Below are 68256 nucleotides of genomic sequence, written 5' to 3'. Positions count from 1 at the left end.
GGAAGTTCGCCGGCTCCTTCTACTTCGCCATCACGGTCATCACCACCATCGGTGAGTGCTGGCATCCCGGCGTGCAGCCTGCGCCCCTCCATCCCCGCATCCCTCCATCCCCACACCTCTGCACCTCCACAACCTCCCACACTTCTTCCACCACCTCTGGGTGCCCCGGGACAGCCCAGGGTGGGGGTTACCTGCATGGGAGAGGCAGGGCTCACCCTTGCAAGGCTGGGACATCTCTTCAGGCCACCCCCTGAGCTGACCCTGTGGGACCTCAGTGCCCAGTGATGGGAGAGGTAATCCATGGGCAGGCTGGGGGCCACCCGGTTCGGGGGGATGCCAGGGGTGCTGCTATAGCTGAGGCATGAAACGTGACGTGCACGTTGTCCCAGGAAGGCAGCAGCACGCGGAGCTTCTGCAGGCACCTTTGGGGCAGGCAGCTGCAGAAGTTGGCAGGGGCATAGGAGGGCAGAGGTGGGAGCTGTGTCCGTCCTCTGTGCAGTGTTGTAGCCAACAAGCCAGGCTGAAGAGCTGGGCAAGAACTGTTGGCTTCTTTGCCAGCTCAAAACTCTGGATCTTTGGCTGTATGAGACCTGCTTCAGGGAGCCAAGACAGCACCAGACACTGAACCTCGCTCTGCCTGCACGGGAGCCTGCAGAGAGGTGGGTGTCAGTTAGCTTGGAGGGGAGTGATTGAATCACATTAAACCCCCATGTAGACACACATACTTGACTTGATTTGCCCTCTTCAATTTTGCAAGAGAATGAAACTAAATTGAATGAGGATTGCCTTACTTCTAGGTGAGATTAGCCACATGGGAGTTTAGCATTGTTTAATTAATCCACTTTTAATTAATCCATGCACCCTGAGCAGCCCATGGGGGTAGGCAGGTGTGGGATCCTGTGCTCATGTCATTGCTTATGCTGGGATTTTAATCAGCAGAAATGTTTTGGAGGCAGGAACCCGAGGCTGAATCCTGCCCTTCCACAGCCAGGAGCCACCTCCTCATCTGTAGGACAGGGCTCAGCCTTGCCGAGGGGCTTGGAATGGGTGAAATAGGTCTGGTAGCTGAAAGCATCACCCCTCAGGACAAGGGCTGGTGGGATCAACTGCACTGCATTACCAGGGGACAAGAGGTGGCGGAGGGGCAGGTACCCCGCAGGCCCTGCCCGGGGGGCTCCGTGTGCCCCCCCGAGACATGCTGTGGGGTTTGTTCAGCTGGCAACGCACGTGGCCAGCAAACAGCGATGGGCTCAGGGCACGGTTAGTGTCAGGCCCCAGCAGGAGGGCAGGATGAATGGCTTCAGTGGAAATCTCCATCATCCCATGACAGGTTATAGCTTCATTTACATTATTTTCCTGTTGACTGTGACAAACAATTGCTACGCTTATCACACACCCCACACGATAAATAATTTTAGCCCAGGTGCCATATTTTTAAAATGCTGGCACGTCAGATCTCTTTATATGGGGCTGTGCTCTGAATCTCAGTTTTAACGTTAATGTAGCTGTGTTTACTCTTTCTAATTCCCTTTGTCATTTTGAAAGCATCAGTCAAATGCTCTTTCAGCAGTCTCTCAGGGTATAACAACTGTTTTTCCACTTACTGCTCTTCTTGATCATTATATTTACCTCCTTGTTGCTGTCATTGTATTATCTTGTAGCCTAGGACCTGATAATTGCACTCAGTTATCAAGCTTGGATCTGACTGGGTTTTTTTTTGCCACTGCAGTCTCATGTCTGCTCTGTATTCTGTGAAATGTGGCATGCAGTCATTAAGTTTATCATTTTTGATTGCATGGGTTTATGAACAGACAGAGCAATCAGAAACCGGTCCCTTCCTGCCTGCTTGCAGTTTGGAGCACAGTCGAGGATAACGCTGCCCTCAGCCTCCCAGCCCTGTCCCATTGCAGGAGTTTCCTGGAGCGGAAGGTGTGCTCAGGAGCCTGGGACAACATGGTTATCATCCTCTGGTCTTCCCATCACTGCGTGCTAACAGCTTCCCTAAGAGTCCTAGAAATCCACTGGCAGCAGAGACAGAGGTGAAGCCAAGTCACAGCTTTGAACAAGACTGAGAAATAAAAAAAGGGGGGGGGGGGGGGGGGTTCCCCCATATCTTCATGCAAAAGTCACATGGTTACCTGGAAGAAGTCAAAATATAAATAGCTGTTTGCAAAAGGCCATGCAACAGTATGGGAAGGAGCCGGCGCTGTTCTGCAGGCACCTTCAGAAAGGGAGTTTCCAGCCCTGGTAGTTTCTCACAGAAACTCAAAAGAAAGGCTTGGATGCCTTTGGATGCCGTTACTCCCCACACTGCCTGACTCCCTTGCACTGAGTTAGTTACTCATCCGCTTGGGTCAGAGGCCACCGAGTTCTGTTAAGCTTCTATAATTAAGTGAGGTGGGCGCAGAATCACTGAAGTCCGGAAGATTGCGGTGAATACTTCATTACAACTCATGGTATAATTGTGTGTGTCCTTGAGTCACAGCTCTGAAACTTGGAGCAAGGGGGGGAAATTAAATCTCAGAAGGTGTTCAAGGAGAACTTTGTTATCCTTGAGCTCCTTGTCCCTGGGACAAGGGCTGACGGGGCTGCAGTGGCATAAATACTCCCCTGTATTTAAAACAGCACAACCCCTCCTCCCCAACGACCCAGCAGTGCTTTAGGTCTGAGTCTTAGTGACACTGGAGTAAATCCGAAGTTGCTCTGCAGAAGTCCTCCCAGACTTCAGCTGCTCCTGCAGTGACTGACCCTATAGCGCAGGGGCTCTATAGCTCCTATCCAACAGGCCACGCAGCAAAGGATCATATAGCCGAGAGTCAAAGATGCACGTGATGCTGGAGGGCTCAGGGGACAGGAGGGGCAGGAGCTGGTGCCAGGGGGAGGTGACGATGGCCCTGCAAGGGCAGTTGTGGACAGGACTGGCTGGGTGCGTACCTTCCCGCAGGGTGACCTGGTGCTGTTGGACTCAGCACCCTGCAGAGCCTCCGTCCTCCCTTGCTGTGGGGATTCAGGTTACCCGGCAGACCCGGTGCCGGCACAGCATCATTGCCTCTAAATTGCTTGTGAGCTGCAGAAGGCTTGCAGACCCCAATCCAGCTCTAGGGCTTCTCTTGGCCTCCATGACCTCGTACAAGCTCAGGGGCTATCAGGAGGGTACCTCCTCTCTTTGGAGGCCAAATGAGGTTCTGCCCCCGTGATACTGCGGTGTGCCATCATCCCGAAGGATGTGGATCCCATGGCCCCGTTAGCATTGCCTGCAGATCTGTTACTGATTCATTTTCCATTTTCCCCCTATTCTCCTACTGCTCCTCTTGGCCCAGGGCAGCCTTGCTGGGAAATCCCAGCGAGGGTTTGACGCCTGCCTTTCCTCCTTCGTTCGCAGGCTATGGGCACGCCGCCCCGGGCACGGACGCCGGCAAAGTTTTCTGCATGTTCTACGCCATTCTGGGCATCCCCCTGACGCTGGTCATGTTCCAGAGCCTGGGGGAGCGCATGAACACCATCGTGCGGCTACTGCTCAAGAAGATCAAGAAGTGTCTGGGCATGAGGACAACCAATGTCTCCATGGAGAACATGGTCCTAGTCGGCTTTTTGTCCTGCATGGGGACCCTGTGCATCGGTGCAGCAGCCTTCTCTTATTTTGAGGGCTGGACTTTCTTTCATGCCTATTACTACTGCTTCATAACCTTGACCACTATCGGCTTTGGAGACTTTGTGGCTCTGCAGAAGAACGAGGCTTTGCAAAAGAAGCCCCCGTACGTGGCTTTCAGCTTCATGTACATCCTGGTGGGCCTGACTGTCATCGGCGCCTTCCTCAACCTGGTGGTGCTGCGGTTCCTGACGATGAACTCGGAGGACGAGCGGCGGGATGCCGAAGAGCGTGCCTCGCTGAGGAGAGCCCGGAACAACATCCACCTCAAGCCAAAAGAGGACAGCCGTAGCAGCAACGCTATTTTTCTCCCCGTGGAGGACAGGACGAGCCAGATGAACCTCATCCCGCTGATCCAGGAGGACGCGGAGAGGCAGCGGCGCCAGTCGGCCAACTCGGCGGCTGCGGTCCCCTCCTTCTGCACATGCCTGTGCTACAGACCTCAGCTGTGCGGCAGCCCGGTGCCCTCCCACCACGAGACCCTGAGCTGCCACACCAACCCCGTGTACTACAACTCCATCTCCTACAAAATCGACGAGGTCTCCCTGAGCACGCGGGGTCAGACCGGCTCTTCCCCGGGGAGCACTTTATCATCCAACAGCCCTCGCTGCCGGCGACACCCCCGGCTGCGGAGGAAATCCATCTAGGAGCGCGTGCCGAGCTGTACTCAGTGCTCGGGTCTTACTATGATGCTAAATTAAGAACAGAGATGTCAGGTCCTTCTTACTGCTCTCATTTCTTCTGTTCCTCTCCTTCAGCTGGCAGCCAGCCCCACGCAGGGTCCGGCAGGAGCCTTTAAACCCTGTTAAGAAATAATCACTCCTTTTTGCAGGCACTGAATGACATTGTTGGTTTTTCTTTGCTTTTTCCTCCCAAGTAGGTTCAAGCATTAGGGTCTGACAAAGAGACCCCCCCGATGTGAAGTCCAGCAAGCTGTAGGTTTGCTTTCCCACCTCCCTGCTCCCCGAAGGGAGGTGTTGCTGCCCTCCCACCCTGCCTAACCTTGGCTGTGGCTGCTGCCAGCACATGCCGCTTGCTCCATGGGCTGGATTGCACTTGCTGAGAGCATATCAAAAACAATGTCCGTGTCAGTGAGCCCACAGGGTTGGGAATCTTTAAGTTGTCCCCTGACACTGGGTGCAGGTAAGTTGGTGCCACGCAGCAAGTTTGCAGCTGGTGGGTGGGCAGGGAGAGGTGGGCAGGAGGGGACGGGCTGCAGTCCTGCTGCTCAGCACCTCGGGACAGCTTCATGGCACTGCATCTCCCACGACCAGCCCTCCAGGTCTAAGCTCAGGCTTGTCATGGCTCCATACTTTTGGAAGCTGGAGGTCCATACACTCACCCACTTACCCACCAGCATACCTTACCTCGCTACTGGTAGGTCCTCCAGGCTGAGCTGGCTGGTGGGATGCTGTGTCCCATTCGCAGGGGAAGCGGAACGCCTCCAGCCCAGCCATAGCCCTCCCCGTGACGAGCCCAGCCTGTGCTAAGGGCACAGCCCCAGGGAGACCCTCCCTGAACCATACAGAGCCACCTGCAAAGGGTTTGGCCCTGATGAGATCATTAGCTAAAATCACCCTTTCCTTCACCACCTTTCCTCCAGCAGGCAGCCCAGCAAGCGTGCCTGCTCCTCGCCTCCTCCCAGTCCCCACGAGCCCATGGGTTTGCACTCGTTGCTGCTGGGGTTTTCCGAGGCGGGGTGATCCCGTCTCGGTGTGTGTCCCCAGGGGGGATGCGGTACCCGCACGGCCCCACCTGGGAGGCTGTTTCCAGCTGGTGCCCCCGACGTGGCCCGTGTCCATCCTGCCTCGTCTGCAAGAAAGCAGGACTAGGCTCTGACAGCAGTAGGAGCTCCGTTTCACTTTTTTCCCCTAATAAAGGGATATTTTCACTCTTAGTTCTATCCAAAATAGCCTCTGAGGGGGGTTTCCTGGAGGAAAATCCCCTTTTCCTGATGGGGAAGGCATGCAGACTGTCAGCATTGGGAAGGCCTCAGGGCAGGCTTTGCTCTCTCCTCTTTTTGTCCTGGGCGGTTTAATAAAAGGTGAATCCAGCTGGTGGTGGTTGGTTATTTGTCATGAGGGGGAGCAGAGGGATGTGTCCGAGCCCCAAACCCCAGCCCTGCCCGGCTGCAGGGGTGCACCAGGGCTGACTCCCCTGCCACAGGGGTATGGGCAGTGTTTATATCCAGGGATATTATCCCTGTGGATGTTTGCTGGGATGTTTGGGCATTGGAGGGAGGAGGGGGGTGGAGTGGCTGTCCCAGAGCTGGGAAGCAGCTGGGTCTCGTTGCCCATTTGGGGATGGTGTCGTTGCCCTCTGCATGGGGATGCCCTGGGCTCCTCTGCCCTCCCTGGCCAGTGACCTTCACATTTCCAACAGTTCCTGGTGCTTCGGCTTCCCTGGAGGCAGCTTTGGGCTTTGATGTCACCCCAAATCTGTGCAGGCTTGCTACAACTGGGACTTTCTTGTTCCAGTCTCTGAAATGGCAGGGATTTGGGCTTCAAGACAGGTGATGCCCAAGCAGGCAAGTAGAGGGATGGGCAAGAGCTCTGATCGCTGGGGCGGGCTGGCAGGAGAGCAGAGCAGTGCTGGCAGGGCAGGTCTGCAGCGGGGCTGCTGCGCTGCCTGGGTGGGTGAGGGGGGTTCCTCGCCTGGTGCCTTTATTTGGGGGATGTTCTCTGGCACGGCTGCCTGCTCCCTGCCAGGTTCTCTACCCCACCGGAGGCAGAGGTAGGACTTTACACCCACTCTTGGGGTGCGACGTGCCCACAGTAGATCCATCCTTCCTGCCCGCGGGCAGCAGGACTCTCGTGCAAGATATTTGGCCCTTCCTGGCCTCAGCCCGTCCCCTGTCCCACGTGTGGGCGGGGAAGGGACAGTGACGGAGCCAGGAGCACAGCCCTGGGCTGCGCAGCCTGGGGCATGCAGGCAGAGAGAATGGTGCAGGTGCTGCTGGGCTGGCATGAGGGGCTGGTTTGCAAAACCTTCACCTGGATGCTCCCCAGGGCCCTTCGGGGTGTGTGGCATCTGGCAAGCAGGAGGGCAGGGGGGTGGAGAGCCTCCCACCACCAAAATGCCCTGGCTGCAGTTCCCCCCAGGTGCTCAGCAGCTCCATCGCTTTGCACCAGTGGCCCCAAATCTGGACCAGCTCGGTTTAAATAGAAAGGGGGAGGAGGGGGAGAGAAAGCAAGCGGTGAGTGTATAAAACAGGCTTAAAAATGAGGCTTTCACTGGCTTCTCAGCTCCTCAGTGGGGTCATTTCATGCTGATCACACCAGCTCAGCCCCTTTGTTGCTGTGTCCCATCTCCCCCCGCCCTCGCCAAGGCTTGGGTCAGCCCGAGGCTTGGGTGTGCTGTGGTGTCCTTGCCATCAGAGCCGTGCAGCAGAGAGAGATCTCTCACCCTTTCCATGTTGAACCTGGGACACCCTCCGAGTGGCCACGACAGAGCTGGCACCTCTCACCCTCCTTCCACTCTCGTGGAAAGAAGCGGCTCAATTCCTGCACAAGTCGGAGCCCGCATGGCATCGCCCCAGTGAAACCCACCTCTTCCGGAGCTGGAAGCGGGAGAACAACCACAATCCGGAGGCTGAGCCAGCCTTGCACTCTCCCTCTGGGTTCAGTGTGGTGCTGCCAGTGCTCGGTGGCTCCGTGCTGGTGCCGCAGAGCCCGCTATGCAACGATATAAAGGCAAAGCCCGGCAGAAGCACCGGGGCTGGCGGCGTGATGTCTGCACCGCGGAGCCTGTCTCAGGCGGAGGATGGAGCTGGTAATGAGCTGACGGCGCAGAAAGCAGGGCACCTGCGCGGGTTTATTGCTGCTTTTGTGCAGCCCGAGCTGCTAGGCAGTGCTGCTGGGAGCTTAGTTGCTTAGTGACTGCCTGAGCCCCATCCTGCTTTTGGAAGGTGGTGATGGTTTGAGGGTGGGAGATGCTGTTTGCCCCCAGGTGCCATGCTGGGCTGGGCTGCCCCGACCTCCCAGACACTTGCACTGCTGGAGAAATCGTCCTCCTCCCTCCACCACTGCTCCCCCATGACTGTCGCTGGGGCTGGTGGGTGTCCGGGTGGGGAGCTGCCCTGCCCCTCGGTGCTGCCCTGATGATCTGCAGAGGGATTTGGAGGCATGAGAAAACTTTAAGAAATTCTCAGTGAACTGAGACTTTGCGATCCCTCGTAATTCCCAGGGGAAAAGAGCTTGTGGCAGCTCCCTGGGGAACACTGCCTGTTCTCACCACCTCCTCCTGCAGACCCCCACAGCAGGAGTCACACCAGAGCCCCCAAACACTCTCCACCCGAGGGCTCGCAGCTCGAGGCCATCCAGGACCAGGCAGCAGCTGCACATCCAGTAACACCCATGGCTCTCCGTCCCCAAGGGTCCCCAGGCTCCCCCTGCATGCACGCTGACTCTTGTATTCCCAACAGCCTGGGCCAGGGGTAGGTTTTTCTGCCAGCAGCATCTTCACCTCCAGGGTTTCAAAATCAACCTTGAAAGGCCAGTGTTGACCATGAAGGGTCTAGGGAAGAAAACAGCAGGAGCAGAAGGCTTCTGTTTGGGGTAGTGAGCAGAGTACAAGCTGGGAGCAAGCTTAGCTCTGTGCCTGGAGATGCCCGCGGCCAAATTACATCAGAAAATGGCACAGAGAAATGCAGGTTTGAAGCTGGGGTTGATTCAGAGAGGGCCCTTCCACAGAGAGCACTGGGAAGGAGCCTGGGACAGCGCTGGGACATACCAGCCTGAGCTGCTCTCATCCCCTATAGGCACAAGGAGAAGGGATGGGCCAGCTGAAATGTTAGGTTGAAGATAATGGTGGTGGCAACAGAGGGCAGAGACACTCCACAAAAAACCTCCCACACACCGTAGGAAAAAAAAAGGTTTTATTATCACTATTATCAACGTTTTCATTAGCTTAACACTGAATTGTAAATCACTCAATCATTACATATTGTCTGAATAAAACCCACAGACAGGAAAAAAGTACAGCAGAATCCTCTCCCGACTACAGACGAGCGGCCGGCGGCACACCAGCGCTGCCAGGACGGCGTCCCACCTTCCACCCAAGGCAGCCCACGCACCTTGCAAGCGACACGCCACAGTGGCAAGCAGGCTGCCCGGCTCCATTGCCTGTGTTCCCTCTGGCTCCACGGAGATTACATCTCACCGGATGATGTTAAAAACCTCCAAAAAGTTTTGGAGAGGGTTACAGAGGCCAAAAAGAGCAGCTCAGCTGCCCCCACTCCTATGGAAAGGCAAGAGGAGAGGTAGCAACCGTGTAGTGCCCCTGCAAAGCTATTGGGTTTTGTGGCGCAATTAATGAAGTAAAAAGGTTTAACCCCATGAAAGCAGATTTCCCTACCGTGGCCAGGTCCCTGGGCAGTGGGGGTACAAGGCAGAGCGCCGGCAGGCTGGTGCTGGGGAGGCAAGAGCGTGGATGTGCTGGGGGTAGTGGCTCCATCCCCGAGCAGAGGCCAGCTCTGCAGCACCGCCCCGGGGCTCCCCGCGGGCAGCGTGGGATGGATGCTTCAGTGCAAAGAGATGCTGCGGGCAGCCTCAGTCCCCTCGGGTTGGAATAAGGCCTCGTATCGAGAGGGAAGGGAGAACCCATGTAGGGAGCAGCGGGAGCAGGGGAAAGCAAAGGGAACCTGGAGGAAAGCTCACTGGGAGCTCCCCTTCTCCCTGGCCAGCACAGAGGCAGCTCCCCTCCCTGTCCCTGCCTTCTCCTGGCCATCTTTATGGCACATCACGCCTGCGTGGGCTGCAGAGCTCCTGCAGAAGACCCCTAGCTCCTACCAAGGATGGGAAAGGAAGGACCCCCTGCGGTCTGCATTCAGGACGGCCACAAAACGTGGGCAGGACGCTGGCATCCCAGGTGGGTGGCAGGCCATGGCAGTGCTGCGTGAGGGGGTCTCGGGTGAGGCACTGCATCCCCAGGATGCCCCTTCTACCTGGTGCAGGGAGCAGCCTGCAGCTCTCAGGAGGAAGGCAAGCCCAGCACGGTGAGGCTGGGGGAATGTGCCTTAGATTCACTCTCCAAACCTCGCTCTTCCTTGCTCCAAACAAAGCCAAAATCAGCTCCAGGTCAAGGAGATGGAATCACCAAAGCAGAGACCAGTGAGCAGCACTGGGTAAGGAGCAAGAGGCCCAAAGAAAAAACTGCTGCAGGATTTAAAGTTCCAGGCTGGTGTTTGGTGGGATTTGCAGCCCCGGCGGGCAGCTATCCCAGTCTGTGGTGCCCAAGCAACTACAAAAACCTAGCTCCTGGAAAGCTTGTGGGCATGCCTTCAGCAGAAGGTGTGCCTTGATTCTTCCCTTGGGTTGCTTCTGGCCCCATCACTGCTCAGCGAGCGGAGCTCACTGCTGCCCACGCGCTGCCTGTGCCCACACGGCCTCTCTGCAAGACAAAGCCCTTTCCTTCCCACGCAAGGGGGTCTCAAGCCCACGCGAGGTGCCCAGCATGCAGTGTAAATGCAAAGGCTGTCTACTGACCCGGCCGAGTGGGCTTTAACAATATAGCTTTGGTTGCCATTTTAGCTACTGGAAAGTCATGAAGGGAAAATTGTTAGGTCGTAGCCTCTGTTTGCTGGTGCTCTGTAAAGGGCTGGTGCTGGCTCCTTCTCAGTTTCAGCTGCTAAAGTGCAAAGAACCAAGTGCTACAAGAAACTCTCCCCAGTTCCTCTCCTCCACCAGGATGAGAGCAGCTACCACATGGAAGGGAGGGCAGAAGGGTGTCTACACCATGAGAAGAGCTTGAGGTTCCCCAGGAGCGAGGGGGATGCTGCTGTTGTAGGTGAGCAGCTGGGGCTAGGGATGGACGTGCAGCTGCTCGGTCACTGGGACATTGGCCACTGAGCAGAGAGGAGTCTGGCAGTGTGAGTTTAAGACTCGTTAGCCACATTTTGAGAATATCTAATCACTTGCTCCCCAGGGAATTACCACATTCACAGACGCACGCTGGAAAGCCCAGCAGACCGTCAGATACATGCAGGGCGCAGCAGGAGCGCAGCTCTGGGTCTCTGCCATGCCGGGTTTCACAAACGTCCCACAGACTTGGCTGCTGGGTCTCGCGTGGGCAAAGGGCTCGTGCAAGGGAATGAGACACTGACTGCACAACCAGCCAGCCCCTTCAGAGGGACTTCATCTCCCTAAGGGAACTTGGCATTTTCCAAAGCGTTACTGTGCGCTGTGTGCCTGTATACATTCATACAGACACACACGTATGGACATCCACAAACATACACGCCTTGGCAGGTGTGCACTGGGGTAAACATAAAAAGGCTTTCACTGATCATCCTCTTTTCTAAATGTTTGGCTCAAATTTGGTAGCTGCAATTTCATTTTAGATGCTCGCTCTAGGTCTCAATATGCCCTGAACTTCTCTACTGACGGCATTTTGCATTTACACGGCTCTTTTTCTTCTCAAAGCATTTCACAAAAAAGTGTGAATTATTTCATCATTCACTGGGGCTCCCAGCATCACTGGGCCAGTGACTTGCTGCCTGCATGGCCAGCAGACTGGCAATCTTGAGAACAGCATGAAGATTTTTCCTAAGGGAAATGCTGCGAGAAACCCACAGGCAATGAACTGGGACGCTGGTTCGAAGCTGTTTTATTTTATGCACTGCACCAATGATAGAGCTGACTTAAAATCCAATATCCTGATCCTGCCATTTTGGAAAAATCTTTAGATGAGCCCAGCATTATCTAACTTCTGAAGAATGGCACAGAACAGCCTGTTCCTGTTTTACACATTAGTCCCCCGTGATCCTCTGTGAAGGTGCAATCTCTCTGCCTTGGGTGGAATTTTTTAACGAAATGGACAAATACCATCTATGAAATGGACAAAATAACCCACAAAGCCTTTAAAGAAGAGCAGCTCAATCTGCTGCTCTGAAAAAAACCTCCCTTTAGCTTGCCCCTGGTATCTCAAGGAAAATAGGCAGCTGTCAGTCAGAACTCACGTGGCCCCAGAGTGCAAAGGCTTTTTTGCTTTATCAGGGCTACAGTGGCAGTGGGAACCATTCTCATTGAGTTACAAATACCAGATAACCTAAGAAAAACAGGGAGATTGAAACAGTCATGAAGTTTATATTGAAACTATTTTTTACCTCTGTAGTATGAAGTCACCTACAGCTGTTTCACTCTTCACCTAAGAGAGATTGCATGTTGATGGGCACATATACTCACAGAGAAGTCTATAGCATGAATATATCTCACAAGGCAACAGCCCAGTCTTCGTTTTTTACAATCAAAGTTAATATGGATCTTTTTCAAAAGTGATGTCATTGAGATTGAAGACAATTATAAACTGTATCAACAATATGTACTACAGCCTGCAAGTCACAATCTGTGCACACCAAATGGAATATATTATTGCTTGTTAGCCTATTAGACTTTCTTTATAAAAAGATTTTTATACAGAGTACAGGATTATGACAAAACTAGCTAAGTAGTTTTCATCTTGAAAATACAACATCAATTCTTTCAACAAAGGCTTGAATAGTAGCTGAGAGTTAATGAACGATAACAAATATTTACTAATAATTTTATGGCCAGTTTGAACAGAATTTCTTATAGGACTCTTTTCTGGTGTTTATTTACATATGCCTCTTTTCTTTTGGAAAAAAGTTGATAAAATATAACAAGGAACATAGAAATCAAAAGAATGAGTAAACTTCATACCAAGAACATTAAACATTTTTGAAAACACTGAATTATGTTATCTGTTAAAAAACATACATCATTTTGTCTTTAAAGAAAAATATTTTTCCTGTTTTAAAATATTACCAACAGCATGTAATAAACTAACTTAAAATGAGTTTCATAAAAAAGTTGTCTTGCTGTCTAAACATTACTAAACATGCTTAGGTTGAGATTCTGTTAACTACCTCAACATCTTAAAAATAGCTCCTTTACAGGAACTTGTGATATTCATACTCAGAAGACCTGCAAATTTAGAACAGTACATTGATAAAGGATCCGGTAGCTAGAAACAATAAATATATATTTTCATTCAAAGCAAATAATTCTGCAATGTTCTTTGAAACAATCCATGGTCAAGAAGTGGGGATGTACTTGGCTAAACAATAAAGTCATCTGGCCCTTACTCTGCCCGTGGACACAAACGCCCGCGCGCAGTGCAAAAGGGATGCTCCAGCCTGCCCACGTGGCTTTGGCTGCAGGATGAGGACCCATGGACTGAATTGCAGAGTGAGGACCTTATGTTGGCCCTGTGGCATCCCAGCTGTGTTGGGGCTAAGGGAAAGCAACACCAGGAGACTGGGAAAATATCACATTTTTTGCCTGAACAAACCAGGACTAACCACGGTCACAGCTGCTTTTTGCTCAGACCACAAAGAGAACAAAGCCGCGTGTGAGGCATGGTTTCAGCGCTCTGCTCTCCCTGTGTGCAGGGGATTCCCACTGGGGAGAGATCATTCTGCTCTCAGGGGTGCTCTCAGCATCAGGATTTCTTTGTTTTCCACAGTAATAGTAATGCAGATAACATTTAGGGACCGGCTCTCCATTTTTTTTTTAGCAAGCAATCCTCCCATTACTATTAAAATGTAGTATTTTATGCACAAGAAACAGGGAATCAACCCTGAGCTGGGCAGATATTTCTCTCTCCTCAATCTCATCCCTCATCATTGCTCACAGACCAAAAATACTACGATGTCTTTTTTGTTTTTAAGTCTCCTGCTCTTCCTCTCTCTCCCCCTCCCTGACCATAACTAACAGCTAGACTCAGACACAGGAAAAAGCTCAGTCAGGACTTGCAAAGGGAACCAAAGTTTAGTTTTCAGCTGCTCATCACTCTAGCAAACTGCTAATTTTTACACGACCACACTGGTAATCCCAACTGTCATATCACATCACCTTAGACAGAAACTGGCAAGTCAAATTTTTTGGGGAAAAAAAAAAGGTTAGGCTTTATAAAAATAAGCTATTCCAAGCCTGAGACTTGCCTTGGATGCTATACTGGGAGTCTTTAAATTGACAGATAACTAGACGACTTCTTTTTTAACTATAATACACCACGGTCAGCGCAGAAATCACGGGCATGAATGAAGCAAGAATTTAGACTGTAGGGTACCGTGCAACTCTCCTGGCCTCACTCTGCATCCCGTGGGCACTCTCAGAAGGGCTCCTGTGAGTCTGCTTCACGAAGGACGATCATCTGCACTTGCCAGTTCATGTGACTTTGCTGTGAGTGGCAGCCAGGGGTTGCAACGTTCGCTTACTGGGGAGAAACAGGACTTGGAAGTGAGTAGAAACAAAAGCGAGAACCACTGGACTACAATCAACCATGTAAAAAATGCAGAAGAAAACAGGACAGAGCAGACTTAAAACTGCCTCCAAATTTCAGAATCTGAGACGTTAACATAAATAACACAAGTAGAAGTGTAACTTTTTTTTTTTTTTTACCCTGACAGTGACCTTTTAGCACGATTAAAAACATACGGAAGATAGTCCTCAGTGTTAAGCAGTCCTATTGTAACTAAACTGATCATCATTGAGCTTGCAGAGCTTTTGGAGGGGTAGGATATAGAGACACGTCGCATTTGCCAGGCATACAGGAACTGAGCTTTTCAACAGACAGTCATTAAACAAAGTTTTCTGGGGGAATATTTTTGGCATATATAGTCTCCTACTCCCCATTAAAGACTGCAAAAATGTTGCATTCATCCTATTGGACACAGGAAAACCATGATTAACTAGCTATTACTGGTAGATGATGTCCAAACTAAGTACCAATATAAAGTTTTCGGCATAACTTAAGACAGAAGCCCTGTTACTCAGCTGCCAGGTCTGGCATGTACCTGGAGCTCCCCACAGTCCTTTTAAAGACATAGTTATTAAAAGATTCAGTGCTACAAACCACTAAATCTACCTAACCTATTCTAGTTCATACACATATTGTACAATATTGCCTAGTACTCACTACATACCAAGAGGAAAAGATGCTGACTTGGAATTACAGTAAATGTGCTTTTTTTAAAAAATAAAAGTCAGAGCCACAACATAGTTTGACCAGCATGCAACAAACTTTCTTCAGCTAATATATAGAAATTGTCTAATACAATTAGAAAAAATAATTAGTGAGAGGCCAGAGACGTATTTGATCAAGGAAATTAAGAGATTTATCTGAAATGTTGAGGCTTTTGCCACTGAAGACTCAAAAAACTATTCATTCTATGTCCCTTATCCTCCTTCCCTCTCCTTTATATTATATGGTGTTTACAGAGATTATTGTAAGGCCTATTATTTTTGCATCTATCCTGTAATTTATCTCAAAATAATTTAAAATGCCATAGACAAGCTAGGACCAAAAACAACTGCTTTTACCATCCACTCAACACTCATGCTTTTATTCTAACAAAGCTGAGGTCCACATGCAGAAATAAATGTTCAGTATGTCTCTTCGACAGGTCAAGAATCTGCTCATTCCTACACGTGACATGGGACCTTCACTTTTAAATCACAAAGTAAAACATCTCCAAAAGCTTATTCTGAGACAGCAATCATCAAATCCTTATTAGAAACTAAGACAAAACCTAGCCAAAACAGGTCTACCAACAGAAAATCTTTGGAGATTCTCTGTGATTTTGGATAATAAGTTTTTAATTGTCTGAAGTATCTAGCGCACTTACTCCAGCACGTGACTCTGCTGACAACAGCTGCTGTAGCTCAGCAGCTCAGAGAACGTGCTTTACTGGCTTAATCTACAAGACTCATTTACAGTTAGTGATGCACTTTAACAAAATATACATGCTGTGACCACTGCGTCTTCATATTCCTCACCCACCACCCCTCCATACTTTGGGGATTGCATCTCCTCTTTCAGGATACTTGACAATGTTTGTGTACTACTGAGACTGCCTAAAGCACCTTTCTCTCCACAAGGAAGGTTACATGCTCTCCAGCACCTTCTTGTCAGATGACAAACTGAGGTTTCTTTCTTCTGTACCCCAGAAACCTCAATCTCCTCTCCCGTGGCAGAATAAAACAGTCCTGTTTCAGGTCAGTCCATAGCACAACAGGAGGGGCAGCATCTCCAGCAGATATGTACCAGTACAAAGGAGATGGAAGAAAAGCAGGAGATAGAAGACATCGTGACTGAAGGACGCACAGCAACAAGTAAGGGAGTCAGTAAATTGCAGAACGTTGTATCTGACAATTCAAAACATATCTCAGGCTGCAAGTCTGATGTTCAGCTCCCGCTCTGGTCCTTTTTTTCTAAGCAAAATTGCAGTTAATTAGCCTGCTAAACTCGAACTCTGTTCAAACTGTCTGGTCTAAGTAGGTGCTACTTATTCTCCCACCAAGTATGCTTCATCAGCAGTGTTAGACAAGTAATGCAGTAAAGACACTTGCTGGTAATTTGGCACAGTTTGAAAACACAGCGACAACAGTGTTACAGTTAACATGACTCAGTGATGTGGAACTGATTCTAAAGAGAGTTGCAGGTTTCTTTCTTTTTCTTCCTTTCAAGAAGAAAGACCTCATAAAAAACCTAATGCTTCCTCTGAACCTTTCTGCTCCTGCTCTTTTTAGGTCAGATATCAGCCTCTGAATTTTTCAAGTACTTTCTCATGAATCCGTATTAGAAATTTCTAAGACGCACAGTTAAGAAAAATACCTTCCTTACTCCCCGCTAATGCTTTCAAATGCTGCAACTTTCCAGGGTTAATACTGATCTGAAACAAGGGTCCAAGAATGACAGCGAGAGAAGTGAAACAAGAGGTGTACGTCTAATTTGACAACTAGGACTCATGCCCCACGGCACCTCCTCCTCGGACGGGGAGGGCACAGCGCCCTCCCCCTCGTCTTCTGTCTAAGGTCACTGGTTTATCCTCCTCTTCCAGCTCCACAAGAACTGATTGAACATGCATTGCGCTTGAGGTCAGAGTTCCAGCAAACAAAACCTTGACAGCATGTTTAAAAAACAAAAGCAGTTCCCCCTTCCTTACTCACTAAGACCTGTCACAGCAGGGTCCCACTGTGCTCTCCAGGGAAAGCTGTGAGGACTGACGCAGGAGCGGGCCTGTAGTGGGATCTACCATCGAGGAGGTTGGGAAGAGCTTGTACCAGCCAATTGCTAAAGTTGACAAATCCAGTTCTTCCAGAAGGACTCTGGCGACTCCCATGAAGTGCTTGCGCTCCATGCGTCCATAGTTTCCCCAGACTATCACCTTAGGAACAAGAGCGGGGAGCACAGTTAATCCTCCAACTTGCACACTTGCTTGGGAAGCACAAGTCTGATCAATCCTTCCTTCTACTCATCCAACTTCCCGGGGCTTTACTACAGTCCGAGAAGAGCAGAAAGGTTTACACTACCAACAGGTGACATGAAGCTCTGCCTGATGATCTTGCATTTTTTTTCAAGCACAGTTTTACAAATCCTAATGTCATCAGATTTTCCCGCCCGCCTCCCCCCATGGAAAAGAGGTGAATGCGCGTGTGGATGAGACACCATCCCTGGAGCTGCAGCTCCAACACCTGCATGTAAAACCTGGTCCTGGCACAGTAATGGGCCTTGGACACAACAAAAGGTGGCCTGTGGGAAAAGGGCAGGAAGGGCTCCTGATCTGGAAAAATACACCGACAAAAAACAAGGTGGGCGATAGCTTGGGTCAAGAGCCAACATTTTGAGGAAAAGAGCATGTCTTAACTTCCGCACTCGGAGCTCGTGACACAGGGCAGATGGTGACGAGGCACGGCTACTCACCTGGAGAAAGGGCAGGAGCTGAGTGCTGGCAAGCGGGACCGGTGACGTAAGGGGCGCACATGGAGTGGCATGCAGGGGAAGCAGAACAGACTGCCGAGAAAGGCTTGCAGGCGCAGAGGAAGGTCTAATGAAAGTAAGCTGGCAGACGAGCAGGGAAAGCTGAATCACACTTACAACACGATGGAGACCAGGGGGTAGAACAACAGATGTAGTGAGGGTCATGGGCTTAGGCATGCTGGAGGTCTGCACATGACCAAGAGGGCCTACGTGGCTCAAGACAAAGGTGACGACTGACTCCAGAGCGAGTCCATGTTCTGAAGAGGAGAGGATGAGTACGATGAGTTATGATGTGACTATCCGAATAACCGGAACATTACAATTTTCTGTAAAATGAGGTAGGAGACAACGAATGTCAATTAAAAGACAAAAATTAACACTCTAGGTCAGCACGAGATGGAGCAAGCCACTGCAGAAAGTTGGTTTGGTGGCAAGGCCACTGGCAGAGAGCCAAGCTCCTCATCTTATTTTCTTGGAATAAGTGTTTTTCCTGGCAGCAAGGCAGCAGGTAAGGAAACCAATGCAAGGCAAGAGCAGACCAAGCCAGGTCCCACCCGTTTTCAGTCAAAAATGTGCAGTCTTGTTCCAACAGAGGAAAATTCTTCTAATCAAGGTAAACGAGGAAGAGTTCACTAATGAGAAGGATCCAGCAGGTTAGCTGGCAATTCATATGCCAGTGGAGGTAAGCAATAGACACTCACGGATTAATTACATCAGTATTACCAGTGGATTTTAGCCAGGCTTTACTGGATGGCAATGATTTAGGTATGAATTAACAATGCAAATCACTCTCTCCTCTGGAAACGTTGGTGCAGAATTGAAAATATGAGTATGGCAGAAAATGTATGGCAGTAAAAGAAAAGAGGTAGGAAAAGGTAGGATATGTGATTGGGTGATGGCCAAAGCAGAGTGCTCTGAATACATATAACCTATGCTGCAAGATTGTTTAGCATCTATAGGTACTACCTGTCTCCTAACTGGGCGGGAAAAAAAGAATTAAAAAAATAAAAATCCACCTTTTCCTGGTAGGCACACGTTACCTGACAGGGTGTCAAATAATAATCAGTTTGAGTATGAAAAAAAGGTCTTCCTTTCCATTTGTTACGTTCAGATCGAGTGCATTTGGTTCAATGAAAACACTGGCTTTTTCTCGTCTATATTAATTATCTAGGTCCCTTGCCAGACTATCTTCCAGCAGAGGTGGAAAAGAGAGATGGGTGGACCTGAGACTTGCTTGTCTTACCTGTAATACTTTGCCCTGGGGGCTTTCAGCAAACAGTAACACCTGATTGTACAAAGGGTCTAATGATTTGCGAGCCACTTTTGTCTTCTTTTTTGCAATGCACACGCCATTCTCTAGCAGGTAAGCTTTGATGTAAGCAGCTGGAAAAAATAAATATGGTCAAATATGAAAAAATCTTCATGCTTACTTTAGAAAAGACAGAGTGCCATCTCTCAGGTACTTCTAAAGAAGGCATTTACAGCAGTGAAAAGATTTGCTCAACCAGCCTTATTTTCAATACCACATACAGTCTGCTTATTCCTGCAGAAGCCAAGCAGAATTAAAATTTTTCCTATTCACAAGCATCATAGGAGGCTGGGGCTCAGTGAATTACTTTAGGAGGTCAAAGCATACTACCTGGCAGTGTTTTGGAGCCGGGTTTTGGTGTCAGTCCTCGAGCCTGAATGATATCCACTTCCAGCTGCCCATTTCGCTCTTGCAAGCCAATTTCCACATCCCCTAAACCAAAGTGTCAAAATAGACAGAAGACTTTCAAAACAATACATCTGTGGGCTACTAAAATATTAAAAAAAAACCCCAATCTTCATGTCACGCCTGCTATAAGCTGTAACAAACTGTAGGCCCCAAGTGCCTGATCTCCTCCTGCGTTACTCCGGAGCAGTTCTGCAGTGATTCAAGCCCACGTTTTCAAAAGCAATCTCTAATGTCAGCCCTCTACCATGGCTTTAGTGACTCAGTCTCATGCTCTTCAGTGGCAGCTAGCCTCTCATCTCTCCCAGACTGAAGCGTCTAGAATTGCAGGCTGCTTTGGAAAATGCAATTATGGTGGACCATAAGAAAATCTTTACAGGGCCTTAGAGAGAAAAAAACCTATGAAGATACACAGGATGCATTTTCAGGATTTTAACTGTGTTTTACTTAGTCTATGCCTTTCAGATCTGACGGAGGAAAGCAAAAAGCTGGTGCTCTCCTAGTAATACCGCATTCACAGCCATCAGCAAAACCTTTCAGCCAAACTTACTCGATGTAACAGAGAAACGGAGCAGGGGAGTGGTAGATCAGCAAATGCTGGAGACATTATTAGGTGGCTTGTAGCAGCGGTCTGTTCAAAATTAAATTAAAGCCACCTAACATCTTTGTGTTCCTTACCCATTGAGGTGGTGGCCAAGGTCTGACGCCCAACAAATTGTGCAGGGCCCATGCTGCCCAGGAAGTCACTAAACTGCCCAGCAGATGCCAGATGGACTCCACTGAAATTCAAGCTGCAAAAGAAATTGATGTTGGCAAGTGGTTAATTTGCATTTTAAAGCAACCCAGTAACTAAAGAACCAGATTTAATATATCTTCGAAATTAATGACATCTACAGAAGGTAGGGGGGTTGGACTAGCTGACCTTTAAAGGTCCCTTCCAACCCGAAATATTCTACAATTCTAAGCCTTTTTCCCTTGCAAAACTCGCTGATTTCCAGGCAGTTTAGTTACATGGAATCCATTTAAAATCCCTTTCCTCATACAAAAAAACCCCAATCCTGTAATGGTTGCAGTCATCAGTTGGTTAATACTTGTTTATCTATAACTAATTGTCTGTAAGGGAAAATCTCTGCCATCTCAGGTTCATATGCAGCCTGTCAATTCTTCTAGGCAGCATTATAATCTAAGAAGCTTCCTGGCATATCTTACAGGATCTCTCTTGTTATCTGTCCCTTCCCAATCCTCATTTCTAGGGAGGAAATAATGCATCTAGAGCAGTGGTTAGAAGTGAGATGAGGAGTCCTGGCATCCATTGAGTCCCTTGGGACTCAATTCCCTATTTATTTCTCACACACGCACAGAGCAATGGATCTCCTTCTTGACCAGAGGACCCCATTTCCTACTGCTCAACACCAGAAACACCCATCACATCCACCGTGTGGTTTTCATACCTGCTTTCACGACCCAGCCTGAAGCGATCACGAAGAGGAACTGGTGCAAGGCTAAAGGGTCAACACCCTCAAACACCAGTAATGCCTCTGCCGCAGTCACTGCTGCAAGACAAAACCTGTCAGGGGGACACAAACCCCAAATCTATTCACCAGGCACCTAAGGCTGGTCTATGGCATGGCTACAGCTGCTGGTCACTGCACTGGGAATGGATGAGGCAACGCAAAAGGGTCAAACTCTGTGGTACACTGATACAAACCAAGGTTTACTCAGTTGTACCCTGATTTACGCAGCTGTATCACAGATTGTGGGAAAACTTGCTGCCCCACTTGCTGCGAATGGTTAAGGAGGAGGCTTGAGGCCATCATTCGACACTGACTGTTGTCCTACAGGCATCTGCCAAACTGAAACACAGCAGCTGAAACACGTCAGGAGCTTTGTGCCAGGGCACCCACGCTGCCGCACTGGGCTTTGCACTCTGCCTCCGGAGAAGCTGCTGCACACTGAAGTCAGGCACAATTACGAACCTCCTGCATTTTTCCAAAGGTCCTTAGCAGGGGACAATTTCCCACGTCATGACACAGCTCCCTGCTGCCCCAAATTCGTTTCTTAGAAAGGATGCCGTGAGGAGGCTGCATATTCAGTACAAGCGAAGCCGGAAAGGAACCCTGCCTGCGGGGCGGGCTGAGGACCGCAGGCTCTCACGCAGCCTGAGTCAGCCACAAAGATTCATTGATTCCCCCCTGCAAACCAGTTACATTTAAAAGACATTAAAAAAAAGGAATTTTTTTTAAACCCTATTCAGCCAGAAGGGTGTTAATTTCAGGTTGGGATTTCAGCTCTCATTAGCTATTTGCAGACCTAGTCTCAGCCCCATGGGAATATTTATTTATCCATATGAGGAATGAGGAAGCCAGCACACACACTTCAGCATCTTGCCATGCAGGGGACTGAAGAGGATGTGTCACTAGCACATGTCCTCATGACTGGTTCACGGGCTGGTTCAGCCCACTGTGACGGGGCACTGAATTAAATGGCCAGACTTTTCCATGGAGCACTGCACCTCCCCTCTGTGCTGACCCGGCTCTTTGAGAAACCCTGTTATCACTGTTACACAGGGAGCTGCTGAGCCTTCAGCATGGAAAAACCTGCCCTTGAGCTCTTTACAAATGTCACCTTTGTGAAAAGGGACGAGGGAGGAGGCTGCCTTGGCATCCTTGAAGACAGGCTTGGGAGAGGCTCCGCACTGGGTGGATTTTCCCTGGTTTGGTGTTTTCTCACCCTGCATCCACTGTTTGCACAAACACTCCAGGTGATATTTTGAGATACAACAGAAACAGTGCGATTTATAATTGGCTTTAATTGCAGAGAAGGCTTAAGTTTCTTCTCGGTTTTCAGCGTCACTGACTCCTCAGATGCGCAAGGCACATCCCCAGTGCCACCGTCCATCCGGGGGCAGAGGCAGTGAGGGGCCGCTCTCTGCTCCCTGTGGGTGCACAACTCCTGCCCATCACCCAGCTGGCATCTGCTGGCCCCGATGGGGCAGACCTCTCCGGGGAGCAGCACCCTGAGCACAGGACCAGGGCAGAGACGCTGGATGTGTAGCAAGGCTGCCGAGGACAGACTGTGCACAGTCAGAGACATCCCCAGGGCTGGTAAATCTGCAGGGATAGGGACATGTGATGGGGAAAGCAGGGGAAGGGGGAGCCCGGAGCCAGACGGGCTTTATCAGGCTCATGATATGCCCATACAAGGAGGGAAGAAGTGAGTCCTGGTGCACACAAGGACCAGCGAGACTCCTCGAGCCTGCTGGCTCAGGCATTTTGAGCTGCCCATAGAGACTCAAAAAAGGATGAAAACTAGTGCTTAGAGGACCCAAAATAGTTCCAGAAAAAGGAGACCTGACAGAGAAAGATTGCAGGAGATGAATGGACCATCAGCCAGAAGGTAAATGTTTTCTTTATTTCTTCAACTCGAGGAAGATAAATGGGCCGAGCTCGGGTCTCACTCCTACCCTGGGGAGTATGTGACCCGAACGAGCACGTAAATAAAAAGCTGGCAAGACAACTCACAGCCATTCAGGGAAATGTTCACTGCTATGCTCAAAACAGATGCTTGTGCTCATTAACAAGATGCCTGGGACCGGGACAGAGGAGCGGAAACCCAGGACTGAGCGAAGCCTAGCACTGCGAGAGCCTGCAGCACACCCAGAACCAGGTCTTGGAGCGATCCCCCTCCGGGGTGAAGTCCGGACACATTACTGCAGTGGGGACACAAAGCTGGGAGAAGACCACCGACAGAAAGTCCACTTGCTGCAGGACAGCAAAGAAGAGAGACCCTTCTGGCCCCTGAATACTCAAAATAATTCATGAAACCTGCCATAGGAAACCATTTCCCCTTACCTGCTGGGGAGAGAATCATGTCAAAGTAATTCGTCTGTGCTGGAGAGACACCACCCGTGCTCTCACACACCAGCTCACCCCTCCTTTGGGCAACACTGCTAGCAAAGGCTCTGCCCAGCAGCTGGGGCAGCTCAGGAGAAAATAAAAGCACCTGCTAATGGAGCAGCCGATGCTGCAGCCTACATCAATGATATCGAGCAAAATAGCAGGAGAGCATGAAGAACAGCGTTAAAAAGCACAAGAACAAGAGCTGTTGGGCTAAAGGTGAACCAACGGCAACCAGAAGTGTTTACAGCAAAGCAAACATTGCTGTTATCTCCACACAGATTCAGAAGTCAGAGGGCTCGGGACAACCTCGAAACAATACATGCTCCTCAGTGCAAATTACCACGAGAGGGCAGGACGTTGCTGCAGGGACACCAGGGTTGGGCCATAAGCATGGACCCTTGCAAGGAGATCAGTGGAGCTGCTGCTCGAATGAAGCTGCTGCTGCTTTGTAGCACCAAGGCTGATCTTGAGAGGAACGGCAAAAGCCCACTTCTTAAAAACACAGGCCAAGGTCAAGACTCCTGCAATTTGGATAACAGCCTCAGTTAATAGGTTTACTAGCACTATATGAAACCCAATATTAGGTTAGACAGTTAATGTTCCCCTTTGTTGTTATATTTGACTGGAAAGGAAAGACATAGGGAATTAATTCTTTAACAGATTATGCCATTAGCTGGTGGGACTCGCTGCTACGTTGCACAGAGGCTGACCTTTTGCAGTGCTGCTTTATTAGACATTAGAAGCAGCAGCTCTAAATCAGGCTCCTTGGCTTTGACCGATTCCTGGACATATATTTGGGTATCGCCAATAACCCTGGAATGGAAACAATTTCTGTCTGGAAAAATCATAAGCTACCTCCAAGAAAGCCATTGCTTCTCCCTTGAGAGGAGAGGGAAGGGGAAAATAAAACTGCAGAAATCTAGTATGAATGTGAATTAAAACCAGCAGGAACCATTTAGCTGCATCGGCTAAATTTAGGATGCTCAAATCCAGCTCAGTGAGCTCTGTCTGTCAAGTGCTTGGAGAGAAGCTGGGATGCCGAAGTGAGGGGGCTGCGTATGGTGTGATTCTGAGATTGGTGGGACAGACCTTCCCCATTCACTCACTTGCTTTTCCTGCAGCTGAAGCAGGGAGGAAAAGAGCTCCAGGGACCACCATGACTTCTTTCAGGTCTTTAAATGCAGCCCTGGTGCTCCCAAGAGCCCTCCCCTGCCACTCTGCCGCATGCTGCGCGCTCAGCAGACTTTTCCTGCCTGACCTCTGAAGAAACCGAGCCGTTTCTCACCTGCCCTTGACTCAGCAACCAGCTCTCCAGCTGAACCACCACATGCTGGATATGCTGGCAGGGAGACGTGGTCCTGAAGGGATCTGCCGGAGGTGACAGTGGCAACTCCATCTTGGGTGACAGCCAGCAGATGGGTTTCACATGCACTGGAGTGACCCTGGAAAGCCCTTCCTCTCCTATTGCCAAACATGCATCTCCCTTAAGGGGAGAAATTGCTACAACCTGGTTATCACCAATACGAGATGTCTTTTGTTTTATTGCAATCTAAAAAGAAGTGCTAAAAATAGCTGGAGGAATAAAGTGGGAGCATTTTGCAGCTGACTTGCAAATAGCAACTGTCATAACCAGCAGTGCCCTGGGGACCGGGGCTGCGGCAGGACCATCTTGTGCTGACAACCAGCCGCACACAGAGAAGATTAACAGGTGACACTTGTCAGCCTTTTGTCTAAAGGTCACAAATCCTCCACTGAGCGAGGGCAGCACAGCCTTTTGAACAGGAAAGAGAAATTAATTATCTCTTCTCTGGCCCTCTGCTTTCACTAATCATGATTCATGGATTCTGCTTTGCCACAGCTGAATGAGAATGATTTTAATGAAGTTAAAAGTTATGAGTTTTGCTGTGGAATTGGTTTTAAATTGACCTGAAGGCACAGAGAGAGTACAGGGACATCAGTGACACTTCCAGGGTGTCAAGGACAAATGAAGGACATTTTGCTGGAGGACCCCCAGAACATGGCCCTTGGCTGTAGGTAAGGAAGCAGAGCAGGGGCAGCAGGATGATACTCTGGAGGCTACTGATCCTAGGGTCTCCGAGCCCACCAACGCAAAGTAGCATCAGCAGAAACCTGCTCAAACATTAATTTTGTTTGCACAGGTACCAGTTCCACTCCAAGGCTCAGCACAGGCTGCAAAACCCATTTCAGACACATGGATAAAATAGCCATTTCTAAGTCCAAGCTGCCCCTGGCTCACCAGCCAGCTAGCCTGGACGCCTCCATGCCATGCTGAAGGCATCGCAGCATGGACACAGCTTAGGACAGCAGGGAACAACTGCTCTCGTTGTAGTCGTTTGGACACCCACGAGAGGGAGACAAGACCACGCAGACACCAGCCTGCATGGCCACAGCTAGCAGGCAGAGCCCTGAGCCCAGCCCGGCAGCTCCAGGCAGCTGCAAGCAATGCCCGTATGCAATCCCCATGCAGAACGTGTACCTAATTACCATTCCCGACTTTATGAAAAAGGTGACTGCATAAACAATTTATTTCTTTTGTGACACGTTTATATGCAGAATAAAACTGCGTGTTCACTCAGTCTTAGGAACCGTGTGCTCCAACTGGGGCTGAGATTGCCTTGATGTTCTTTTTAAACACAACATTCATAATCCTGATTATTTAGGAAATCTGTGCAGCAGTCTCTGAAGACTGTGCTCCTGTATTGCACGCTGTAGGTCAGGGCATAGGAAATCTGTCCTCTGTACAGTAATTTAAGAGTGGCTTAAAGGCTCTTTGCCAGCTGCTTGCTTCTCTGCTCTTTCAAGGTAGCACCATTTCCTAACCTACCCACGGCAAAGATCTGTGCCCTTCCTCTCCACATGCAAAGCATCATGCAGTTGGTTCCTTCATGGCAAGGCTGCTGCTCTTCATATATATTCGGATGGAGAACTAGCTTTTCAAAGTTTGCTTGTAAACTGATCAGGATTTGAATGCCTTGATGGACAATGCTGATTTCAGTATGTCATGGTATAAAGAAAATTCAGAGCACCTGTGCTGATCCCTCTCATACCACGTATGTGACTCTGCTCAGCCTCTTCCGCACCCCCACCCGTCGTTTGCTGCACATTAGCAGGCAGAGCGTGTAACGACACAGACACATTTAGGGAAAATGTATCATTAATTTCTTTTCCTGTCCATGCGGAGTTTGTCTGACCTCTTTTCTAAATCTATTTTTAAATTGCTTCTGGGACTCTGTATGCCAGGTATACCATTATGCTGCTGCAAGTATCTGCAGAATCAGCTTGTCAAAACCTTGCAAAACTCGCAGGAAATATAGTACGAAGGCATCTCCACAGGTCCCTCAGTCCACACCCAAGGTCCCAAGGCCAGAGCAGCCTTATTTACATCATTCGTGACAGCTGCTTGTCTAACCGTTTCTTAAAATCCCTCCCTAGAGAATTTATTCCTGTGCTTTGCTTTACTTTTTCCTTCCAGATCTTTTTCCAGTCTGTCCTCTTTGAACACCAGTCCTCAACACTATTCATGAGTTACCAGTTCAAAGCACAGACCAGCATATTTCCTTTCTTTTGCCCGTGATACAGTACTTTTTAATTCTATCTTAATTCTTAAGACTTTGGGACTCGTCGCAATTGTACCAACTTATAATGGCCGCACACTGGCTGCTATGTCTGTGCAGAAGAAATGCAGAGCGAGGTATTCATCTCCTGCTCCCTCCACAGGCTGGGTGTAACACCCTTTTGCTAAGGAGCTATGTCAAGAAGAGGGGTATTCTGAGACGACTTTGTGCATCCCCCCCTTGGACCAAATCGCCATTGCTGCCTCTCTATTACACTTGCACATCTTGTCATTTGGAGCTGCATGGCTCCACTGCTGTGGGTTCAGCCAGGTGGAGCAGTGGTGAAGCCACGTAGCTTCAACACAGCCACCCGCTGGCACACCCAGAGAACAGCTATTTTCAGAAGATAACATTTTGTCTTGTGCTTTTAATGGATTTATTCACACTATCCACACAACCGCCTATTTGCCATCAACTCAAGCCTTTAGAAGCGATATGCTCTTAAAGAGGTGCTCCACTGTGTCTAGTATGTACATGGGATGTGTTTGGGCCCAGGGTTCAGAAATTATTGTTCTGTTTTCGTGAATATTTTCTAAAAGACTTTTTTTTTGTCCTCTTAGCACACAAAGTTGCAATTAATAAGCAAGTTGCCTAAACACAGCCATGCAACTGAATGGTTTGACTTGCACAGCTGAACTAACAAATTTGCTATACGTCTACATCTAATGCATAGCTAAGTTCTCCTGCTCTGTCTTTAAAAAACAGGGACAGCAACACATACTTCCTTCATCCAGAAGAAAGGGTGGGGGGAAGTCTCCTCTGAGACTGATAACATATTTGACAGTTATTTTATTTGAGCATAAAAAAACCCATCAGAACTCCAATTTCAGGGAGCAGTAATGTACTGTGTAACAATCGCACTCATCCATATTGCATGTTAAGGTCTTTTAAATCGCATCTTACACGCAGAAGCCAAGTAGATATCTATCAGCTAAGGAGGAAGGCAGAACTGGTTAATTTAACGTCTACTGCCCCTGTCTTTAAAATATTTACGGTGCACATGAGGAATTATTAATGCAATACACATCTGACTACACTGTCAGGGCACTGGGGACACAGCCCCTTACCCTGTCAAAGTTGATGTGAATGCTGCAGGAGCCTTTACTTTGGCTGGAAAAGTTTCCTATAAGCATGTATCCCTGCAGGACCCAAACCCAACCTAACCCCACCGACCGCCCACCTCTCCTCTGCCAGGCAATATCCCTGTCTCTGCCTCTCAACAAGCTCTGCTTCTCTCCTGGCCACTCCACTTTCTGTAACATTTTTAGCACTGTGACATGCTGTCTTATGTGCTGTAACACACTGTACTCTGCTCGTGTATCCAATTCCTTCTGCTGTATGAATTCTGCCACCTAAACGGAGCTATAAAAACTATGCAGTGAATTATGTACAACGACCTCCCCCATTCCCTTCCCCACCTTACCAGGCTAGCTCCATTTTTAGCAATCACAAGTCATCTCAGACGCACTGAATAAAAGATAGCTACCTGCCTTCACAGAGCAATTTTGCCTGTTCCCAAGAGGTTGCTGAAGGTGGGATTCACTGTATTTACTGCTGTAACTACAGCTCTCAAGGTCGCATCCTCTCTCAGCTGTGCTGGTCAAGCTTAACAGCACAAAAGGATGTGCTGTTGCTGAACAGGATGACTAATTTCTTGGCGTATGACAGAAACATTCTCCATGCCTTTCCCGGTTTCCATCTTGAAAAGCTTTGATTTCTTATAGCCTGACCTGTATTAACAACACATTTCATTACATTTTTTAAAAGGACTTGGATAAAAGGAGACCCCTAAAGATAATCTGCTATAAGAGTCTAGAAGTCCCCCGGCTTTGGATACTGCAAGAGAGACATTCAGTGAATAGCTACAACATGAATCTCCTGAATGATGCGTTTAGGAATCAAGTCTTTTGGTAATTCTCGAACGACAATGGATAATTTTTGGTGAAGGAAAGTGAATTTTCACATGGCCATATGGTCACAAGCCAGGACAGTATTTTCTCCAGCTTCCTTTTAGTTACTGCTCCATAGCGAAGCAGAGAAGGGCAGGTAGCTCTCCTAGCCTAAGTCCCAGCATTGGTTCACATCAGCCCTGCATGCACAGATGGGAGAACTGGTACAAGCCGTAGCTTGCAGAAACAGCACGAGACAGAACAAAGCCGAGAGGCGCGAGATGCCTGTGCCGGTGGCACGCATGCCGGGCTACATTCTGCCTCCAGCCCTCATCACAACGGCGGCTTCAGGCAGGGCTCAGGCTGGTGCTGCCCTCACGATGGGAAAAGAGAGATGATACGGCTAACAGCAAGATGCTTCCTTGCTGGACAGGCAGACTCATCGCAGATACTACAAGAACAATCCTCTAAGTCTTTGCTAGTCATCACCTGCTGTGCTTTTCTAAGGTAAAAATCACCTTAGCTCTCCATAACTTAATCATCTCAGCAGCGGCCAGCAAGAACAAAAAAGCTGACAAGTACCACTTATTAGGAACTATGGCAGCTAGCAGTCTTTTGTTCCAGGTCCATTTTTGTCTTTCTGCTCCATTTTCAGAAAGAAAAGTGGTTGGCAGAAATAAGTTACACATAAGTCCAGAATCCATTGCTTTCTGAATGTTGTACATCGTCTCGTGCAGCTGAAGCAAAACCCAGCCAAAACAAGATGTAGGTTGTGCAAGAGCCAGAATGGAGCTGGAGATCTCTGTTGAATCTCAGGGGTTTGTTTGTGAGCTATTTCTATATTAGGAGTTTTATCCTTGCAGTAATCTTGGTGCCCTGAGACTACCCGGTAGGCACTTGCTACAGTGGGTAACTGTCCTCTTACGCAGATTTTTAAGTACACACATAGAAGAAACTACCCACTGCTGTACAGATTTGTAATCAGTATTAAGATTGGTCTGGATAAATTATGAATGGAAACATCTGTGTGTGCGAAAGCACAACCAACCTGTCAGCAGCAGACCTGTCCTCTGACGACAGGAGGACGACAACAAAGTTTGAGAGCACACCACTTCCATAGTCTGTCTGAAGGCAGACTATAGCCATAAAGATTCTCCAAACAAGGAAACAAAAAGGTGGCAGCACTGCGTAAGATCTATGGAAGCCGAAAAAAGCAAGATCCTGAGGTGAAAGATCACCCCATAACAACAGGTAAGTCCTAGAAAGTGTAAAAAACAGTCCAAGAGCCAGTCAGTTGTGAAGAACAACTCAGAAGACACAGCAAAGGCTTGACAGATGGTGTCCCTGTCCTCCCTGCAGCACACAGCCAAGCCTGGCTACAGCACCGGGATGCGCGAGGCTTGGCGCCTGCACGGGGCGGTGAGAGTGCGAGTGAAAGCTAGAAGCGTGAATGACTGAAAACAGTTTTGTTTAGAATAAGTATCACCTTTCCCTTCTATAAGGTCTTATGTTGAGTTTTACTATATTAATTTCCTACACTGGTGCACAACCTCTGTACAGTATAAAAGCTGGGTAATATAGCTGGGGGACTTTTTGTACGGCAAAAAAATAAATGGAGCAGTGTGTTGACATTGTCAGCACTTACTGGCATGCGCACAAGCTTAAATTCCAGGAGACACATCCTTTAGACCAGCTAATCTTCAGTATACTTCATCTTCAGGTAAAACCCTAAAGGGAATATTTTCTTGAAGGAGGGCCTAGCATATCTGAGGAGAAGTATACCCCTACGTAATAAGCCTCTCTGTAAAAAAAACCCTGGATTTCATGCACTCTGGTATTCACATGAAAAGCACCGTTGCTCAAAATCACGCGCTACAGAAAATTCTTCAACTGCGATGCTTTGCACTGGCACTGAGCAGCTGTAGCTAGTTGCACCCAGCTCACCACAACAAACATGAAAGCAGTCAATCAGCATCACTTTAAAAGCACGTTTGTATGACTGAGAGCAGATATTTTAAGACCTTCAGCAGCAAAGTTTCACCAAATCTTTGATCATTTCAGTGTGCCACTTTCGGAAGCTGTCCTTTTAGTCCTTAAATTGAAAAGGATTATAAAAACATACGGAACTTGGGAAAAACTCTTGGAAGATGAAGTTTTGAATCCATTTTCCTCCCTGTGTGAACATACTGAAGAGATGCCGGGTAGGAAGAACTAGGGCAACCTCGTCTTGCTGAAAACCAGGTTTTTGACAGTCACCGGTGAAAACTGTCTCTGACCTAGGAGTATCTGCATCAGTCAGAAACCCAGCCTTAAAAAGAAAATAAGTTTGCCACAGCTAACACAGTCATATGAATCTTCATTTTGCCTCCCTGGGAACACAGCTACAGCAAACGAGAGAGGTCAAGAGAAATCTGATTTAGGAGAATACATTTCTGTCCCTCAAAGCTATTCCCCAAACAATTGCTTTCTTTGCTGCAGGAAAAGAAAGCAGAGAAGCTGCCCTCCCCACCATGTTTCAAGAGAATAGAGCCCTCTTAGCTCTTTGTACTCTCAGCCCTGTTTGCTTATCACTTGCAGCTCAGACAGACAGCTGCAATTCCCACCGGCTTTCCAGAGGAGATCAATTATCCCACCTAGGAACAAAGCGCCCAGGAACCACTTAATCACACTTTTCAGAGAAGTAAGAGGAGAAACTGTCCCATCCCTGGCAGAGGGGCTGGCAAGGATGTTCTGGCAGTGTTCGAGGTTGGAATACCAAATGTTAGACTTGTTCTAATAAAGACATTTGGACTGCAAGACAGAATTTTTCTTTCTTTGCTGAGCTGATAGCTAGATGCCGCCTGCCTTCAGGGTAAAACAGCACTTGTATGGGTGAAATATTTTGTTGGCAGAAATATTCTCTCTCCAGGAAAGCACAATCAAAGCAGCCAGCATATGCAATGATAGGACACAGACCTTTCAGAGAATTACACCCCATCCCAGGAGGGTAAGCTATGTAAATACAAAAAGGAAAGAATTCTACTCTGCACGAAAGCAGATTCTTGCCCTGCATTGCCAAGAGACTAAACTTAATCACTAATCCTCTGTATCTTGTAGCGGAGGCAGAACTCCAAGCCACAGGACTGTGGTGGTGTAGCAGGAATATTTCCCCAGAGACAGCAGCTCAGAGAAGAGGTAAAGTACATCACAGCTTTGGAGTGACAAGATTGCTATCGCAGCCTGTGCCTCATTACTATATCCAGCCTTCAGCACAGATCTATGATGCCTTTCCAGGATTAGCCTACTTCTAAAGCTAAAGAAAGTCTCTCTTAATTTACAGCCTGTTACTTATTTAACACCAGAATCACATTAATTGAGAGTGCCTTTGGGCTATCCCAGCATTTTAGCAGTATGGTGTACTTGGAATACCACATAGGACTAGAGAGTGTACAGAGCGATGCCAAGTGCGGTACTTGGCTTAGAGCATGTTTTTGGTATACAAACATTTTGGCCTCATACCTCGAAGCACAGAATCTGATAGTATATTTTTTAAATACTGGGGTTTTTTTGCCTCCCAAGATTCCCATGAATGGTCATCTTAATAAAATGATGATAATCTCTGTATATGGCTTCAAATAATGGAAATACAAAAATGAGAATTGGAGACAAGTCAGCCCCCAAAGTTCTGGCCTAAGGATCCCCTGCTTTGCATTCTGGTATAAAGCCCAAGTGCAGCAAAGTGTGTTATAACTTTTCTTGGGGTCAAAACTATTTGTAAAATACATTCCTTTAGGACACCGTAACTCAGATGAAACAAAAGAAAGCTTGTTACCAGAAGTATACACAGGCCTCTAAATATGCATTTTGATATCAGAATGGTATCAGAATGATTATTTTGCTACTTGCATCCTTTCCATCACCTTGGCACTTTTTTTTCCCCCAAACCAAAAGGCCATCTTGAAATAGGGACGATGGACAGCTATTGTGCAACATTAAAGACCACTTGCTTATAATTTATTACCAGTAATGAGCCTCAGCTCATTATTAGGATTATTTTTCTAAAGGCAAAGCAATTAAAAGTAATAGATATCTGCTTCAGCTTAGAATAATGAGGACACTAAAAAAAGTATATAAACAGCTAGAGTATGTGCCAGCTATGCAGGCAGAGAGATCTCTAATTGAATGGGCAGTACACCTGCAGCACAGGCAAGTCAGACAAACACATCATCTATCACGCTGAAGGAAAATTAGTAAGAACAGTAGTGCATCCCACAAGTGATTACCCAGCTCCCTTTCAATGACCTACTTTCCCTCTGATCCATAGCTGTTCATGCTGTCCTCAATGGACTCATGGCTGGCTTGACGGACGGTCCGGCTGGGCATTTCGACAGCCAGCCCAGTTTCTGTGCTCCTTTGGATGGCTCCTTTCAGTCTCCGACCATCCCCATCTAGGAACAAAAGGGAAGAAAAGACAGTCAGCTGTTGTTCCCAGAGCCTTCTGCAACGACAGGCAATGACAGAGTCAAGCAGAAGCAGAGAAGGTCTTTCAGAAGATCAGCCTGGCATCTGGCAGCCAGGCAGTATTTTGCACTCATGCAGCGTTTCGTTACCCAGCCCTGCTTCATCAGCAGCTCCCAGTCATCTTTGGAACAAACCCAGTGCTCCAGCAAGCCAGGGCCCAGCAGAAACTCAAAACATACATACCACCCTACCTACTCCAACCATTTGTACCAATTAATTGTGCATCGAGTGCAGATGCATGCAGGCACACAAGCTGGCTATACGTGGAGCTACCCCGTTTGGGAACCACGGCAGCAGTAACCACGGGCAGAGCTGAGGTGGACAGCCTGACCATGCCTCAAAATGTTTCCTATATCCCATGTTGCTCCCTCAGATTGTGTGGAGCAGCAAAGAGCCACAGCTCCTGGTGAGCATCAAGGGAGTAGAGGGGAGGAAAAGGCCAGGCAGCACCAGAGGTGCTGCGAAGGCAGGAGCCCTCCCAGACAGGCCATAGGGAAATAGTTGGGCACGGCCAAAACGTTCCCTGGTGGCGCCTGGAATGGCATCAGGAGTGGAGAACCCTGGAGAGGACTATTCCGCTTCGCACACGCCCTCGGCCAGAGTGCAGAGGGAATTAAGCAGGTTCTGGTTCCTCCTGGGTGCAGTCTTCAGAGGATCATGCCTCTGAAATTAACAGCTGCTATTTTCATCCTCCATCTCTAGCAGTCTGTTTCTCAGAACAAACCACGTTATGTAACGGATATGTAATGAATACCATTACTATTAATTGCTTTAGCTGGTGTTAGGAAGCTCCAGATTTCATCCCACATACAGCACTCATCCTGAAACACATCTGCTACAAGTTTTCTGCAAAAGCAGAATTATCTAAATCCTTTAAAAGTGTCCATCCGTTAACCTGGATTCAGGCAACAAACCTCTGACCCACGGTGCTCTCAGAAACCCACCAGCTTTTTGAGTACCACCCTGGAGAAGAAATGACGCAGCTATTGAGGCTAGAGAACTCAGGATCCCCAAATATTAAAGAAAAGTCTTTCCCAACTACTTTGGAAATATGAGGATGTCTGTAAGAACCTGTCTCAATATGCAGAACATTGTTATTTGTGTAGCAAGCTGCTTGACCTAAAACACTTTTCTTTGGATCTTGGTGTGAACAAGCACTTTTAAAAACAAACAAACAAACAAATCAGTAATACACCAGAAATGCTTCCTATCCTACTTCTCAAATTATACCTACACTGAAATGCAAGGGCAAAAATTCTTGTATAAACTCAGCTATAAAGTCCCGTTTACTCTGGTATCATGAGGTTTCCAACTGAGTAAACGTGTTGGCCCCAGGGCTCTGTACCAGCTGCTGTCCCCACATTTGGTGCAGCATGTGTATGCATGTCCCTATGGGCTAAGAGGATAGAATATGCATGTTCTGGGTTAACATTAACTACAGCTTGTACTGTATGTGTGCCTAGAGCAATGTATGAAGCACATTGTATAAATCAGGAAGTCACACAAACGTAAAACATATTTTTAATGTGCTTTCAAAATCCAAACCTTCAGGCAAGAATAACAATATAGGCATCAATAAAAGCAAAGCCTCGTGAAACGGCCTTACCTAGTTCCCCAACCACTGCCGAAGAGTTCCCTTTGATGCACCTTCAACAAGCCTTGTACAGCTTGCTGGATCCTCTGATGGTGTTTCTAGCTTCCTTTCAGAGAGCATCCTTACAGCCTTGTGGGCAGACTTGATGATCCATTTAATTGTCTCGCATTCATCTCCACAAACAATCTTTTAGTCACCTACATCCATCAATGCCCATCTCTCCTTCACGTGTGCACTCTCAGAACACTCACCCTTCTGCGCCTTTTAGGTCAGTCCTTACGAAAGCCCTGGCAGGTACCCACAGTCAAAGCAGCAAATTACATAAATGTAGGAAACAAATTAAAAATGCCCCGTTGCCCAACTATGCAACATCTGTTTAAAAAAAATCTCTTATTTCCCCAATCTAATGAGACGCCTGGAGACACTCAGAAGACTATGCATCCACATCTGGCAACAAACAAGAGGCTCGGGACAGAGCAAGGCTTTAGAGCAACCCAAGGTGCTTCCTGCTTTCTATTAGCCATCTCCTGAATCAAAGCTAATGACATAAAGCAGAAGGGGCCAAAGACAAGGAAAAGCAGCACCGTGGAAGACAGGCAGTACCAGAGCACTGTACTGGAGACAATTCAGCTGGCATGGGGCAAGTTCAGCTGTAGCACCACATGCACAGCTTTGCACTGCTGGCTTTTCCATGAGTGGGTGGTTTTCTATTCTACCGGTGTATTCCTGTTTGCTTTTACACATTGATATTCTTATTTAAAAAAAAAAAAAGAAAAAAATTATAGTGGAGAAACTCTGGAAAACAAGACGACAGGAATAGGTGACAAGAATCCTTCGTTCCTCCCTCCTCTCCCAGACAGAGATGCACAGTGACTCCTCCATCTCACAAACCTCTCCCATTATTCTGAAGAAAGGTTTCCCCAGCCTTTTTCCCCTCCAGTCTCTTTTTGCGAGAAGTTTCCCTCGAACAGAAGAGGAGGAACCTGTTTTGCCAAAAAGTCAAGCTCCCAAACCACTGTGGCCAGAGTCAAGACTGAAACAGGGTAAGAGATTGGCATAAGCAGCAGAGATGCCATCAGAAATGGGACACAGGTTCCTAAATCACTCACTTAAACCCTTTAGTCAAACTTTACCCATAGTCAGCACATTACAAAAATACAGTGTTTTAACCCCCTCAGTTGGGAGAGAAGGGCGGATCAGGAGTAGCACACCTGGACAGGGTCAGTGCAGAAAGGGAATAAATATGGACAAAGCTGCACTGCTCATCTGCTGACCGAAAACATTTCACAAGCAACAGTCACCTACTAGCAACCTTCTCTGGTCAGTATGGAGCACCGCATAGGGGCTGTGCCTCCTCCCTCACCTGAAATCTTGTGCTTCAACACCTTTGCAAATCAAGAAGGTAAAATGGTATGTGGGTGCTGCCTGGCAAAACCATGTGTCTGAATTTAATTGTTAGTGGTATCTGGAACAAGTAAGAGTAGTACTGACATCTTCTGCAGCATCACCAGATTTATTCCCTGTACCTTTTCCAACTAAGCAGTAAACGACAAAGGTTAAGCAGCCGGTCACGCCTGGAGTGCAACACGCAGCTGATTCTGCTTCAGAATGACCTTGGGAAGAAGAAATTTTTTGCTCAAATATTCAGGATGAAGATACACAGCACCCTGCAGACGCCAAGAACCAGAAGGGACCAGCAGACACTTTGCCAAGTTCTCCGTGTTGACAGGCACTTAGATTTCGCTCTGTTCAGCCTAACAATTTACGTTTGGCTGAAGAATATCTTCTAAAAAGCTATCCACTCTGGATTTGAAGATATCGAGAGATGAAGAATCAGCCATTTGCCTGTTCAGTTTATTTTACTACCTGACATTTAGAGATGTGACTTAAGTTTGTCTGGTTTCAGCTTTCACCCATCAGTTTTTCTAATGCCCTTCTCCACTGCGAGGGCTGCTTTGTGTTCTCACTACAAAGACTCTTCTGCAGCATAATCAAGTCATCTCTCAATCTTTTTTGACAAGTTAAACAGACTGAGCTCTTTATGTTTCTCATGCTCTGGCATTTTTTTCTCCTGCCCTTGAATCTTTTTAATGACCTCCCCAGGTTTTAAAGAACGTGCACAGCAGAATTGGAGACTGCATTTTAGTGCAAAAACACGTACAGAGGTAAAAATCAGCTTGTACTCTCATCTTCACTGCTTCTGCTTGCATCTCCCAAGACCACGGTAAGCTCTTGGTATAGCATCACACCTCACACCCGGACGCTGTGCAGTCCCTGCCTGTCCTGCTGGTACGACCTTGTAGAACATTATATTAAGGAATATGTAAGAAAACACATTTTATTTGAAGAGAGAGAGTAAAAAGTCCAGACAGCTCTATACAACTCTCCCACCCTCAGTACTATTTACTATCCTTCTAATGTGCATATCACCTGTGAATTTAGTCAGGTTTAAACTCATGCTTGCTCCAAATCAAATGAAAACGCTGAATAGCACCAGGCCTTCAAAAGAGCCTCCTGCCTTTGAGGCTTTTCCTTGACAACTGCTTTTTGAAATGTGAAGTAAGTTTTTAATCTATTTATCACTATCACATTTTTTAGGGTCATGTTGTTCTAGGACAAAACCCTTACATACTTACCACATTTACCCAGATACCTGCTTCTACTAAAACTCGGAGGAAAACAATGTCTGACAAGACCCATTTTCCCTAAATCGTTCTTGACTGGTATTAATTATATTCCATCATTTTGGTCTTTATTAATTGGATCTCATTATCATGTTTCCCCTAATTCTGTCTGTGAGTGACATCAGACCAACTAACAAAAAGTTCCCTCCAGACAACCCAGTAATGGACAAAGAAGAGTAAGGTGACCGTGCAGGTGCCCTGCATAGCACAGAGCATCCTTTGGAGAGTTCCCTTCCTTAAATATATTTTCAGCTCTTCTGAGGCAGCTCTCCTCCAGGATGACGCCACTCCTGTGGCAGAACTGACTGCCACCAATTGTATTTGCCTCAAATTTTGGGGGTGGGAAAATAAGAGCAGCATTGTCCCCTTCTCTCCCCCAAGGAAAGAGTCACCATTTCTCACGTCCTCTTCTACGTCAGTCTAACGCACGACCCTTCGTGGCCCTTCCTCTCTGCTACTGACAGGTCTCAGGGGCCATCAAGCCTTGAAAAAATCCATGCAAGTTGCGCAATAGCTCATCACAAGGTCATAATTATAGAATTATTACTCCCGTACAGAATTACTCTATGATAGATGTTTATTGAGGGACAGAGTGTGCCCCTTTCACTGTTATCCTTACACTACCCTCCTCTCTTGTCACTTCCTTTTTCCCTCCCCCAGGTACTTGGTACCTTCCTTCTCTTTTTCTTTTTGTTTTCAATTTTCTCCTCCATGTTCGCTCAGTTTGCTGGATGCTACCAACACAAAAAGAAACCAGCATGATGCATGTGCTATGGACCCTCCCATACTTTAGAATTAATTGATATTGATTTAACCCTGAGATTAGGAATTGACTGAATTTCAACTCAATCAGCTTTGCTCCTAAATGAACCAACTGCTTCCAAGCAGAGAACATGTTGGTACCCAAAGCACATGGCCAGGCAGCACCAACACAGGCCACCCAGTACACACCAAGAGTCCGGCAAAACAGCTTCGTTAGCTTTTTTCCTTCCCAGACTTCACCTTGGGGTGCAAGGTGGAAAGGAAGGGAAATCAGTTGGATGTTTGCTTTCAGGTTGCGTTTGTTCCTACTGCAAAGTTCTGGAGAAAGTAACATTTTGTATTTTCCAGGAAAGACTAGTCCAAGTCTGAGCAAAGAGACTGCATTTCTATTGCTTTTCTTACCCAAGCCAAGCAGCATGCATCGATTTGCATCCATACATGCTGCAGGGTATCGACCTGGGCACACATTGCTCTCTGGCTTCACACCTGTGTTCCTCAGCAAGCGAATTATCTGCTTTGCTCCAAAATGAGGCCCAGCACTTACGAAGCACGGAGAATTGACAACCCCAGCGGGGAAACAGAGAAAAACCCATCTGACAGAGTCGATGCAGCCTTCGGAACATGTTGCAGATCATGTAGAAGCAGAGATGGGCTGACATGAGGGCAATGAATGTCTGCCACAGCAGAGTGCATCTGCAGTCAGCACCCAGGGTGCTGCAAAGGAGATATGCCCCAAGCTATGCAGCAGTTCACGCCAAATCTGCCTGCTCTATCCTTGGCTCAAACGTGGTCTCACAAGCCCTTTCATTTCCCACAGCCACAAACTTCACTCTTAAGGTCAAAAACAAAGAGTTGATTATTACTTTCTTCTCCATGAAGACCTGCCCCAGAGAAAAGATGACGCATGTCAGTTTGGGGCTAAAAATGAAGAAGGGAAAACACCAAGCACCCATCTGGATATTATCACCTGCTGAGATGAAGAAGAAGGTCCCAAGTCCGACAACTGGTCTTTGGCATGTCTGTGGGCAAAAAGCAGCAGTGGGAGTCTCAGCTCAGCACCCTGTGAGACTGCTGAAGCGCTGGCCATTTTACCTACTTCTAATTTTCAAATACTCTGAGAAAAGAACCAATGCATTAGCTTCTCTGCTTCAAGCTTTGTCACTGCATTGTTGTTCCTAATAGGTTTAAAAATAAAAGATTATTTTCTGTTTAGTCAGATGCTGAATCGCTACAGACATGTGCTAAGATTCGTGTGCCATGAATCAGTTCTGAGATGAATAAAAGAATTCCATTGTTCGGCTTCAAAGGGAAAAAAGAAAAGTCTTCCCACAGCCTTGCATGAATATCCAACACCTGTGACAGCCTGGCACATGCTGAGCAGAGCGGCTGTCGGGGTGGGCATCGCAGGCCCTTTTACATCAGTATCTGTGTTCGGAGCAAGCCGTGCTGCTCTCCTAAGGGGATGCTACTGCTGAGGAAAAAAAAAAAAATATATCAATACTGGATTGTCACTTCAGAATGCAGTTTAACGAGATGAACTCAATCTCATCATGCCTGGCAAGCTCTGACATCCTGCCAAATATTCCCTACATCGACATCCTAATGGAGTGTGAATTATCAGCACCTAAAGAGAGGCAGTTTGTACTGTGCTCCAGAACACGCCAGACTATGAGCACAGCCTGAATAATCCACCAGAAATGACAGAAAATGGCTGGGGATAAGCAGGGGCACTAATCAGGCTGTTTGCTTCGCTCCCCTTGTCCTAGTTTCAGACACTAATAAAATCACACCCTTTCTTTCCAAATTAAGCAGGAAATCTTCTATGGGATGGGAAAAAAATATTTCAACATGTTAATTCTTAATCTGTGCAGATTAAGTACATCCACAGGGTTGGGAAAGGTCAGTCAACTCTCCTTGTGAGAGACAGAAAACAGTAAAATTAGCAACTCTTTGTATTGCTGTGCAGCTACAGACCCCAGCTGAATGCAGAGCAGGGCCAGCACACCCTACCTGCACGGGCAGCCTGCGGAGATGCCAGCGAGACACCTCCTCTGAACTCCCACCCGTAGCATAGTCACCAAGACATCCCACTGCTCCTGGGCCACTATGGTATTTTAGCACAAAAAAGCGCTCTCTCATCCTAGCATTCAACCCTGCCTTTCCTCGCCCACGCCGACAGGCAATGGTCGCACCCGTGCCCAGACGTGTGCATGTCAAATCAACTCCCCCGAACCCATAGTTTTTTTCTTCTTCCTCCTCACCATTAAAAGAGGACCAAAAATCATTCACAGGGTTATTTTTATTAAGTAGACAGCTGGCAGCAGTCTCGGAGGCTGCCTTCCCTTCTTTACCCACTGAGCTTGAGATGCACAACAGAAAACTTCCTCTGGCCTGCAGAAGGGCGACTCACTGCGTAGCTGTGCACGGCACGGAAGCTCTGCGAGCCTTCATAAAGCAACAGTAGCTTAATTTAGGTAGAACAAAGCTAACCTTCTTCCTCTTCCTTCCTATAAATGCTAAAAATGGAACACAGATCTGACGCTCCCCTGCACAGCCTGTCCTTCCCTCCCACCACCCCAGTGAGACAACCCTGGGAGAAGAGCATTTCGCCCTCCATACCTCTCCCACCCCACCGGTGTGGGCAGGGGAAGCACCAAACCCCACATCGGTTTTTAGGCTTGCCTGTAGTTCCTAACAACCCCGCAACCCAGCCCAGATCCCCAGCTACTTTAACGCAGCATTTTCTCTTCCAAGCTGGTCTGAGCTGCAGTTTGTCTTAAATCCAGCTATGTCCGTATTTAAGCAGGTCTTCACCCCCAGTAAGATGTTCTCACCTCTTGTAGGTTGGGTGGAGTACTGGTAAAGCATTGATTCTGCTTCCTGTCTTCGTGTGATCCATTTCTGTATTTTAAACTAGGAAAGTGTGATGTATTTTTTCTGCTCCTTTTGAGGTTAAAAACAAATAGTTCCCATGATACTATTTTTAATTTTGACCTTTTTGATAATTCATCTATACAAAAAAATTAAATGGCCAAAATTTTCATTTAGAAAAGTCTAAAGAAAAAGTTCTGCAACTAACACGTAGCCAGGAAAATTACTTTGCGATTTTTTCCTTCACTGACAAAAGACAGAAAGCTGACAAACCAAAAGGTAAACACACATATTCCACTGTCAATGACTTTTAAACAGATTTTTTGACTACCATAAAAAATTGTTTAGCTTTTCACCATAAAAAAGTTACAGTACCATAATACTAACAAAAACGTTCATTTCTTTCAGAGTATTTCATGGGAACTACTTTGCAGCTAGATCCAACTCTTCAGAATTCTTTCCATGTCTCTATTTTGTTTGCAGCAGCAGGATCCAAATAGCTTCATCTGATGGCTGCTTCTGCATTTTTATTTTTATAAGAAAATGGAACACGCTGCCCCCTTCTCTTCCCCCAATCTGCCATGCTTTGCAGGAGAGTGATTAAACAAAATGTCCATATGCATACAGAAAATTCACTGCTGTAGTATTTCTTCAGCAGCCTACCAATGAAACCGAACACTGCCCCGTCTGCAGGCCAGGTCTCTAGGGACAGACAAGCACGGGACTGCTGATGCTGCGCCAGTTGTCCCTGGAAGAGCTGCATGTCTGGGACAGGCATGTCCCAGGCCCTTCTCCATCTTCTGCTTCTTTTGTGCTTGGGCATGACTTAAAAAAAAAAAAATTCTTACTATGACATTTATACTGCAATAAACCACACATATATATACACACACACACACATATTCTGATTGCACAGCAATGAGGGGATCCAATCCTTCCAGTTCTTGGATTTTGTGGTTTAAGCCTCACTAAGAGTTTAACTCCCCCTCTTTGACATTTGCCCACCTGGGGGGCCCCAGGGTTCTGCTATCTGAGTATATGCCAAGTCAAGGAAAGTTTAGCTGATGGGCTCAGAGAACAGGTACAGCCATTAATAACAACAAATAACTGATTTTATTTAAACTACTACGTGGTAATATTTACTCCCTAGAAAGCCCGGGAAAATGTCAGATGTAGTACCAACAACCAGCAGTGCTTTAAGATAAAATGTTCTCAGTTCAAAACTCTTAAAACTTTGCCAACTATGAAGATCTGGGCATCAGGAAAACATGAAAAGCCACAAGGTGGGTGGCTAGTTTGTCTGCCAGGGCCATCCCAGGGCTTTCCTCTTGTTATTTCACAAGAAGGACCAGAGGTGGAGCCGATTTGTGTCCCTGTGGCTGGAAGTACTCCAGCTGACCAACATAAGTTATGAAGGCCAGGTCAGGATCTCTACTTAATTACAAGTGAGTTGAACCGGAGCACTCTGTCCTAATTCTGCCGTCCATCTCACACTATTAATAATTCTGAGGATGTTGCTTAAGTCCAGGATCTGAAATATGAATAAGCCTGAGCTGCAGAAAACCTCTCAATTTAGAAGAGGATCACAAAAATGAGGTGACTTCACAAAAATAAAGCAGCTAGAACGCGTCATTGTAAGAGAAGGCTGACATGAGATGAAAGAGCTGCCTGCCTACACTTCACTAAGCCAGGAAGCTTTGCACGAGGCCGTTCTGCTCTTCCTGAGGCCGCTGAACCTGCCTGCTCGCTAACTATACCTCCTGGAAGGGCCCAGCGTCCTGCTCCGCACTCAGTAACTCTTGGGAAGAAAGCAATCGGCAAAATAACTTAAGCAGCCTGTTTGCAAGCTGTGTTTTCCCGTTGTAGAAGAGGACTCTGAGGTCACGAGCCTCCTGAAGCAACCAAAGCTTCTCGCAGAAGCTGACACACCTTTCCATCCAGGGGACTTATAATGCTCAGCTCCAGGGTTTTGTTTTCACTCAGAATGTTACTTTTAAGCTGAGATTATATATCAGACCTTTTCTTCTGGCACCACTAATTGGGGTCTTTCTCTCTACCCAGAGGCATCATAGGGTCTTCATATCTTCCACCTCTCCACCAAATTTGGCCGAAACTGGAAAGTATGTGCTACATTTATATGATGGAGAGAAGGGAGAGGGTGAGGACAGGGCTCTGCCTTATGTATGGAAGAAATAATTGCCTCCCTCAAATTCACAGCTAGAGCAGGTAAAGCTTAGTTTTGGTACAGATAAAATTCCGGGGGAAAGAGCTGACAAGGCCAGATTTATTAACAAGATTTTTCCCTTTTCTTCGGTCCCATTGACGCTCTTTTAGGAGCAAGCGGCTTTGTCAGGACCACGTGTGTGTGAACACAAGGAGTGAGCAATGGTCTTGGCACAGTGAATGAGTCATGCAACCTTTTGTTCATTCGTTATAAACACAATTAAAAACACAGCCGCATTTCTTTAACAGGCATGAAGCCACAGAACCCTGGAGTCATTCATAAACTAGAATCATGGTGCAGAATCGCGCTTAGAATAGCATTTGATTTGTGTTTAGCTTGGGTTGTAATTACTTCATCATATTTTCCTTAAGGAAATGAATGATCAAATTCACAAGGAGCTGACTTTAATTATACACACTGGTTAATAACTTGTGTCCATTTGGAAGCAATTATTTGATCCACTGTGGAAGCAGAGAGGGGGAGATGATGGTCTGGTTTCCAGAGAAGTCGAACAATTTCAGGCATTCAGCTTCTAATTCCAGGCAATTTCACCAGATGATACAACTATCTGTGTCAGGCTTCACCAAAGGTGCTTTCATGTAATACCTGTAGCAAATGCTAAGGGAAGCAAGCAAGCAAGCCAGCACATTTTTCCCCTCTAATTCTATACACTTCTTTGACTCATGTGGAGACATCCTTTGACAGGTCCACAGTCACGCAGTGCCCGTTCTGCTGGGCAACTACTGCATCCCACCATAGGTGCATTAAAGGTAACCATTTTCTTCCCAAGTGGGAAGAAAGAACAAGCATGAAAACCTCCACTTGCAGCACGCTGGCATGCCGAAACGGCAAGCACAGAGGGTGGCTGCGCTCCCCAAAAGCCTGGGGAAGAGCCCAGTGCTTTCTGGCAGGCAGAGAGAGGCTCTGGCACAGCAGCAGCCCGATTCACTCACCGGCTCTTCCAACCCACGAACAAGAGCTCTGCTCTTGCAAATGGATCCACTGCGCTCATACCAGTTCTCTTGTATGGATCCCTTGTCAGGATCTGGGACCACTTTAATACAGTCCAAGTGCCCGGTTCTGCTTGGGTGGAGTGAAAGGAGAGCACCCTGCCCTTCATGACTGTGATAATTTGGCTGCAGGCATTTCTGGACAGCTTGAAAAGAGGGTCAGGCTTCGATGCTCAGAAGCACGACAGGACCAGCCATCATGTTGCAGCAGTACCTTGCAATATAAAGTGATTCATCGTGACTAAGAAATCAAAGTGGTCAAAACACTGGGTTTCATCTCATAGTGAACAGCCCTTCCAATCATACATCATGGGTATCTTCAACTGGTGACGAGTCAAGCCGTTAAACACAGAAAACACCATCCAATACCAAAAACAGAGGCACTGAAATTTAACTAGCAGCCTCCTAACAAAAAAAAAAAAAAACAAACAAAAAACAAACCCAAAAACATTCAAGCAAAACTTTCACAGCCTAAACCCTGAAGAGATGCACACAGACTCTCATCTGAGTGATAAACTCTCCCACAGATGAACATGGCAGACACACTTCTGCCTCCTACATCTGTCTTCTGCATGCACAAAAGCAGCGCTTAGCTATAAACACACTCCAAATTATTTGAAGTCCATTGGGAAATTCAGCTCACCGTTTGTCCAAGCAAAGGACAAATAGAGGAAAAAAAGCCCTTTGGCCAGAGCTGGAAAATAGACATAACATCCTCATCTCTGCTGAAAGATACTGGAGAACGTGGGAAACCAACCAAAATATCATGCCTGTCTGAAGATTACGGAGGATTAGAGAAAAAAAGCCATCAATGAAGCAGATTAATATGTTTTAAGAACAATACCAAGATCTAATTTTCTCAATTACCAACCATTAGATGCAGGAAGAATCGGTCCTTTGTCAAGAAGAGACACACTACAGTGTTCAATATTGTATTGAATGGAATTTGTGTTAATCACTCACAGCATAAAACGGTCGGACACCAGCCCAACTTCATGAGAAGTGGATGGCTGTTCGTAGCATGGCTACCCCATGACACGTACATGGCAGCAAGTTCACCAATATCCCATGATTTGTGCCAAATATTTCTAAATATGTTTTGTAGAAGGAGCAGGGATGAACAAAACGCTTTAGTGCGCCTTGGTGATTTCTCTCCCTCTCCTACGAGAGCAGAAAAGAGAACAGATGAAGAAGAAATAAAAGAGAAGTATGGACTTGTGATATAGCCAATATCAGTCCTGCAGACAACACTGCCAGTTCAGGAAGATCAGACATGCATTACACTGCAATATGTATCTTTATTTAGGAGTGAAAAAATAGTTTTAACATAACTAACAAAAAAGATGTTTGATGGGAACCTCTTTATAAGATGTGCAGGCAATGACTGACCAACAGTAATGAAACAAGGTCAGAAGAGGACACTGTGCATTTACCTTGCTTATGAAGCCCCTGCGCCTACATAACTTGCTTCCTTCTTATACTTGCAGTTAACTTTTACATTTCTATTCTCATACTCAAAGACCAGGCTGACAGAAGGCGGCCTTGGGATTTCTTGAGACGGTACTGGCAGAGAAGTTCATTTCAGATGCAGCACAATCCCCTCCATCACTGACTGCACTCCGAGCGCTCCGTTTCACTCCGCTATGTACAATAACTGCGCTGGTGACCTGCGTGCATACAGCCACCTACCCCACATTATCAGTACGAGGGTGGAGCTGTGCCGTCAGGCTCCAGCCTTCACATTTATTTCAGCTAACACGGAATCAAACGTAAGGAGGTAGGACACACAATTTTGAAAGCAAACTTCAGAGAGAGACCCTCAGTCCCAACCCACTCACAGTCCCCAATCACGAGCCAAAATTACAAAGCAAGCTCAGGAGTGAGATAACGTCCTTTCCTCCTCCTCCTGCCTGCAGAGCCACAAGTTCAGGGCTTCGTTTCCTTGGCAACAAGAAAGAGCATCACAACAGCCTCCTCGCTAGCAAATGGCATATGAAAATGTGTCATTTTTGTCTCTCCGGTATCTTTTAGCACTAGGGAATAAGCCTGAACTCAGAACTCGCCACTCAGCAAAGATGAAAATAGTTATCCATTTTTGCTATTTAAAATGTAAGTACCTTTGGAGCCTTTAAGCTTGTCCAGAGATCGGTAGCGAGTATGGGATTTTAATTTATTAAGTTAAAAAAAAACCTTGCTGAAGTTCACCTTTAAAGACAAATTATAGAACTTGAGGAGTTTGGGGAAAAAAAATGCAGCTCATAAATTTAAGATCTATATTTTAGGTTCTGTTAATATTCACTTTTGATAAGCATTAAAAATGAAGATTACAAATTTAATAATGTAACACAGGACGAATTATTCTCCTCCCCATATAAAAAGGCAATTTGCTCTTGCCTATAAATTGACTTTCTATTACCATCATTAAACCAGTATAATGTGCTAAAATTAGGGTCTGCCCCACCACAGCTCTGTGGCAACCCACAGCCAAGAACTCATCATGCCAACAATTGAGAAGACATCCTAACGAGGCGAGAGGGGCAATAGACACTGCTCCCTGCCAAGGAGTGGGTATCTCCTCGCTGCAGGACTTTGTGGTGCTGCTGGACATTAACAAGGGTTCAAAAAGCAACTGGACAAAATTAATGAGGAAAAAAAAGTCAGGAACAGAGGAAGTCCCAAAGCCACGAGTCAGTGGAGGCTGGGCCAGCACCCTGAAGAAGCATCCCAATAAATCTGTGCAGCTACTACTCACAGGGTTACGAGGTGGGCACTCATAAAAGAGGCCAAACTCACGGCTGGCAGAAGTAGAACTCTCTGGGAGGAAGCCATGCTTCTGCTTTCAGGTTTCACCATCTCCCATTTAGCTGTGCATTACACAGGGATGGTGGTAAACCCATACTGCTGGTGATCAGGCTGATGCCTTGTCCCAGCACTCATCTCCCTTAGAGGTTTCCTCCATGGTGTCGGACTCTCTTACCACCTCCCTGACTTTGCAGACAAGAAAACCTCTTATTCCTTCCATTTTGCCACAACACAGAGAAGTGAGATCGCAGTCCTCAGACTGCAGTAGTCTCCCATTCACTTCCTAAGCGGCTTCCAAGTTTCCCTCCTCTATAGCTTGTGCAATAGGTTTACTGGATGTCCTGCGTGGTCTCCCTGCTCCATCTGTGCCCAGCCCACCAGCGCAGGCCCTGTCCTCCCGTAGAGCATCTACTCCTCCCCCCCTCTCACTCAACATGCTCATGTCTAACTCCACACCTGCCTGGACCATCAGGGATGATGCTGCAGTGCCCACATGAGAACTTGCCTAAGAGCACCACCGTTAAAACCTATATTCAGTGGTCTCCTCAAATGGGCAACTACATACAAACAGCTCCATTGGAAAAACTGTACTATCAGGTCTTTACTGTCCCATGTCCCACAGCTCGTCTTCCATCTCTGAGTTACTGATGGGTTATGATACATTTCAGTAATAGGAGCCTCTCTGCCACTTCTCAGCACTGGCACCGTTCCTCCCATTCACCGATAACGTACCTACGCAGCTACACATTAATTCCGTCATTTGCTTTTTTTTTTTTAAATACCTGTTTCACCCATATTTTATGCAGCAGGCAGCTGGAAGACTTGCTCACATCTTAGTTACTTCTAGAAGAAATCTGAGCAACTAGCACAGGGGAATGAGTTTATAGCACCTACTGATGGTTCTTGCCCTTCCTTTGCTCATGAATTGTCCCAAGTTTTAAAAGAAAATAAGCTGGTACTTGTTCAAGATTACCAAAGAGTAACATTGGTCAGTGCATCCAGAAGGTGCTCTGTTCCTGAGCAAGCAGGTTGGTGTGCCAGACCAGCACAGGACCTTCAAGCACTAATGGGCAGCTTTGACAAGATGTGTCTGTTGCTCCATGACAGGTCGGTTCTCAGACTGTTGGGTGACTCACTAAGTGCAGTCATCAATATTTGCTTAAAAACTTCCTATTTACCCAACTATTAATTCGAAGAAGCTTAATGGTTGGAATAATGGCAGAAAATCAACACGAAGGGGACTTGTGATAACCAAAGCAAATCCATTTGCGAGTCTGACATATGCACAGAAAGCACTTTGCAGTCTCCACCAAAGCCTGGCTTTAGTCTCACTGCTAAAGCAGTTTCTAGGTTGTAACGTGCAGATGTTTGGAGGTCTGTGCTTAGTCCTTGGCCTAATTTGGAGAAAGATGTTATGTTTTGCTTCTGCTGTGACTGCACATTTCAATCAGAGTAAACCATTAGGCCACACTTGACTTTGAAGTCACTACTAAATTTTAGTCCTCTGGATCCATGAATGACTAGTACATCTTTCTGGTATCCTGTAAGCCGTACTCCTTCTCAAAGTGTCCTCCTGTTGTATCCCTTCTCCTTAGAAATGTCACTTTACCAAGCATGAGTTGGCCCTTCTGAATGTTACACAATATTTGTCTTTTTCATGTATTTTCTGCTACAGACATGTGACTTTTCCGCTGTATTTTACTGTTGTATAAAACAGCTTTCCCTTTCAACAGTCCCCCCTCCTTTGCACAGCTGCTTAATGAATTCAAAGTGTGACATTTTGTTTTCCACAAGGAGGTATAAGAGAAGCTGTAAACCATCACTGTGAGATGAACTAGAAAACACAGAAGGCAGCAAGCCCTTCCCACCAGTCAGCCACACTTCTCTCAACAGCACCCACTATACACTGCAAGACTCGGCTTGTACTCAACTAATCAAGAAACTTCACTAAACAAATCAAAATGTCAACTTTAGAAAGTATATACAAGCTTCTATACACAATACAAACCCCAAAGAAATTCTCTCCTTATTTTTGATACTTGATGTGCTATCCCTACCTGGCCATGCGGATGCTTTGCTCAAACAACAGTTCCAGGATCCAAGTGGATTTAAAGCCTAGAAGGACTTTCCAGAGCACTGCACAAATTCCTCTGATGTCGCCCACACACGGGGCTACAAATTATCACTAGTAGTTGTCAACATTTTGTTTTGATCTCCCGGCAAACAAATCCACCCTCTGAAATGTTTGCAGGACGCAGAGATAAAAAGCCATAATGAATAAAGACCAGAGAAGTTTGAAGGGTTTATTTTTACTAAGTAATCAATACCTTCTGGCAGTCTTCCTCCAGCTCTAATAATACCAGTGAGGACAGTAACCCTTGGCAGGTTTTGTACGCTGCTCTACAAACATTATCTAATTAATCATCACACTCCGCTTCTGAAAAAAAGAAAGCATGATCTGAAGTTCTTCTACAGAGAGACAGAGAGAGGATGAGTGTTGGGACGGGACACTGACGGACAAAACAAGGTTAGAGTTTAGGAGCGCCAGTTCTACCAACCACGCTGTCCCTCCAGGACCAGCTACAGGGAAATGGTCTATTGTTCACCCAATATGTGCTGGCATTTGCAATCTGTGCTTAGCACAACCCTTCGTTTCATTTTGCTGGGATAAAGCATTAGGATAGCTGTCCGAGCCAACTCATTAATAAATCAAATGACAACAAAGCAGTTGGAGGGAGATGAATTATTGAACTCAAAGCAATTCAGTGCTCAGAGACAAAACTAAACTCCATGAGCTGGGAGCTACTGAAGACTGAGTCCGATTTCCTCAGAACAGTCGTACTGACACGCTGTCGACTGCCAGTCCAGTGGAAACCTCAAAGAGGAAACACCATCTCATCTCTTCATTAGAACACGGCAAGCAATGGCAGCAATCTTCTCAATGAAGTACCATCCCTTTGCAATGACTCTGGATACTTTTATACGACCGTTTCCCCATCTTCACTCCACTGGAGGCAAGAGGTGGATCCATCCTTGCAGCACTAAGCAGTGGGCCATGCTGGGCTAGCATGAAGTGCCTGCGGAGCTGTATCACCCTGCTCTTGCAAAGGCAGTGCTGTCTTGCTGTGGCACCCAGCCACAGTAGAGTATTTGTGGCATTTTTTGACTTCCCAAATGTAGCCTTAACACTTGGTTACAGCTCCCTAACCAGGAGGTTGGAGCTCCTCCTCCTGATACGGCAGACCTGTGGTCCTGTCAGCTTGTTTTTACTTTATGCTGTCCACTTCCTAGAACATCCCAAATCAGCAGTGAATCTTCTCAAAATAGGGAGCGAAAGCTCACCTCTAACGCCATGTGACCTCCTCTGTAGGTAAGCCAGGACACGGGAAGATAAAACTAGTAATAATTCACAAGTCTCACTGGAGGACTCTCACTGGTCTTCTGGACATCACTTGCTGATTAACCCCTGATGCCCAGCAGATGATGGGCAGATGACACTAGCCCATTTACTGATCTCTTTTCCATCCAAACTCAATTTATATGACTGGCCCTGCACAAGAATCAGCTGAAGTTTCTTATATATGATCTAGTCCTTGGGATCTGTTCTTCTCCTTTCACAGCTGGCTGTTCCCATTAACTCCCATTGCAATGCAGCACGGGCATATGCATCCAGGAGAGAACTGAACTCTTCTAAATCCTACCTGCTAAAATCAAAAGCACCCTGCACAGACTGTTACATGACAACCAAAAGATTTTGCTATTGAAAGCATTATAAATAAAACAGCGGTTGCATTAAATAAAATATTTTTTAATTCCACATTTGTGCCCAAGAAACACAGAACTATATTCAGAGATCCCAATTATAAAGCAGTGTGTAATATAAAGCCATTTCTCATACAGTCATTTGTCCCACAGTGACAGAATATGTTTCATACTGATACACTTTATATAGATGGTTTTATCTTTGAAGATTAACAGATTCCTAATACACACCTCTAATAACTACTTCACTGACAAGATGAAAGTCACTGCAGACATGTTATTGAGAGCTAATTATTTACCGCCGCTTCAGATTATTTACACTTCGCACCCCAGGCCTCTGACTCTCTGAAAGGTCTGGAGCTCTGTGAGGTCCACAGCCTCCAGGAGACTCTGCAGGATTCCCACCGCGGTGAGCGAGGAGAGCTCAGTCTGCCTGCAGTCCCTCATGTCCTTCAGGAAGGCGTGCACTGGCTGCCGGCACGCAACATGACATCCCCCGACCTCTCACCACCTGCAGTTAAAGGCCGAGTTCTTAAAGATGTTTAGCCTCTTGACAACATAGATACCGGATCGGTGGGAACCGGCTCGTGAAGCACTCTTTAAAACTCTGCGGGCTCTTTAGGTGTCTAATATCTTTGCAAATCCGACCCTTGCTCTAAGCACATAACCCAGGAGCAGTAGCTTCCCTCTCTGCAGAGCAAAGATAACCTTTTCAACTGAGCTGCCTCTGGAAACAAGACTTATCTCTCCTCTTTTTCCATCCTCCATAACTTCTGAACCTTTGAACTACAATGCACAGAGAGGTCAGGTTTCAGAAGTAACATATTCCCGAATATTCATGAAAATGAGTACTCATGGACAGAAGAGAGATTTTAATTAGTGCCCCCACCAAAGGAAACGCCTGTTACAGTTCAGTCTCTTATCTGCCACAAGAAGCAAGAGGCAGGTGACCGGCGAGGACAGATGCTCCAGCTATGCCCAGATTGCAGTCTGCACATCCAAATAGGCCATGGATGACGGCAGGAGCCGGCAGAGCCCCAGTGGGGGTGTCTGGGAAGGAGAGGTGTAATTAGTTCAGCTATGCCTGCAACAGTCCTTAAAGGGCGGGGAGGAGCGCCAATTGAAATGTAGACTTCCAAAAATGAGTCAAAAAACAGTTGAGAGTCCTAAATCTGTTCCCTTCCCACTCACACATTATTCCAGTTTCTGTGATTTTACAGTCAGATTCACCTATTTGAAAAAGTTTTTCTCTTCTCTCCCCACACAACGTGAAAGTCCCAAAGACACTGGTGGGGAATTGCTTGTCGTGCAGGGAAACAGAAACTGAGTGCGCTCCTGCTAAAGAAACAAGAAACTTGTAACAATTACATACCATTACTTATATGCAACTCTGTTGTCATAAATAAGCAGTTACAGGAAAAAATGTTACTTTTGACAGTAATGAGATTTGGTTTTTAAAAAAGGGAGAAAATAGGGAAACTGCTTCCTCTAATGTTAGCTGTGTCCTTTCCAGCAAGGAACAGACAGCAGATGCCCTCCATAGCTCCCCACCCTCTAGGAAGCACACACACCACAAATCAAAGGTTACAGAATAATTTCAGTGGGGCTCCATGCTGCGATATTAACAGCAAACGTTCTTCATGATAGCCAAACTCAGCTGCAGGCAAAATCTCCCTATCCTGCAGCTCTGCTTTAATGCTCCCAATGGAAAAATTATGTCAACCACAAATCTTTGGTCAAAGCACCTCAGTATTAGGATGGCACTTTCACTTCTGTTGGCTTTTATCGGTTTGAGACAAATCTTGAACTTTAAAACACATTAATATACAACTTTGTTTCCTCTAAGACACAAGGGAGCCGATCTAAGAACGGCTGTAGGCCCAGTTTGAAGGGAAAACATGGCTAGGAACAACACGAGCACTGATCCTAAAACAGCAGAGAGACAGACACTACAGAAATGAGAAAATTCAGAGTTCGCGCAAAGTCCTCAACAGCATATTTACTAAATACACGGAGGAGTTCAGTACCTTCTTGAAAATTAGAATTTAAGATGCAGTGACAAGAAACTTGAAATAAAATCCAGTCCCAGATCAGGCATTATATAAAAGACGTGACAAAGTCCGTATCAAGACAAAGAGTTACACCCAGCAACTCCACGTTACCGAGAGCAACTCCTAAGCACTGTGGAAGTTGCACCTTCTTCAGGTTCTTTTTGCATACACAAATCAGTTTTATAGCACTAAGAGAACAGTTCCAGTACAGATGTAATTTCCTTTAATACCAGCAGAAGAGCCATCAATTGCCTACGTGACTCCAAACAGTTTTGATACTCCCACCTGTACCAAGGCTCAGAAAAAGAATAAACTATCTCACAGCATTTCAGTGGGGTACCTAATATTAATGATCAGCATCAAAATATCAAAGATGGAAGATGAATCTCAGATCATCAAGTCAACCAGGAAAGTGTCTCAGGGGAGGCTCATCTCGACCTAAGACAAGTCTAAGAAACTTGTGTAAACCCAGAGTCAGCGTATGTGTCGATATAAATCCACTTCTGGAGTCTTCTGAACAAAGAAGTAATTTTCTATTACTTTGGGGCAGCCATTACAGAGTTACAATATTTAGTCAACCTTTTACTTCTACAGTCGTTAATCATGCACCATTTAACTACTAGTTTGTCATTTACTCTCCTAATCCTTTTCAAATCCTTCTGCTTATTTTCCCATCTTTTTTCAATCCCATTCTATGTGTCTTGCTAATTACACTCCTTCAGTGTCATAGGCTGTTTCAACACAGACATGTTGAGCCAAAGGTGGTTTGATCACTTGCTGTGTTATATGCCCAATGAATCGTTTGCTATTGCGACATTTAAAATATAAACAGTGTTACTGGAAGATGATCAACCGTACTTAATTATCTGGACAGCTACTTACAACTCTAGGGGAGGAAGGGTGAATGGCCATTTGGTGGTGTACTTGAAAACAAGGTTTCTAACCTTGTAAAAAAGAACAATGAGAAAGTGGGAAAAAAGCCTAGGATTTCCATCTTCTCAAAATAAGGAATTTTGCTCCCTTGCCAGACAGCAATTTTGCTGTGTCCTGAGCCAACCATTCCTGCCGGTCTCGGGAGACTCTCCGTCTCCAGAAATCAGCACACGAGGCCAGCCTAAGAGTCGCAGGTCAGCAAAAGCAAAGTCACATCCAAATGACAGATGCCAAAAATGGGTGATAGATGAATGAGACAGAGCAGACATCACCTGAAAACGTAAACACAATTTAATTATTCATGGCCAAAAGGAAGAGAAGAGGCAGTGTGATGTATATAAGAGAAAGAAAGGAAAGAAGGAACAGGGGGAAGTAGATGACTGACTGCTGTAAGGAGCGATGGACCAGCTCTCACAGGTACCCAGGGCATTAGAAATCTCAAACCAAGTGTACAGGTCCACAGCTTTACTCCCAGCGACAAGTCTGACTACACAACTCAACATCGAGCCAACACCATCCTGAACACTTCCTCTCTTGAATCTCAGTTTTCATTTCACTTCTACAACAATGTCTTGGCCTATTGTGCCAGTGATGCAAACCTTAAAACCGCACGTACATACTGCAGAGATGACTTTACTAAGAGCCTGGGAGAGTAATTGACTCATTCACGCCAGAGGACAGCTAACAGAGGCTGGTGAGGACCAGTTATATGCCACCATCGTTAGCTACTAATTCAGTACCTTCAAAGAAGATGGTAAGAAGCAATGAACACTTCCACCAATGCACCAATGCCCTTGGAGGCGGCTAGCAGCCCACGCCGAGGAAAGCGTGCAAAGCTCAAAGGGGAGCTGAACTCAATGCACTTAGTACAGCTTGGAGAGTACCGTCTAGGCACAGTTTCTCACAACACCACTTCCCATTGAAGCCAAAATGTTCAACTAAAACAAGTGAAGGACCAAAACACCTCCCAAAACAACATCAGCACTACGCTGGAATTGGTTGGGAAGCTTCCACTTGCCAAGAAAAACGCTGTAGACACACTAACTCCCGAATACACTCACGTCATGTAACCCCATTAGATCAGCAGTTTGTAATTCATTTAGAGCGTGGATCAGTCCTCAAACACCTTTCGCTATCAGTAAGACCTACTGAAAGTGATGAAGAGGAATCATTATGCATAACACCCGCAAGAACTTGCTGTAAACACATTTGGCAGCACAGGGAGGTTCCTTTATGGCATAATCCATTTTTATATACACCTAATATTTTCAGGTTTTCAACCGATTGTCAGTGTGTTTGTAGAGGCTGTTAATGAAACTCATTGCTAAAAGCAGTTACAATTCTGTAGCTATTAATACAACGTGACATCAGTTATGTCAGCTTCCGAGTGAATCACAGTTGCAAACCTGTAGGTGTTCGATAGCTGGTTGTCAAGTCGAAATAGAACATTGTTAAATAGAATCCAAGTCTGTCCTAGTTTTGCAGCTCTTTTCCCCTTTCTGCACTGCAGCCTTACTGGACTGAACACCTGCACGTCTGAAGAGATAAGCACAGGACTACCAAGGGGAAAAACAGGCTGACTATTAGACCACTTAAATCAGCAAGTTTTAAAATGTTCACTTTTGACTGCAATTTCCTCTCCAATCTGATGACTATAAGAGCTTAAGAGAGCAGGTCACTAAATCTTTTACAATGTCTAAACCTTGTAAGATGTACTCATATCAAGATGTTATGCTTTTTCCCCTCCCCTTACAAACTGAAATAAAAGGCTGAGAATCTTTCCTGACATAGTAGTTTAGTATTAGAGCAGGCAAAATCCAGTTTCCAAACCATTTGCTAAATATCAGAGGCCAAATGCTGCTTTAATCTGCATTACTGACACTCACAGAACACTGCAAGTCAACTTGTATTGGTACAACTCGTACATAAAAGCACACTCTTAACAAAACTGACAGAAGCCTGGGAAATTATTAATTAATATTTTGATCAGTGAAACATTTTCAGGTCATCATGTTGTCACTGCTTCAGGATTCACTCTCCCCCCAACATTTTTCATGCTGCTAGTACAGGTGACCTTTGGAAACCCAGTCTTAGGGCTCTAGGGGAAAGGTGTTTTAGGAAATAAAGAGTTTTCTAGATTTCAGGAAATTGAACAAAATTATGGCCTGAAATAAGGCTTCCTGATTTTCACAGTCAATCTGTCCTACAAGCTTGCTGTCTCTCTGCAGCAGATGGCTGCAGTGAACAGACTGTGAAAACAGAGAGTCAAATTCACCAACTAAAATGGACTGTGGATAATTTGCCTGGTATTATTCCTAGAGCAGCAAGGCAAATTTTGCCTCAACCGACCATGCAATATTTCATAGAGCTCTGTAGTAGGTAAGCCAGGCAGTACTGAGACAGAAATAGAAAAATATTGAAATAGGGCCAACACGATGCCAGGTTTAAAGGCACTTGGCTTGGGTTGGGTCTTGGGAAAAACTGAGTTTAGGACGTAGTAGCCGCCTCCTGTCCAGAAGCAGTCAGAGTGTTTCTGCAGAGACAGAGCAGACAGGTCACAGGAACAGACCTACTCCTGTTACTAGGCAGAAGCTAGGAATTCGGTGGAAACATTCATGAAAAACAAGTTTATAGAAAGATAACTTGGGACTCTGGCACGGCTCAAAGAGGAGCCCTGGGCAAAACAGGAGAGCTGAGAATTATTGTGGTGAAACAGTCCAGAAGTGGGTCCCGAGGAACAGATATGATCGAAAGTCAAGTTCTGCTCTTTCCCCTAGTCCCAACCTGTACTTTCTGAAGTCTCACATTTATCATCTCAGTCCCTTCAAGTGAAATACTTCAGGCCAGATGTTAAAATCACAAGCACTGGGTTTTATCATATATGATCCCTTTATGCTACAGCATCGTTGTGTGAGAAATAGCCTTGCTGTGCACCCACATACCTAGATTGCACATCCACAGCTTATGCATATTAGGCTTAGGCAAATCGTTAGTTAAATGACTCTCTCTTTACCATGCAATTTTCAGAACCTACATGTGCACAATAACTAAACCAAGATCTCTCTACAGCTCTTACAAAGTACCAAGCAGAAGTGAAAAATGTGCATTGGTGGAAGGTCCATGGGCTGCCATACAGAAAACATCTTTACCTTTATTATTTCTTGCCAAAGCTCTCGCTTATCAATAAAATATTAAAAACAGCTTTATGTCAACGGAAAGGAGCCAATAAACATGTGTTGCCTGCACAGTGAAAAAACCCCACGATGCTAATTTCGGAAAACGTCACCTGGTAGAAATACAGAAAGAAAAGGGGAAAAACCACAGGGGGAATGCTAAGAATCCTACAGAGACATTGTTACTGCAGTATAATATATTGAAACATTTATAGGCAGGCCAAAGACACAAGTGAAACCAGGCAATGAGACTCTACCCAAAGACCTCAGGCTGGTCCGGAGCAGCTGATGGCTCCTGCAAAGGAAGGGGAGGAGAGAGCAGACTGCTGTTGGGCTGCAGATGGAAATCAGCACTAAGCATTCTCCGGGCTGAAAGGATCGGACCTGAAACAAGACTGGAGCGTCTTCACAAACTGAGCGATCTCAGAGTTGCCTGACCAAGAGCTGCGAGATAGGAGTGTGGGTGCCTCTGACGCCAGGTACGAAACAGCTATTGCAGTGAGCTGTCTGATCACAGAGGGAAAACTGCTTTTTTAGTGCAGCAGAAAGCAAAACCAAGTGCCTTTAAGATTAATTATGTGAAAGCTGCTATGCTAAAAGAAGGAATACTTGCCTTATTTAAGACACCCAAAAGCCCAGAGAGAGCACCTCTTCCACCATCAGCCCCATAACTATTAGCAGTCACTAAAGAAATCCATGCGATCAGGATGGATGGCTCCAGATGGACGAAGAAAGTACAACGATGACAGCATGCACTGACACCGCGGTACAAGAACGGGTGTCATGGGATGCTAACGTTACCATGGAAATGTCCTCATACCACATAACATTTTGACACTTTCTGTTTTCTGCGAAGCAGCAATGATGTGGCAGCCTGCAAAGCCTGCATGAAACGGCTGCTAGAGTTTCGCCACAGTTATTACTGCTGCCGGCAGCCAATTCAAACTGTCTGGGTATTGGATTTTGACCAATCTGGCAGCTCCGCTTTCTGAAGTGCACGAGGAAGCTTTTAACAGAAACAGTTCCATAAATCACCCTGATTTAATATGCACTGTCTGCCAGGCTGAGCACTGGCCTGCATGCCTACTTTCGGCATTGCTTACCCTGCTTTCCAGACCAGCATTTTCAATGTTCCTTCATCAACTTATTTGAATTGCAGAATCCAAGGGAGAGCCTGCTCCTCTGCTCGAGCTGGCTTTGGATGATCAGAGCAGCAGAGTCTCAGCCCCACACTTAAAGGGCTGCAGATGATTTTCTGAACTGCTGAAGGGAGGTACAGCCCCAAATGCCATTCACTTTCAACAAATACTAGAGACCAAAACTCTCAGGCATTTTTGAATACTTTGCGTATTTCATATTTAAAACAAGCAGAGACTCTTGTTGTCAAAACAATGTTCATTGCAGAAAGCTTGTTTTTATCTCAAGGCATCAGGTAATACCACCTAACCTTTTCCTGTCTACTTACATTGAAACAAAAATCCCAAATCTGGAGGGGATGCAACTGTGGACTATGTGATTCACAAAGGCAGATGTACGTGGATCAACCCCCACAAAAATGTGTGGTTTTTTGACAAACGTACCAAAATCACCATCGAAATGTAACACTGGGTTATGACAGCAATTCCTGCAACTCCTTCTGGTTTTGGGGGAACCGGGGGGCAGCAGAATACTGTCAAGCCTCTAAAGTTAGTCTGGACCACTATCCACCTTTATCATAAGTTTCAATTAAAACTACTATAAAGGTGAAAGGGCTCTGCAGAACTGCTGCAGAGCAATTGCTCTAATCCCACAGGCCACCAGTGAGATTTCACGGCAGCTACCAGGGCTTCAGCCAGAGGGACACCAGCATGAACTGAATGTAAGAGACAAAAAAAGCTACTGGGTCCGATTTGTCATGATACTGCCATCCAGAAATAAACCGGCTACAACAGCTGGAAGTCTAACAGGCATTAGAAAGAGGAAAAGCCTTCTCATTTATTTTCCTGACAATCTGATCAAAACTCAAATACAGATGTAAAGCAGCAAACTTAAAATCTTGAATCAAATTTTCCTAACTTTTCACTAGTGCTGTGATGTAATGCGTCAAATACAAGAAAGGGAAGGTAAATAGTAAAAACAAAAGAAAAACACACCCACCCACACAATCCTTCCAGGATGCTGAGAAGTGCTAAACAGGGAGCTGGATTTCCAACAACAACAACAAAAAATCTTAAACCTTCTTAGACATCTTGGCTGCAATACAATTAACATGTTTTCCATCCACGTGGCAGGATACATTCCCTGCTAACTGTAAATATGCATACTGCTGGTGGGCAGCTGGCAAAAGTCCCTCACCACTGGGAAACTGTCACCACTGGGAAACTGTCACCACTGGGAAACTGTCACCACTGGGAAACTGTCACCACTGGGAAACTGTCACCACTGGGAAACTGTCACCACTGGGGAAAGTCAGCCTCATCCATACTGCCCATGGAGCCGAGCAAGGGGCAGGCTGTGCCCACACGCTCCTGTCCATTGGTGATGCTGCTGTTTCCTTGCCAAGGGGGGTCATTCTGCAGGTCTGAGCCCACCAACAGCTGAGCTCTTGCACTTAGGAGGATGGCCAGCTCCAGAGAGGGACACAGCCACGTGTACCATGGGGAGGGACACTACAACCTCTTAAATCACATCTGTCACCAATGTGAAGTACCATTAACCACAATTATCTTTATTCTAGCTATTAAGTGTGAATGACACCTCAACAGTCCCTTGAACCGAGCATTGCAAAATGAGGCGATGAGAAGGTGCCTGAAAAAATAGCCCACTCCAGATACACTGAAAGCAAAGGTTTTCAAGGATGCTGCACTTCACCCGTGGATCCTCAGTTACAGAGCTCTCCACTGGTTGCCACAACTATCCACAAAACAGTGCAGTATTCCTGGAGCCCAGAGGAAAAAGCACCTATCACAGCCATTTACCCCACCTCCCAATCCCACAAACATCCCAGCAGCATGGGTCTTGCTAAACAACAGATACAGAATTCAGACCAATACCAATGGGATAAAATAGCTCACCCCTCCAAATCAATACAAGGAAATCAAATAAAGGCACATGTAAAAAGTAGTAACTTCAGAACGTTGAAAAAATTAAATGCACAAATGCCAGAAAGGGAATGAGTAGCCATGCAGCAGTCCTACAGAGAATGATCTGGAAAGTGGCATGGATCATACCCCGAATGTGAGTCAGGAGTGGGGACACTCTTGCAAAGCACGGTGTGTATTTATAGGACTACTGCACATGAAGTGTGGGAGACAGTTATTCCTCCCTGCTAGCAGCCAGCCAGACAGCAGCCAGAGCACTATCCACATTGCTCCTCCCGCAAGATCCTGAATCCAGCAAAAAGGCCAACATGATGCTTGGAAAACTGCTCCATGCAAAAAATTTGATAAGGCTTCTGTGGTCCAAAAATCAAAAGGCTGCAGAAGGAGGGGCAGGGATGCCAGGCAGCGATGGTCGTGATTAGTCATTTCCTGGGTTGGGATTATTGGCACCGGGAAGAACAGTTTTGCGATGTGAAGACTTGCTCTAAAACCAGCAGTGATCAATTGTTTCCCATATTGCTGGGAGCAAGATAATAGTAATCTGCTTAAACTGAGCTAAACTTTAGGGTAAACTTCAATAGGAAGAGGTTAGCTAGTTGGGGAGTAGACACAAGTGACTCCTCAGGACCCCTTCTACATCTACATTTCTAAGAATAAGGACATGCAGACATTAGCACAAGTTCCTCTTAGTCATAAAACAGTTTTGAGAAAAATGTGACATTTACCTCTGTACACGCTGTACTCTCCGAATTGTTGAGCACTCAAACATTTTAGACTGGCTTCTGCAAGGCTGTACGAGTTCTTTGTGTATTGGACAAAGCTGATATAACACTCTAATGGCATGAAGCTGAAACATTATCTGCCACAATGATTTAACTGTGGCTGGATTTGGTTAAAAGATAGGGCTGCTGAGCTTTGCTTTATTCCTACATGAAGTTAGGCTGTACCAGGGCTTCCCAGCCTTTACATGCATGCTGTTTTGCAAACGCAAGGCCAAATATATAACTCAAATGCAGATCCCAAGGCAAGCATAGTTTTACAAGGAAAGCAGTGTGTGCCTAATTTGTGCATGTCATCAGCAGATGATTTAAGCAATGGTACCTACTAAGGCATTATTTGTGTTGCAGGATCCCTATCATGACACTTTCCCATACAGTATAGCATGGTTTTCACATCCTCTCCCAGAAAATAAAACCAAACCTCAAAAGAACATCATTTGGATAGATGGATATTCAAATTGCGTTGAACAGTTCTGCAGAAGACCAGAAATCCTTATTCAAATATGCTATTCTCTTCTGTCGGGAAGAGAGGAGAAGATGGCAGGGTTGAGAAGCCTGTGTGAGCCAGGTCTCACTACCCCACTAAAACACATTAGCAACTTGCAAACCGTTTCCTAAATTAAAGTGTTCACATTTCTAATCTAACTGAAGGCACTCAAATACAAGCAGAAAGTGCTTCAAAAAATAATTGCACAGCTAAATTATTCCTCAAAACAACTACTCCAATCAAACGTAATTCTTCCGTACATAAAGCAGATACATGCATTCCGTCAAACAGAAATGTTGAAGCAAAGTACTTACAGCGTTTCACAACTTGTCCTGATGTAGGAATCTGACAGAGTAAAGATAATTTTTTTAGCCTGGAGAACAGAGTGCTTTTGAATTAATAAATGTTGCATTAAAATTAACTTCACATGAAATAGAAGCAAAAAGGAAACAGTCTCTCCTAGACAGAAAGCTTTCCAGGGACAGACTCTTCTATTTGGAAGTAAATTGACAGCAAAGTAAGAGAAAGAGAGATCCTTCCCCTATGGCTAGCAGGGGTCACGTATAACCAGCCCTCCACAACTCCTGCACACGTGGCTGGAACAGAACATCTTCCAAACACCTATAACGTACGTCAGGCCAGACACAGTCACCTTCGAGGGAAGGAGACAATATCATGCTTTCCCATGACTTCAAGTGTGTGCTGCAATAAGCAGTGCTAAGGGGACAGCACAGTGCCACTGTCAGGAGGCCCATGACTTCATCCACGTACCCTCTTCCCCATAAATCCACACCCAGATGACCACCAAGGACATGTCTACGCAGCACATTGTGGCACAGCGCTTGAGATCCCAGAGCTAGCCGCTGCCTGTCTTCTCCCCCATCCTACATCATTTAAAACAACTCCTCAGCCTACATCCAGCACCAGCATGAGGCACAGGTGGATGACCCAGGTTGGGGCGTGCTGGACGACTCTGCCGGGGTGCCCAGTGGGAGACAGGAATGGGTGGCAGCTGGTGCCCCGAGAAGGCTGCCCGCCACGCTGAGCGCTGACCGATACCACGTCACCCTTCCCCTGCGCTCTCCCATCTGTCTATCCATACCCATCTGTTGGGTTTTGCCACACACTGTAAGCTCTTTGGGACAGAGACTGCCATTTTGCTTTGCATTTCTACAAGCACAGCGTGAACTTGGCCGAGGACTACGGCTCTCACATGCGGCCGCAACACCAAGAGCAACACAAATGAGGACGAAGTTTCAAATCTCTTGTTCCTAGTGCTGACTCATCCACAGGGCTCCTGCTCTCCTCTGGTCTCACATGGGCACAGGAGAAGACAAAACCCATCCTCTCTAATTGCAGTCTACCAATTGCACATGCAGGCAACAGATCCAGCGGGCAGAAAGCTGCCTTTAGTGCACAGGAGATGTAAGGAACAGCAAGGCTTGTTCAGCTCTGCACCAGCTAGGCACATCTGCTGTGTAAGAGTCAGTCGTTGCATTTATGATCTGGGTTAACTCATGACAGGGTGTGAGACCAGCAACCTCTGCAGGCATTATCCGCGGCATCTTCTTCTAGGCTGTTGGACCATTTCATATACTTTCCTCTGATGAGACACGGATTTGACAGCAGCCCTTCTAATATTGTTCTAAATTTTAATCCATTTATAAAACAAACATCTGCTTACCTAGAGCTAGAATGTGCCCAGCAGGGAGAGCAGCATTTCTTACAATCACTAGGGTAACCTATGGCCAAGGATACACCCCTTACTGTGCAAGAAGAGGGAAAAGCCATGGCTTTTTCTGCCTTCTGCACCAGCCAAGAGAGCTGGCTAGGTGCACAGCAGGGATTAGGCCACAGGCAAACTCTCTACGTACTTGTATATTCCAAGACTGATTCAGATTTGTCCTGCAGCATCCCTGGAGTAATGCATTGCCAGATGAGCCCTAGAGTTTGTGTCTTTGCAGGGTTACAGGGATGAACTATCATTTCATTTGTAAAAGATTAATAACAAAAACAGTTAATATTCCAGCTGTGCAAATAATTTCCCTTGTCCCCTGTATGTTTGCCATGTGAACATGGTTACCTACCTAACAAACAACTAACGAAACTAGTCAGTGACTTACAAAACTTCAAAGGTAACTTTGGATGAAGCAAAAACAGACTAAACACCAAAAGGACTTAACATGTTTGATATATATGCATTTAAAAAATATACAAATGGACTAGTTAAAAGACTTGAATCATCATTTTCTTTAAAAATCATACTAGCAACTTTGTGACGCTTTAACATTTAAAATTATAGAGAAGTTCAATGTTTAAAATTATAGAGAAGTTCAATAGATAAAACCCAGACAAAAGAGTATTCTAAACTACGTGTCCACAGCACGTCCTTCCATCCCAACATTTTAAATGTGTTTATCAATCCATTAAATTAGTATTTCACATAGCTTCTCTTCAAAGTAATTGATCGTAACACAGTGCATCTGCCAGTACTTGATAGTGTGGGAAAGCAGCAGCCTAGGCTGAATTTCATCTCTAACTCAACTCTTTTCTGAATGAGCAGCTGACACGAGGAAGGCTTACCGTCAGTATCTAGGAGACATTTTGACTTTGGAAACCATTTTCTCTCTGCCAGACACTTGGCTCCAGCTGGCTGAGACACAATTTGATTTTGCCATCTCATAGCCAGGGCAGAGGTTTGCCAAGCTGGACAGTCCCTGTGCTGGGGTCCTGACCTTACACGTCCCTCACAGCTATTCTGTACCTTCCCCTGCTGCCTGATCAAAGCCTCTCTGCTCTCCACACTTTCACGGGTACAAGATCCCCATAAGGAACACATGTGTTTCCCCTTGTGCAGATGCTCAAGTTGTATCTGGACTTCAGGGTAGCTGCATTTGCAATAAGACCCATGGCTATAGTCTCCTGAACACCCAAATCTGTGTCCCTGTCAGGGCATGCCTCAGATACCTTCTGCCAGCGCAAGTCGGTTCCTTCCCGAGGAAACCAGGACATACGATGCAAAAGAAAGGAGCTGGAGCATGCCTGCATCTCACCCACTTAAGCCACAGCACAGCTGGAGCACACAGGCCTGAGAAGTGCTCCTGGATCCTGCAGTTTAGGCACAGAGGTTTAAGGAAACCCCTTGCCTTTCAGCGATTTTCGGCATTTCCCTACCTGCATTTCTTTAGGTGTAGTCCTTGTCCTCTGTAGTACACAGGGTCCTCGTCTGGAAGCTCTCACCTCTTCAGAGCTGAGGACTGCTTCTGGCTTCCCAACTCCCAGCAGGAGTCCTGTTACTGCTACTAAAACCTGCTACTGTCCCTGCTACTAAAACCACCTCCTCTCTCCTGCCCAAAGCTCACTGGGTTTTGCACATGCAGCTCCAAGTCAGGTGCCATTGCTCTTTACCAAAACCTCACGTTCTGATCTGCTCTAGCAAATCTTCCAAACTCCATGCTCTGCACATGGTACAAGCTGGTTCTCCTCCATGCCAGCAAACACATCCCCATTAATCTTAAGGGCGTCCCTTATCCTGGACTGGGCAGGGCTGCGCTAAGGCTGCCGTCAAAGGTGGATTTCATACACACCCATTCCACAATCCCGCAATTTTAAATGTGAACTGCACCCAGGACTCACAAGCTGCCTACAAGGCAGGTCCCCACAGTCATTGTGAATCCTCAACACCCTATTTTTAACCCCCATGCACTTGCCACTTGGCAGCTCGGTCCCTTCCGACATGTCGCCACATGAATACCAGCATACTGAACGGCTCATTCCAGCCAAGACCAAGACCAAGCGCATGGCAGATCCTCGGGACAGCTAAGACTTGTGTTCACGCTGTTAGAAATAGGCACTGATTTAAAGCTCGTGTTTCTAGAAGTGCGCACACATGATTGATTTTTACCTCTTTTTAGTCTACTATCCATAACTGAAAAATTATCAGAGCTCAGGATAGACATTTGCATAAGTTAAACCAACAATTATGATGATAATAACCAGTTTTAAATTCCTTAACTTCACTGACATTGCTGGGGACCTTAGTGGAGACACTCAGCCAGCAGGAAGGACAGCAACATTACCATGCCGAGATCAAAACAGTTGTTAACCTAGAGTCCTTACACTATTGAGTGCAGACAGTAATTTCTGTTATTTCAAAGCCCCACCGCAGCTTACTGGTGAACAGAGCTCAGTGTTTGCTCAGAGTATCCTCTTTGTATACGCAGCTGAGGAATGAAAAGGCCATTACAACACAGGAGTGCAAGTCCACATCCACCTCTTCGGAGACAGGCACGTGGCCTTATTTGCCACGGGACACATCTGAAACTCAATCGCCCCCATGCCCTGGAAGCATTCAAAAGTGATCCAGTTTCTTGCTCCAAGTCCTACTGCTATCCTGCCTACGCTGGCTGCCTGCTTCTGCGCACTAAGATATAAGCAGGTATCACCTGCATCCACTTCGTTGCCGAGAACTCAGTCCAGACACACAGGTGGTGTGGCAGGCAGAAGAGTTGTGGAAGATGAGAAGAGTCTTCTCACCTAATGTCCAGCAGGTGGACAGCAAAGAAGAACAAGAGGGCCATGGCAGAAAAGGAAATATTCTATAAGTAAAAGCATCTTTCAAAAGCAGAGCCATTTTTCAAGACTAAAAGTGGGAAATACTGGAACCCAGAAGTATTGTTAGCATTGGCCAGATGTGGGCAGCTATGTTTCCACATCGCCACGGCTCTCAGTGTAGGCACTCCTGCAAATTTCCTTTTACGCTCCTTTAATCTGGCCTACCCATAGTAACTTAAACGAAACACCTCAAGAATTCTTCTTTTTTGTAGATTTGAGCTCTCATTAGGCTGTTTTCCCTTTTCAGAGGAAAACGTCAAGCTTCCTTCAAGCTTGGCCATTTATCAGCTCCTCTCCTTTTTCTGTAGGATGACTATTCTTCTAAAGATGTGGTTCTCAGGTTCAGACAAAATGGATGATGTGTCTGTTTGAAATAGGATTGTTTACTTTGTCAATGCTCGTGGGATCAATTTTTTTTTTTCCTGCCATCTCCTATGGAGAACATCTTGCCAAGTGCAGTATTCATCTCCCCGAATGAGGGCGATGAATCAAGATCTATTTTTTTGACAGAAATCACGCTGCAACCCAAACTGGTCAGAATCTCTCTCAATTTCAGGAACGTGCATGGGTATGAATAATACAGAATCTTGTCTGGCACAGTTTCAGCATTTCTTTTATCATTTCTCTTTCATGACATTTTCTTGATAAAATTATACGCATGTGGTTTTAATGCAAAAAATACAACGTGGCACACATTCTTTCTTGCTGTTTGCTCATACGTGTCTGAATACACACTCATAGGCACAAAACACAGGAGCGATACTGCAATGTCCCCCCTGTACTGAACGTTACCCCAAGCAGCTTTACTAATGAGAGTAACTGAGGCAAGCGAGATCCACTAATAAGCTGCTGGAGAATGAGGTCTGAATTGTAGATTTATTTAATTCAGAGACAAGTACTTGTGTTGTATTAAGAGCAGCCTATTAACACTCACGCATAAGCATTCAGTAAGTGTGAATAAATACAATTCAGTGCAAAACCATTTTTCTAAGCACTGGAAAAGGAAGCATTCACTTAAACTGTCACCTCACTCAGCAAGAGGGGTCGGACACCAGGGAGTGAAACACTGTTCAAGGCATTGTGTCAGGTTCTCGTACTCAGGCATGTCTCATTATCAATCATTTCTGAAGCAACAGTGCCGAGACTTCCCAAAGCTCCCCGTATTGTCTTGTACACTCCCCAGCATTCAAATCAAATATGAATCATCAGCATAATTTTGAGAACCAAATTTAAAAAAATACATCTGTTGGAGGATGCAATCTTCTGCCTGACACCCCTGCACAATGCTGATGACAATCCTAGGTTAATCACACAGATGATGAATTTATTCTTACGTCAATTCCTTTAAAAACAACAATGTTACAGGTGTAGCAGCTAGCGGGCTGATTTGCCCATGTATTCTTTTTTTTCTGGGGATGAGCCGCTAGACAAAGGAGCATGCCGGCATTTTGAGGGATGCAACCATGACAGCCAGTGTTAAAATACGCCTTAATTACTAACTTTCATTATTTGCTGCTCAGAAGATTCACTTAAAGGTTTGGTCTCTGGTACAGTATGTACTGTGAAAAACATCCTTCATTTATAAGCGAGCCGCTGGGAACGGACAAACTGCTTATACACCGCTCTCCATCCACTCCCTCGTATGCCCTCCCTACCCACGCAGCTGCTGTGCTGCCCTCTTCTCCCAGCACCTTCTCCAGCACCCAGCGTCCTTCCTTTCCCATTCAACCCAATTTCTTTCCTATTTTTCCTTACCTATGGCCCTCTTTTTGAAGCTTGGTCTTATTTTATGACCACTGCCAACTCTTTGAGGCCAGAAAGGTTTTTATGAAGCGGGCAAAAATCCCATGTCCATTCTGAAAGGCTTTTGTACGTGTTTTGTGATCAACTTTGCCCTCATTTAAATGGAATCCCTTTTATTCCCCTCCCCGAAAGCGGCGTGGTGTATTGTGCTAATGACCCTTCAGAACAATTAGCCCGAGAGTTCATTGTGTATAAATCAGTGGCAGGCTGGACACAACGTCCAGCAGAATGGATTCCTTCTCCCTGAAGTGCTGCCCTTCACCACTTTACACCGCTCGGCACAAGAGGAGGACTGGCGCGTAAGCCGCTCCATTTGCAAACACCCCGGTTTTGCTATCTATTAGAAGAGGGAGCGCGTTTCATCGTCATGAAAAAATTCTCCCTTTTAACCTCTGCAGGTGCATGCTTCCCTGCACAAACCCTTCAGCACCCCAGCCCCCGGCACCCCGCTGCACACAAACCCCACGCTGGAAACCCGCTGGGCAGTGGAGGGGGACCCCTTACACCCCAAACCCGCGGCAGGGTGAGGGCTAGCGCTGACACACCGCAAACCCACCCT

The 68256-nt window shown here is 46.4% G+C and overlaps 2 protein-coding genes across 2 annotated transcripts; one reads left to right on the top strand and one right to left on the bottom strand.

Annotated features, from left to right (window-relative positions):
* Positions 1-5: 5 nt before the first annotated feature.
* Positions 6-4296, top strand: LOC104071879 (potassium channel subfamily K member 9-like; the record flags this gene model as incomplete). The annotated part of the gene is made up of 2 exons (XM_009581157.1): positions 6-51; positions 3383-4296. Coding segments are annotated over 2 exons (960 nt in total), but the record flags the coding sequence as incomplete, so codon positions are not given.
* A 12323-nt stretch (positions 4297-16619) lies between these two features.
* Positions 16620-32990, bottom strand: RIMS4 (regulating synaptic membrane exocytosis 4). The gene is made up of 5 exons (XM_009581156.1): positions 32854-32990; positions 19824-19936; positions 19071-19172; positions 18675-18814; positions 16620-16838 (listed from the first exon to the last, which is right to left on the bottom strand). Exons 1-5 carry the CDS (start codon positions 32928-32930, stop codon positions 16620-16622), a joined length of 651 nt encoding a protein of 216 aa, XP_009579451.1. The 5' UTR covers positions 32931-32990.
* Positions 32991-68256: the final 35266 nt, after the last annotated feature.

The sequence above is a fragment of the Fulmarus glacialis genome, unplaced genomic scaffold (assembly GCF_000690835.1).
Source record: "Fulmarus glacialis isolate BGI_N327 unplaced genomic scaffold, ASM69083v1 scaffold20827, whole genome shotgun sequence".
In the NCBI taxonomy this organism is placed as follows: domain Eukaryota; kingdom Metazoa; phylum Chordata; class Aves; order Procellariiformes; family Procellariidae; genus Fulmarus; species Fulmarus glacialis.
The sequence above is the reverse complement of the archived record's forward strand: the minus strand, read 5'-3'. Positions and strand labels throughout refer to the sequence as shown.

What these genes read in the sequence shown, in the direction of transcription:
- RIMS4 (XM_009581156.1), bottom strand. Translation starts at nt 32,930, where the DNA reads ATGCCCAGCCGGACCGTCCGTCAAGCCAGCCATGAGTCCATTGAGGAC. An exon ending in AGCTATGGATCAGAGGGAAA is followed by an intron (nt 19,937 to 32,853) that starts GTAGGTCATTGA and finishes TTTCTTTTGCAG; the next exon opens with CTTGAATTTCAGTGGAGTCC. An exon ending in CCCAGGGCAAAGTATTACAG is followed by an intron (nt 16,839 to 18,674) that starts GTAAGACAAGCA and finishes CTTGTTCCTAAG; the next exon opens with GTGATAGTCTGGGGAAACTA.